This window comes from Vigna umbellata, chromosome 5, assembly GCF_029865625.1.
Source record: "Vigna umbellata cultivar VRB3 chromosome 5, Vumbellata_1.0, whole genome shotgun sequence".
Lineage (NCBI taxonomy): Eukaryota > Viridiplantae > Streptophyta > Magnoliopsida > Fabales > Fabaceae > Vigna > Vigna umbellata.
In genome coordinates this window covers 68,985,804-69,046,751 of record NC_142169.1, presented here as the reverse complement: position 1 = coordinate 69,046,751, position 60,948 = coordinate 68,985,804, and the positions used below count along the sequence as shown (strand labels likewise).

Here is a 60,948-nt window from a genome sequence, read left to right as displayed (position 1 = left end):
ACGATATAGTTTTTAAATATTGCTATACATCTTTAAAGAAAATGCATGTTCAAATATTTATTTAATTTAGAGGTTAATATTGTTATACATGTTTTTTCTACTCACTCGAACTCCATTTATCATAGGTTTATGTTTTTTTTTCAAATGAAACACGAGACTGAAGTTACTTCAGTGTTTTTAATGTGTCTAATATAGTTTTCTATTCATAGTTTATATATAATTTTTCAAAAACTTCAAAAATAAATTCTTGAAGTTTAAGGTCTCATATATCGAGATCGTGCTCAAGTATCTTTTACTTTGATTATTTAATTCAGAATTTGATATTTTGCTTAACATCGAGAAAAAAATAATAATTAAAATATCACTCGACTTAAGACTAAAATATTGACACTAGTTAATGACAAGATTTTAAGATTAATCATCACTTTCTTACATCCTTCTTTAAAAGTAAACAATTATTTTTCGAAAAGGATTTTATATCGTTTAAAAATTGAGAATTAAAACAATTTAAATATTTATTTATTTTTTATTATTTGAAGATATTTTTTAAAGACAGAACAATAATAAAACACATGCTCTAAAATAGACTACATCTCATATAAGAATTAATTGTTCTTACCTATGTCCCAATTTGGAACAATTTGAAATCGAAATAGTTTTATTAAAGTTAACTCGTAATATCATTTGTATCAATAATTCCCAAACTAAAATACTCCTCATAAAAGTCAACGAGAGATTGCATAGAAAAATATCCAATTAATGCAATAATAATTATCGTATTATTATTATTTCAAAATAAATAATATTATTATCCAAATCTACGTGGTGACTAATTGGATAAAACCAGTGACCGTGGAGTTGGCGATAAGCACGGCGGGAGGAGAAGCTAAGAGCTATCGGTTAGAGTTAGAACAACTGATTGGTTTTCCATTTTGACCGTTTCACTCATCAATCCGATAAAACTACCTCAAGCTCAGATATAAGGATAATTTCTAAATTCCTACGTGGCATTTCCAATTCCATGAGCGCGACACGTGTCCTCGGCCCACGGACTTTATCTGCCCACAGTTCCTCTCTTTATACCCACAAAAACGTAGCCGGTTGTTTCGACCTTCTCCTCCGGTTGCCCCATGTTTTTGTAGTCCCACATCGGCTATTTTATAAATATCCCTTGAACATGATGATCTTTTAGAAATCTGAAATCGTTGAAAGTTACAGAGAATTTGAGATTGTGGAATGAGCTTGAGGTATATGAGCAGGGTGATATACCAGGGTGGGATGAGGGTGTTTCAGGGCATGAAAGAGCAAGGTTCAAAGTGTGACTCAACCATAAAATCTCTTAGGGATTCAAAAAAGGCTTGCTTCTTTTCAACTTCATCATCACCTCCCTTCAAAACTCCCAACGATGACAACCTTAAACAGTCTGAAGACTCTCTCAGAACTGTCATGTATTTGAGCTGCTGGGGTCCCAATTGATCTAAACTTCATCCTTCACTTTTAGATCATGTAAGAGACACCCGTGCATGCTTATTTATTAATTACTTATTTTTGTATCTTCAATTTCATCATTTATACTTATCTATGTATAAATGTTACAGATAATCAATATATATATATATATACCTGAAGTTGTTTATATTTACATACTCTCAGTTTCTGTAACTTTACTCTGTAAATTATAAAAGTTTTTGTCAATATTGGCCACTGCTGACATGATTCCATTTTTTTTTTCTCAATTTTTATGCAAAAATGATGAAAACACAAATTTAATTTTTCCCTTGAAAAATTGTAAAAATTAATTCGCAAATAGACACAAAATGATAGGCCCACGGCTGTTCAGATGTTTAGACAATGGGCTTTCACATAGTTGATTACAAAAGTTAGTTGATAACAGCAGTTTTTGTTCAAAACTGGAAAACTAGAATTGAAAAGCTTTGGAAGTCAGTGAAGAAGATATTATTTGATGAAATTAACTAAAGAAATAATCAATACATATGTAAAATAACATCAAAGAATATGTTTGTGTTTGTTACTGGATATCTTGAATGACCTTTCATGTTGCAGCTTGAGACATTTATTTTTGTTAAGATTAACATGTACAGTCAAGTTTATAATAAATTCATTTTTTTTTGGAAGAGGAAAAAAACAAAAAAAATCATCACGATTATTGAGAAATATAACCAAACTTCATAAAAAAATAATACTGTAAAAAATATTAACAGTATTATGTATAAAAATAAAATAAAAATCACGAAAAAGACCGTCACTCCTTAAAAAAGTGAAAAGTTGGAAGGAAGAAAAGAAGAAAGAAAAAATTGGAGAATCAAAAGGAGGAAGTGGGTAGCATGGATTAAGAACAGAGTTGCGTTGTTAGAATTAGTTGGCTTTTCCACCATGAACACCGCAATCGTGGGACCCTCCACTCTCGGAAACCAAAACCTTTGTCTTTTACGAGGACAAACAAACCCTACATGCAACACATATATACACCGTAAAGAAACGATACTATGAAGTAATTTTAAAAAAGCTTAAATTTTTACATGTCTTTTGATTTTTCTTGTTTATGTTCGCCAGAATCTCAATGATGAAGTTTTTTAAAATCATATTATAAGTTCTTCTAGAAAAATTCTACAACATTTTCTAACCCAACATTAAAAAAACAATTCGTCTACATAATCTGCTCGCACTTGGCATGACGAGTCTAACTTCTCGTATAAAAAATCTTAATTTACAGATTTCGTATCCTAATATTGAACATAAAAGAAATATTTAAAATGATAAAGTAAAATGTTTGTGTTTTGGTCTATGGATTTAGGGAGAGGGTCAACGACGACGTTTACTATATTGTTGCAGAGGAAGATGGTGATTATATTGTGAATGCTTTTGGTTTGGAAGTTAAGTCGGAAGGCATGGGGATTGGTGAAGAAAGACAAGAATCACAATCACAATCAGAAGGAAAAGTGTGGAATTTTTTGAAGCTTCCCTTTCGCCATTCAACTGCTTCAACCTCCAATTCCGTTTCTTCCCTCGCCAGATCGCTCCTCCCCACACGACGTCGTCTCAAGCTCGATCCTTCCAACAAGCTCTACTTCCCTTGTATGCATCTTTTTCCGTGTCTGTTTTCATGCGCTGCAATCAATATATAATTGCTTTGCTTGTCATCAAATTCCTGTATCCTGTTTTCAATTGCTATCCACTAGGTGGGATTGAATTCATTGTTCCAAAATTTGAATTTTGTTTTTGGATATTGATAATCACTTGTTTTTAGTAGTTTTGTATCTTCCTAATTATGTATCGTTCCTTTGTTTACTAATAATACTTGTATGACAAAATGTAGATACAGTATTTTAGATGTTTTTTAATATCAACTATCAGCATAATCATTTAAAACAAGTCTTGTTCTTTTGTTTACCGAGATACAATTCTATTTTAGGTTGAAAAACATCACAGAATAGCAATTCTGAAGTTTTGTCCTTGTACAAATCTATATGATTGCTTGACAGAGTCATTCTTTGTGTTATTCCATTTGTTCCTTCAATTGTCTGTTGTCCCGTGTAGATGAACCGGGCAAGCAGGCTAAGAGTGCCATCAGGATTAAAAACACCAGCAAATCCAATGTAGCTTTCAAGGTAATGTACACTCAGATAAAAAATATGCACCTCTTTTGCTATGCTTTCGTTTTGCTTATTGATGTTACAGAGGCAATTTCATCGAGCCTTCCAATCAACTGTGAACTGTCTATTGTGTTGAATATTACTTTGTTGCAAGAGTAGTTCATGTGTAATTCTGAATAAATGCAAGAATTTTCAATTTTTTATCTCTGATTTTGTAACCGTCTATTCTGATAATACTTGATGTTCTTGTTCAACTTATTGTGTATACATAGTTTCAAACAAATGCACCCAAGAGCTGTTTCATGCGCCCTCCAGGGGGCGTACTAACGCCTGGCGAGAGTATAGTAGCGATTGGTAATAATTTATGTTTCATTTCTTCGTGTTCTTTCCCTTGTGTGGAGCATAAAATTGTTTAGAATGCCAAGTGATCTCACTAATCAGTATTTATCTGCTAGTGTTCAAGTTTGTAGAGCCTCCACAGAATAATGAAAAGCCAGAAAAAACTGGACTCAAATTTAAAATCATGAGCATGAAGGTCAAAGGATCAATTGATTATGTGCCTGAAATGGTTAGTTTTTTTGTCATCAGTACAAACTTACGCTCGTCTCCATTTCTAATGGTTGGATTGTTTGTCTCTCCCTAGTCCCTCTCCCGTCTTTCGTACACATTATGGAATCTGGACACAATCAAAATAAGTTCAGTTGTATGTGCTCGGTTTTTGTCATTATATATATCGACCACTATAGTTTTCAATCATGGGTGTTTGCTCATTCTCTAAACAGTTTGGTGAGCTGAAGGATCAAGTAACAGTCGAGCAGATTTTGCAGGTTGTTTTTCTGGATCCAGAGCGTAATAGCCCTGTAAGTGCTGAAATTTAAGTTTTTCACTTCTACTTTGGCTATATTCTCTTACTACATTAGAACTTAAAAGTACAATTAAATGTGAATAAATTACTCTGGATAAGAGTTAATCTTGTTGATTTTAAGAGCATACAGTGTTGTGTTAATGTTGCTTAAGAAAGTTTCAAAAAGATCCCACTGGACATAAAAATAACAAGATTATCTAGATGTGAAGGTTTATTTCCTAGAGACTCCAAAGAAAAAAAAGATGATGGATTCAAGTTAATAAAACAAGAGCACAAGATAAAAAAGACAACATAAAATGGCAGAAGCATAGATGAACATAAGAACATAACTTTAAATAAAGAAAGAAAGAAAGATGAAAAAGAAAGGAGGTGAGAAGAAGCGTGCCATTTTGGGTATGGACTAATCCAAAATAAGAGGATTTGGACTTTGACCTATGATGCATGGATACGATACATTTATTGGATATGGCAATGAGATTATTCTAAAAATAGCAGGTTATGATATGTACAATATACGTGTTATAATAAAAACTAGTATACAAAATTCTATGATCTTTCTTTCTTCCTCTCCTTTTATTATTTCTATCCCACCAAAACACTATTTTTTAGACAGGAGGTACTCCTTTTTAGTAAAATGTATTTTCTTATTTTGATAACTAATTGCTTGCGTATTGTTGTCTTTTCAGGCTTTGGAAAAACTAAGGCTTCATTTAGCTGAGGCTAATGCTGCAGCTGAGGCACGTAAAAGAGCCCCAGAAGATGCAGGCCCTAAGATTCTCGGAGAAGGGCTTGTTATAGATGAATGGGTGAGCATGTTTGCTTAATGAGTTCATTGGAAAAGTTACCTTGCAATATGCCACTTTTTGACAGATGCTTCATATATCTATATCTCTGATTTTGTTTCCAGAAAGAGAGGAGGGAAAGATACCTGGCAAAGCAGCAGGGTGAAATGGTAATGGACTCTATATAGAGAAGTTTGAGTAGGAATTTGCGTTACCGTGGGGAAGATGACATGACTTAAGGAAACAATTATATGTAATCACAAACGTTTGGCTTAGAGAAGATTCATGTGGGTGAATGGCTAGTGTGAAGTGTTCTTTTTCGAAAAACCTATAATTGGAAGAGACCATCCTCTGTATTTATATGCAAACAACACAAGGGTCAGTGTCATTGGCTTTTCCGGAACCATATTTTGATGGATTGATGTAAAATGACAGTTTCTGTAAGATGAATGTTTTGCTGTCATGACAAGGTTCATGTTATATAACACAAAAAAACATTAAATGTGGTCTGAAACTGAAATCTGAATGTAAGTATAAAGATTATAGTTACCTCTCATCTTTTAGAAGGAACTTTTTAAAATGGAAATTGAATTAGTTGTGATATAAATTATGTTTATAGTAACCGAATTAACAGTAGAAGTTACCACGTTTTCATAGAAACTCAATTCATTAATTATAAAATATATTTTAACAGTACTTGGATTAATTATGATATAAATTACTCTTTTGAATTGAAACAATACAACGAAAACTAGTTTTAGTTAAAGATAGTTTTATAGAAAAAAAATTTATAAAATTATAGGGTTGTGAAAATGAAGCAGGGGATATAATGGGCCAAATGTAAAGTGAAACAGAAAAGGACAAGCCGAACCAAACAAGGGAGTATAATGGGCCAAACCCGTAGAATAAAAATAATGTTTTCTCTTTTTATTATGTGACTTTTTTTTAATGTTTGTGGTTATGGAGCAAATTCAGTATCCCTGTTATATCCATTATTTTAATAACATCACTTCTAATTTATTACGTTTGTTTGTTTAACATTTCTGTAATATAAAACAAGCCCATGAACAATTATAAGAGTCTCATAATTGATTAGGATCTATTCTTTAATTTTTTATAATAAAAAAAATCTCGTTAATAATAAGAGTAAATAGAATAAAATAATATTAAAGTAAAACATTGTTTTTTTCAGTTAAATATATATTTTTTCAATTTTTCTATTTATTTTTTTCCTTTCTACTAAAAGGAAGTTTACAGTAAAAAAGGGCATAAGATGCAAGAAGGGAGGAGTTTGACTAATGAAAGGTGTGAATGAATTGAACAGAGCCCGAAAGTGGGTGCAAAGAAAAACGTATGCAATCATAATTCAACTGTTTTATTGAAAACGACTTTACCCGTTAATTGTTCTTATTTTCGCTTTAGCGTTTGGAAGAAGCCAAGACCATAACTTAAAAACACTCACCGAACTTAGCCAATTTTTTTATGTTATCAAGTGGGTCACACCTACCACAATGCACAGTTCTTCAACCGTCAGTTGCTTTGTTTACCATCAAATTCTTTTAGATATATTACAGCACAACATCGAAAGAAAGTTTCAGACATTCAACAAACACAATCAATGAAATCATTCATTGGAGATGAGATCTTGGAAATTGGAAGAAACATGGGTTTTCTGTGCCTTCCTCAACCCAATACTATACTACCTTTCTTGATTCACATTTTCACATGTTCTCCATTAATTACTCCTCTTGCATTTGTTGCATATACATGGTATATAATAAATGCCACCCAACACTCTTTTCAGCAATCACAACACAGGCAAGAAGCTTGCTGTTTCCTCCGCTCCTTCAAAGAATCCAAGAGCATTTAGAAACTTGCACTTTCAAAATGTTAGTATTTTCTATAACTCTAGAAGCTAATAGGGGTTAATTAAAAAAAAAGGCATAAACAGAAAGAGAAGGATGTAGGTTCATTTTGTTGTCTTATCTGAAAGATACCAGGCAACGAGCATGCAAAGAATTGGCGTGTTGTACTTTCTCAATTACCATAAGGAAACTGCAGCAGCATAAAAGACAAACTACCTAAGAGACAAAATAATAAAGATGGGAAAAACTTCATCTATCACTATCTCTTTTCACATAATGCCAGATAGAGAAGACCAAGATAGACACCACTCACATGCTCCTCTTCAAGGATTAACGTCTTTCTCATCTGATCACACACCCTTCACTTGTTATAATATTTTTAGAACACAAATTACTGCAATAACTATGACTAGTAGTTAAGTTCTTAAGTTCTCAACTGTCAAACTAATAATCAGAAAACAACGGCATGATGAGGAAGAAAACTCAGCTTCTGCAACAAATATATCTACAACAAATATATCCTGTTATCACTATTTTTTTGTTACAATCTTAATAAGAATGATGAGCTCTTGTCAATGGCAAAGAATATGAAACAAAGTTGAGAAGAAATTGAGACTAGGAAACCAAATTAGCAGCACTTGGAAAACAATTATGGTGAAAATTTACAGTTAAAAAAGTGAAAATCAAAATTACATTCAAGAGTGCCAGATTCCACTCAACATACTGCGGAACCGGTTTGTGGATAGCTTCCTGACGAGCCTCTTGGCATCGGAAGAAACCTCAGCTTCTGCAAGCCTCTCTATGTTTTTGGCATACCCGGAACTCACAATTTTCTTCCTGCCACTGTTGCAGCTTGTTAGTGACATCAAGATAGAGATCAACAACTTTTTATTACCAGAATTTCCCTCCCCTGGATCCAGCAATTGCAGAAGAAGGGTAATGTTTTGGTCATCCTGCACAAACCTCTTCCTATTTTTAGCCACCGTAACCATGCCAGAGAGTGCCTCTGCTGCCATTTCACGAACTTCAAACGATTCCGCATTTAGAAACTTCACAAGCTCGGCCATGAAGCCGGCATCACCTAATGCCTTCTTGGCCTCCTCCGATGCTTCACACAATCTAAACGCTACCTTCAACCCCAACTCCTGAATCGATACCTCCCCATTTCGAACATAATACATCAACTGATCCACAAAGCCATAACTCAGCAAAAGATTAACACAACTGGACGAAGAAAAACACAAATTCTCAATAGCCCTCATCACAACCTCTCTTGATTTAGACGAGCACGTCCACAATGGATCCAAAACACGCAGAAGAACACGAACCCCTCCTTCTCTAACCACCATCTGCCTAACCAACTCATCACCAGAGGCAATGTTTTGAATCAACTCGATAGAACTAACTTGAACTACTTCATCCTTAGACCTCACAAGCTTCACAAACGTGGAAACCACACCCTCCTCAACCATAAACCTCTTGATTTCCTCAACCCCACAAAGATTCCGCAACACCCCACAAGCAGGACCAATCAATTCTCCTTTACACTCTCCGCTCTCACAAATCCTCAACAAGACTGTTACACCTCCGTGAGCTGAAACACTCCAAGCATTATCCGAATTCTCAGTCAGTCTACACAAACATCTCACAGCAGCAATCTTTCCCATTTCACTCCCACATTCCAAAATCCGAATTAAAGGACCAATAACTCCAGCACCAACCAAAACCCCTTTATAATAATCAAAACCCGCAACGACAGAAACAACCTTGGCAGCCTCCTCAACAATCTCAACCTCATCACAACCCAGAAAATCCACCAACAAGTGAACAAACTCAGAAGCCTCAACAACCAATTTCACATACTTATCATCCTCCACAACAACTTCATGCAGGTTCATCAACGCTTGCTTCCTGATACCCAAATCACCAACCTTCATTCGAGTCATTAAATCCCTTAAGTAGAACCTCATGTCATCTTTGCAAGCTCCAAAACCAGGCCTTGAAACCACAACAGCGTAGCCATGCATCGACACACGCTTCTTGAATATCTCGGATAGCTTCTTCACGTGCGCTTCCAACTTCCCCAAAGTCACGTCTAAGTCGCTCTGCATCAAGAGCTTCCCGCTGTAGGACAGATCCAAGCACCGCCTTGCCAGCTCGTGGCACTCCTCCACCGTGCCTGTTACCTCCGGGATCTCGCTTGACAGTGAAGTGGAGTCGCCGGCAACGAATGCCGAACAGAGCTCCTCCAGCCTACTCCGAATAAGTTGCCACTTTCCGGCGAAGACTCTGATGGAGAGAGAGAGGGAGATAAGGGAAGAGATGAGCGTGATAACCCGCCGGTGACCGGAGCCGGCGGTGTCAGCCATTTTAGTTCTCAAAGCAAACTCATTCGGTTTTGTGCGTTGGAATTTCTCAGTAACGATGTCGGAAGAGAGAGAATGTAATATGGTTCTGACTTCAGATCTAAACTTATCCTTAGATTGCAGTTCACAGAAAGTTGGACTCTTCTCTGTTTATTTACTGGAATACCCTTTTGGGCTACTCTGTAAACTGTCTTTTCTTCCTTTTTCTTCAAATATTTTTTTCTTTTTCTTCTTCTCACTTTCTATATAATGTCTTGATTTGGTGCTTCAGGTGAATTTGTCTTACCGTATCTGATTACTGAAAAAATTAGGACATACGGATCAGCAAAAAGATAAGGGAGGATTACATAACCATAAGAAAATTACTTCATTCAAAAATCTGAGCTAATCATTGAATATATACAATTTTTAATTGTTTTATAACATCACATAACATAATAGTATGCAATTTTATAATGAAGCATAAAACTAAAATAAATAGTTTATTCTTTTAATTATTGAATTTACAGGACTAAGCCAGATTAGTATTTATCTTTTATAATTGCAAAATGCACTTTTTCTACTAAGTATCTTCTGCATGCCAGTGGAAGTTATTACTTAACGGTTATTTAAGTAAGAGCAGAAGTTATCAGTTTACTGCTACTTTTCTGTAAATATCATAGCAGGAATCATACTTTGCAGGTACTCTCATTGCACCCAGCAGTAACCAAATTAACCTTTTTCTTTTTCTTACTTTTCATGATCCTTCGGAAAATTGGGATTTCGGGTCAGGGAGAGTAATAGTAATCGTAATCCTACAGCTTGATCTCGATATGGAACGGGTTACAAAGTTGGACCCAGAAGTTGTATTTTGAAGCATTTATTCGTATATACTATTAAAGCAACACAACTTCTATGGTATTCAGTTTTATGAATTTACAGTCAAAATTAGTATGAAGAACGTGCTTTTGGCATCAAAATGAAAACCAGTGGTTTTACTTTTACCTTTTTCACACCAAGAACATGATTTGTTGCCAGCAGAACATGTTTCCAAAGTCAGATGTATTTGTTATTTAACTAGCTTGTCTTGAATTCATGATTTTGTTCGTTTTTCTGAGACAACGGCAGTGTGACTTAAAATCGAATAAAAGAAGTTATGTATCTTTCTTTAGCCTTGTGGAAGCTATTAACGAAAGGATTTACTATATTTCTATCAACTACAGAGTTTACATATGATTGAAGTCAAACTCAAACATTTACAATTTAGAACAACGTGTTGTATTTATTCAATTCAAAACATTGATGTACTTTAAAAAAATGGACCTAGTTTGGCAGTGGTCCAACTATATCCAGTGCATAGTTTCTGCAATTGCATGAAATAAATTATCAGCATCTTAAATATAGCTTTTACTGCATTGTGATAATAAATTTGTGGAGAAAACAGACCAACTGCTAATCAAATGAAGGAAACTGGAATGAAGGATTAGAACAGTGTTTGAATTATAGTTGAGAGAGAGAGAGAGAGAGAGGGTATGAAGCGTGAATTAATTAATAAAATAAACAGAATAGATGGAAATGCAGATGGACCACAGTGTAATAAGGACATAGCTTTGATTTGGAAAGCAAAAGGCAAAGAAGAAGGGGGAGCTTTCAATGGCCTTGGAATGGGAATGACACGACCACACTGCACACACCCCACCATGTGAAACAATCTCCTTTAGCCTTTGTATTTGCCTTCAGCCACCACTGACCTTTCACATTCAAAGTGGAAGTGACCCTCATAACTAATTACCAAAAGTAACTCTCTTTTCCTAACCTTTTTGTAGCTTGCAAACGGATTCCAACCCCCACCGAACAACATTAAGCAATCAAATTTCAACCCTTTGATCAGCTCCAAATACGAAGTCAGATAAAATCAAATGATGCTTACATCTAAAAAAGTGTGCATGTTTTCAAGAGACAAAGGGGGTGTTGGTTCACGAGAGAGCACGAGAAGAAGGTCCAAACGGTACAGGCCACAGGCCACAGGCTCAAAACAAACAAAAAAGGGTAAATTAAAAGCTGCCCATGTCATTATAATCCCCAAAAAGCATCAAGATATTGACCAACCATCCCCCACTAACAAAATCTTCTTTTGCAAAATTCATGCTGTTTACTATTACAACAAAATGAAGAGGTAAAGATGCATTGGTACGTGACAAATGGGAAACTGGTAATAGGTAAAAATAGAAACAAAAACCAGACGGTGATTTTGGTGCAGAGTTTCAGCACTGTCAAAGGATAAAATTGTGATATGATGTAATGCAACTAGAATACTGCATATCATATTCTTTATACCAGAACTTTGGTTTAGCAGGTCTAAATTACTAAAAGCTTTTCGTTTGGTATTGTAGAAAGCCACTGTGCTCGTAGGGTCCTGCTGGTTGAGTGGGGGAAAACAACTCATTGGAAAATACATGTTGTTGCTGCCAATGCAACATAATTGCAATTTCAGTTCTGCACATGCCTAAATTCGAGGGCCAGGAACCCCATTTCTTGCATATATGTCAATTTATCTTACAAGCAAAGTGGAACCCTTTGCTCTAATCTCATATCTTCATTCATTTGTGCTCTACTTTGCCTAAGTTACTTTACATCATGATCAATGCATCTACCTAATAATTCAATTTTAGTTTCCTGAGATTTTCTCCCACTTCTCAATGGATTATGTTTTGCAAGATCAACTAGTAATAATAATCATTGATCATCATTTTCAATTTCACCGTTGAACCTAAACAAAAGAGAATTACTGTCTAACCCTTCTAATAGTCAAGAAGCACAATGTGCTATTCTGTTTCTTTTCCACTCATGCTAGGTGCAGAACCTCATTAAATTATATGCAAAAAGCAGAGCATTGCAATGCTACCTTTGAGTAGGCACGAAGTGAAATTCAAGAAAGCAGAGGAAGTTGAAAATACCTTAGCTTTGAAGAGAAAATATCCTGTGCTCTTCAACTCAGTGGAGGGGTAACCTATATGAAAAAATGGGAAATAACATTACTATTATAGATTGATTACTGTGTTTTTTTGGATGTAGTGTTAATTCAGTAAAATAAATTACGCAATCATTCCACTGATATCAGATGTTTATATACAAATTGGTCAATTATCATCACAGCTAATTATTTATTTGTTCAAGCAATCAAACATGACTTGAATAACGAAAACGCCAAAACATTGAACATGATGCACATGGATTGGTAATTAATGCAGATATATTGGTTTTAAAGTGCTTAAACCTGTCATTAGTATGTTCCTTCCTAATGCTTGTGGTATTTTATATTTATGTGTTGAACAAAAGACACGAGTTCAGATCTGAGAATCACCACGTTATCACCTCGATGTGATGTATTAAAGGAGTTAAATCACAATCAATTCCTGCTTCTTATGGACCCATATAATTGACGAAACCTAAAAACCAAAAAAGGTGAATACGAAACTGACCCCTCAAAGTATCAGTGTTGGACTATTGCTTCTGTAATCTAATCACTTTGACATCAACCCTTATACAATTCACTTAGAAAAATTGTATCTTTCATCTCCCAGAAACACCCTAATGCTTTTTTCAAATTTAAACACCCTTCACTTCTAACGCCTGATTATTGGCACAGAAAATTTATATTTTTTCCAGTTTTTGTTCATTTAACCACTTGCCTGGTAAATTTCTGACTATGCAGGCATGAAGTAATCATGATTTCCATGAATCAGAACGGAGAAATATTTACTGTGTGAGTAGAACATAAGTGTAGACACATATGCCTATTCAGCAGTTTGACTTATGTAGATGATAATTAATGGTTATGGACCAGTTGCAGTGCTTGATATTAAAACTTATACTACCAGAAAATGATGTGTCTCTGTGGATGATGCATGGATCCTGCATAACCCAAATATCATACAGTTATTATTAGTTGGAAATTTGAATAAGACGGTTTGCCAAACCTTTGATTACCTCTCATAATGCGCCGAATAGTGTTATCTACAGGGAGGAGTGTGTGCTTGTTAATAGATAGTTGATTACAGCAAGATTAAATACTAAGCATGCATATGGTGGTAACAGCCATTTTTAGTTTAAAATCTCACCATTAAAGTAATTAAATTATTACAAATTACCTGGTGAATTGAGCTCATAAATGTGGTACCGGATTCAGGTCATCATTGTATGGAAAGTGGTTGATTAAAACAGTGAACAGAGGACCAGTGCATCCATGATAACTCGAAAGGATATGAATTGTTAAAAAAAATCACTCAGATAAATAATTTGATTCTTCAATTTACTGTGATTTTCATTAAACTTTGATAACTTTTAAATATATAAAAATAAAACATTGAACTAAATACAAAAAATAAAAATTGACAAAAAAAAATATCAAAAAAATAAAATAACAAAATTACTCATTCTATTTTATCGGTAATAAAATTAAATTAATTATTACTAAACTCAAACTAATAAAATAAAATTTAAACAAAATTATTAATAAATTTCTAAAATTTAAGTTTATTTCAACCTGAATTGCATTACTCTTATTTAATTTTAATAAATTATTTTTAATTAATTTTAGGTTTATATTTAGAAAAAACTTTGTGAACGTTGTTCTTTTCACTTCAATTTTTATAAAAAGGCTAATTATGTTTTAGAGTTTATAAATTTGTTATTTTTATTTTACTTATTATAATATTTTAATAAAATAGAAGTTTTGCCATTACACAAGCAGTGTGTATAATAAAACATATTATACAGTGTTGGAAGGGCACATCGACTAGAGATAAGACCAATTCATAGTTTATAAGTGGATGCAAACCTCATCCTACAAATCGGTTTTGTGGGATTGAGTTAGGCTTAAAGTCCACTTCTAACATGTTATCATAATTATGATTAGAGCTTATCCTAGCGATATTTGTTGTTTGTTTACATTGTTTAAAACATAAAACCTATCAAATTATTTTATCATTTTTCGATGTGATAAATTTGTTACATTTTTAATGTACGTGATACTTTCTAGGTTTTTATTATTTTAAAATTTAATTAGAGATGACTTGATAGCAAGATATGAAAAATATACAAATATATTAAAATTTAAACTGCACAAAATATTTGAACAAAAAATATAAAAGACTATTATATTTTAACAATTTTTTTTATAATATGTAATTATTTTATTGATTTATATATTTAAAACAAATTAATCATAAGGTATCATTAAAAAATTATCAAAAAGTTATTAGAGATTTTTTTTCAATGACGAAGGAATTAAGCAAATTCTGGCAACAAGGCCCGAAGACCAATGGGTCACGCTCATGCGTTTCAGAATTTTCTTATGGGCTGACCAATAAAAAGCTTCGATTTTACGGTTGACCAAATCAAATTTCTCTCTTTCTTTTTAGGGTTTGTTCTCTTTTCTGTTTTATTGACTTAGACAAGTCACCATTCACCCACCATTTCCCCAAAACATTGTTTTCCTATACAAATCTTCAATTTATTCTTTATCAGTTGAAATTCTCACATTAATTAAAAATAAACATAATTTACAATATATAAAAAAATATAAATCTTATTAATGTTAAATGAAATTGATTCAAATTTAAAGTATATTTCTTAATATTCCTTTTCAAAATCTTAAATAATAATAATAGAATAAAAGACAGACATTAGTCATCGATTACATGTAAAATCATAAAAACATTCTTTATGAACAAAGAACTAATACAAGTTTTTTTTTCTGATTCCTGTCACTTAAGTTAAATTTGTCATTTAACAATAATAATTACATACATGTTAGTAAAATTAAAAGATGAAGATACAGGGTTTAAATTAGTCCATAAACTCTTTTTTAATTTTAATTATTCAAACATAAATAATTTAAATATATATATATTTATTGGTTATATTTTAATTTAATAACTTGTAAAAATGAAATAGTTTTAGAGATTAAATTATAATTTTTTGTAAAATGCGTGGTTTATAAATACTAATTATAATTACAATTAATTTATATCTTAATAATTGAAAATACGATTTGAAAATATAATCTCAATTTCATTAGAGGAAGTAGTATGTACACTGTAAATCCTTCTTATATTATTACTCAATCGTAAATTATCGTATACGATAGTTTATTATTAGTTTTCAGTAACTACTTTACTAATTATGCTTACCATATTATTTTAGTGGTTGGTAGTATAACTTTTGTTACATAGACATTAAATCCATTCCATTGTATATGCACATCTTATTTCAACTAAATGGTTTGAATTGGAGGATAAAGCTTGTAGAGATATATTCTAAATTCATTATTATTATTTTACAAATTATAGAAAACTCAAACTTATATAAATAAAAGACACACGTCATATATATGTATAATCAATCTGTTTTTACTTTAAATGAGAGATTTGAAGAGACAGAAAAATAATTGTGTAATGGTTTTTGTTAAGAATAAAAGATGAAAATAAAAAGATTTAAAAGTATAATTTATGAAATTTGTAAATAATTTCATCAAGATAATAGATAAAAATGTATTTTAATAAACTAAATTAATTTAATAGAATTATGTCGAAGAACATGTGCTTCCATAGCTACATTCAAAGTGTTTATTAAAAAAATTCTATTAAATATTTAAAACTTTTATATATGTTAGTTAAGTTTGTGTATCTTAATTTTTCGGAATATTAGATGTTAGAATTATTATTTTTACTTATAATCTAACCTAATTGTTTTTGGGTTAAAAAAGTTGTAATTAAAATAAAATAATATTATAATTAACATAAAATAGCAAATAATTTTTATTGTTTTAATTTAAAACATATTGCATAAATTAACCCTCGTAGTTAGATACATCAATAATCATACCAATAATAATTTATTGATCATTATTAAACAACGACACATAAATCATAAAAAACTTAACCTTATTATTGTGCATACTATTAATAAAAATAATATTATCACTTTTTGCATTAATAACAATATCATTTTATATTAGTTACAAAATTTTATACATCTTGAAATATAAAAAGCAAACAAATAAAATAATAAAAAATTAAATAACGAAAAATAAGTTAAAATCACAAAAATTGATGTTAAATAAATAATTTTAATAAAACTAAGTTAAAAATAATCAAATATAATCATGAGTGAAAACTTAATTAACCCTGTTTGCATCTTCTTAAATACTGTCTACACTAAATGACTCTATTCGAAAATTGACAATACAAAGCAGAAACCTTCAACAATTTGTCAAGGAAAATTATATTTTCACACAATTACTGTGACACCATAAGTTTGGGGAAAAAATGAATATATGGACATGTTTTAAATTTTTTCTAAAAGGAAACTTCTGTCAGATGTAATAAAAATCACACTTACATAATTTGCCAAGTACCAAAATTTCAACCAAGTTGCCAGCAATTCGCTACCAAATTGGATAAATGGAAAAGGAACAATGTTAATTATGAAAACTGGAAAGATTGAGTATTGGAAGAACAGCACCTAAGATATCTCTCAAAAGAAACTTCATCAGCAAAATTCGGAAACCAACTAATGCAACGACTATGATACCAAAAACAGGGGAGTATTCAACCTTGAGTTTCCAAATGGTGAGCGTATCTGAGCTGTTCGAGTTCAGCAGTGAGTGAATCTTCTTACTTACTCAAAGAATTAATGGAATTGAAAACAAATTTCAGTAAATGAAATTCATGATCAACGAGCTCCGCCACGTTGCCAATGCAAGACTCTGAAAGTAATGAGTTCCCTCATATGCTACTTGAGTCCCTTCCAAAAATAAAACGTCTTGTCCAGTCTGAAACTACCAATGCTTTTGTGCGCCAGCTTACTTGCTTGCTGTTCAAAGGATTGATTGAATCTAAATAATTTGCAAATAATAATGTCCCAAAATTGAGGCAACTTTCGTGAATATCAAAATGGTAAAGGAGCACAGTACCTTGCATAGACAGAATACCACAGCCATTGACTGCTATGACCAATTGAAACCCAATCTCCAGGAAGCTGGGCTGCTGTCTTCTCTCCTCCCAAAGGAGCGAATTGACCCAAATGCTTGTACCTTGGGTAGGAAAGGACAACGTGCTAGTGAGTAAAATATTGATAAATGGAAAACATTGACATCTGAATCAATGTAAACATAATTGTGCAAACGGTGTGAGCTTGGGAGTTAGTTTGATCATGTATTGTACCTAAAGGGTTTGAACCGATGGCGACCTTCTCCCCTGAACCTGAGAGGACCTTCTGGACTTTTTTCACATTCTTCCATGCGGTTAAAACATGTGGCTAGGTAAGTGCCTTGCTGAGATGCAACCTGTCGTGAACTTTCACAAGTTTAATGACGTATCACTGAGAAGCATGCAATTTATAGTGTTGTAAATACCGCAAGCAAATATAAGACATGAACCTGGGCTGTAGCAGGAAGAAATTTCATTTGAGAATCCACTTTGGAAAGTGCTGTTGTAAGTTCTTCGATATTCAATTCAATTGATTCCTTTTTATCATCCCCCTTGACATCCTTCAATAAATCAGCAATGTTGCGCATCTGTTTATTCTTCAGATATAGCTCAACCTGAGGGTATCTTTCACTGATGTCTTTCATGGCCTCTTGAAATTCTTTAACCGTCAGTGTTCCTGAATTGTCTTTGTCAGCCTTCTTAAAGATCGCCGTAATATCATCCTGAAATGGCCATAATAAAATCATGTTTAACAGACAGGTAACACATGAATAACTGAGTAACTGCTGATTAAGCAAAAAGTGCAATTTGTTTTTATTTCATAGAAAATATAATTTACAACAACAAACAGAGCACAGAAACTGCAAAAATAAGGTTAAAAAAATTGCATTTTTTATGCTCCAAATGTCAATGGATAACAATGTCACGCGCAAAAACGCCCACGCAGACCCTAGGAAGCAACTTAATAAAATATGTGATGGAAAAAATAGTGTGTTTGTATTAATTACCATGACTTTTCGCTGGTTTATCGTAGCACAATCACCGAGCGCATAGACATTGTTGCACCCTTCAACTCTCAACCATTCGTCGGTAGCTAGAGCACGCCTACTGGCCTGTTCACAAGAGATAATGCTGAGCTGAGGGCAAATGATTGCAAATTGTCTATACTGAATGATAGATTCAAACTACAAAAGAAACATGACTCGGAACTATGAATTAGCACGGATACAATGTCCAATTTCTCAATAACACACCTGGCCGATTTGAGTCATAAAATCTTTAATAAATGGACGAGTACCGATACCAGTTGACCAGACAGCCATTCCATACGGTATTGTTTTAATCTCTCCTCCACTTTTCAGTTCTTTGGTGGAAATTTCTTTCTCAGATACCTTAACAACCATGGATCCTGTTTTCACATCAATCCCATCTCTTCGAAACTTGTCTTCAGCAAAAGCAGTGATTCTCTTGTCAAACCTATGAGAATAGCAATGGAACATATCAAGTGTTAAAAACTAAATGTCAAGATTCAGACATTAATACTCCTTCCACATAAGTATAAGTAGCATTTATATGCTGTATGTAGATTGGTTATATGTGTAGACTTGTACACGTGTCTTGAGCTTCAAAATTACTACGCTATTTACCATAATACCATGTGCACGTGAGACAGTAAGAAAATGTGTGTTTAGTTTGGTTATAAACGTCAATGCATGGTCCAATTCCAACAGCTAAAACTTTCAATCCATTACTCCTCATTTGCTGAACCATGAAATAATGGTTTTGAGCAGCTAAATTGTGCAGAAAGCTTTCAACAAAACAAAGCCATCAAATATGCGCGGCTAAAAACCATGTAATACTTTTGAATGCCTACACACAAAAATAGCAACCTCTATGACTAGACAGTGTATCAGAAATAATAAGCAAAAAAACGATTAATAGCACATCCTTACATGCCCAAAATATGATCTGCCGCCTCCAGAAGAGTAATTTTAACCAAATCTTTTATCCCGGGATATAAACGGACCAAATCCTCATTGACAAAATCATGAAGTGAGGCTGCAAACTCCACTCCAGTTGGTCCACCTCCAACAATAGCAAAATGCAGAATTCTCTTCTTCTCATCTTCACTTACATCGGGCAAATTTGCTCTCTCGAAGCAGTCAATAACTGTTCTTCTAATCTTTTGAGCATCTTCAACTTCCTGCACTCATATAAATAAGATATTCAAATCCAAAACCATTAAAAAAAACACACAGAATGCAGTGAACGCTTTAGTAACCGTGCATGATAACAACAATGGATTTGATTCCTTCCCTCTTTCACCTGACTATTTTTTATTAACTTATTAATTTTTTCTTAAAATGCTGTATAGTATAAAATATGATAGAAGTAATAAAAAAAATGAAGTTACCTTCAAAAAATGGCAATTCTCCATAACTCCTGGAGTATTGAATGTGTTTACATTAGCGCCCACGCCGATTATTAAGTAGTCATAATCCACCACGAATTCTTCTTTTCCATTCAAATTATTGTTCAAACTTGATCGACAGTAAATTTTCTTATTTTCTGCATCAATCTTGAAACATTCGGCTTCACTGAATTGTACATCCACCTTTTTCTGATCAAAAGAAAACAAGAAAAAGCCATAGTTGGTTGTGGCCCTGGTCTCAAGAATCTTCTATAAAGCTAGTTAAAAACACGATAGAAAGAAAATTGATTAACTGGAAATCCAGTTACCAGAATCCGCATCTCCTAACAGTAACTTGTGAAAAACTAACATCGTCGTGGAGTTCATTATGAACTACACTGGTTAGTGTACACAACAGAAACCGATTAGAGAGGAATGGTATTCTCCGGACAACAATGAAGGTGAACCATACAATCAAGTTATGCAACCAGACACCAGTTTCATGACACTTGCAGATTTTGAAAGAGAAAACTCTATATATCACTAATAAAAAAATTATTTTTTTATTTAAAAATTATAATATTTGAACTGTTTGACCTTTGTCCCTGTTACATATAAAGAAAACTTGAAAATCATTGAAAATTGGCTTTACTATTGCCAATGAGCATTTGTCAAAATATCACTTTTTAAGAGTTTAAATATATTAAGATTCAAATTTAAATATTTTTAAATAAGTATCAATTAATTTTTTTATATATGTCTTTATTTATTATTAAATTATTATATTTTTAATTAAAATTTTATTGATTAATCTTTCTATTAATTAATTAAAATAATTGTTATTTTATCTTATTATTACTTATTTTTTCCATCTATTAAAAAAATATGATGTTTTATTTGTCTTGAATAACAAAAATGATCTTATTAATAGTACTGATATTGGGACAATCCTTTTACCGTTAATTGTTTTATATCAATAAAAATCAATTAATAAAAATAAATAAATTACAGAACTTAATAAAAAATATAAAAGTTTTAAATATTTCATTCAATTATAAATACTCACATCTATCATAAATTAAATAATTAATAATAATATCTTAAATAGAATATCATTAAATCATTTTATTCTTATCAATTTGACCTAATTTTATTTATCATGAAAAATTTAGAAAAAGATAAAAGAAAAAATCAAGGATAAAAAATACAAACAATTGAAAAATGTAAGCTAGAAAAAAAAAATGCACACTATTACTACTTTTTGTACCGCGTATAAGTAAAACATATAAACATGCAGCTGCAAGAATACTACTTGGTAATTTACTTATACTTTATTTATAATAGTTTAAAATTTATTAAAACGTATATAATAAATCTAATTTAAAAAAGAAATAAAAATATACTTTGACACGTTTTCCGAAAAAACGCTTTAAACTAAAATACTATTATATTTGATAAGTGGGTTTTTGTTTTTAATAGTGGGTTTGAATAAAAGAGAGATACATTAACACATAATTTCGAGTTATTATTTCTGAAAAAAACTAAGACGAAACAGTAAATAAAATGTCATGGTCTTTTAAATCATCACCTTCTTAAAAATATTGCGGATGGGTTCAACAATGCTGCGTGCTTCAACGGTGCCGCAGGTAACGCTAGGCAGCAAAGGAGTGAAAGCAAAGTAGTTCCGCGGGGAAACTACTTGAACCTCGTATTTAGGATTGTTCAGATTCTTCAAGAAACTTGTGGCTGCCCAGCCAGTTCCTAGAACCACCACTTTTTTCTTCTCGGTAATTATCTCCTCAGGTGCAACACTCTCACCATAAGCCAAGAGACCACCACCACTGCATCAACCATTCACATCAATGATTATATACATATATACATACATACATATATATATATATATATATATATATATATATATACATACATACATATATATATATATATATATATATATATACATACATACATATATATATATATATATATATATATATATATATATATATATATATATATATATATATATATATATATATATATATATATATATATATATATATATATATATGTATGTTCATCCTAAATGATGGATCTATATATATTACGGTTTACATTCAACTTGTAAATTAATCCGAACGAATCCTGTAAAATTGCTAGAGTAGAACAGAGTTGCCTCGGAAGATTCAACTAGTAAAAGTGAACAGTTAATGTTTCTGACATTTCAATATCGAAAAATATGTTTCATATTTACTGCAATGCAGGGATCTAGCCTCTTCAGTTCTTGAAACAAAAGGAAAGTATGAAATTCGCTGTAAAGAAATGATAGTATGAAAGTAGCACGATCACAACACAACAGTTACTAACTGAGGAACACAATTCTATTTTAAGTCCATGATGAAAAAAATAATAGCGAAACACAAGATTAATAAAGAAGTTAAATGGTATCATTGTATACCTTACGGCGGTGCAAATCAGCACAAGCTTAAAACGCGACTGGTTTTCACGGAAAGCGCCAGAGAGACGCTGCAAGAAAGAGACGCTAGACATTTTTTTTTTTCGCAACAAGAAATGCGTGTCCAAAAATGCGGGAAAGAAAGAGAGAAGGAGTCAGAGAGAATGGAAGACTAGAGCCAAGAAAACGGAAATGCGTTTTTAGGGCTACAAGGTGTCATGACGGTTTCATACGTTTATGCAGCGATTTGTCAGATTTGCCCTTTTCTTTGACTTGGCGGCCAAGTTTAGACAGCGCGAATGCAAATCACGATTCCGTGTTTATTTTATTTCTTTAATAGAGAAAAAGAATTTGACGCGTCCGTACTAATGAGAAACTTGGTTTGGTGGAGCTGCCCTTCAGATCCGCCTATTAAACTGGAGACAGATCTGATCATTCCATGTTTATTGAATGTTTGATAATGAAAATAAAAAAAATTAAGTACATAAAATATTAGTTAGAATTATTTACTTATTTGTACTCAATATAATAATGATTAATATATATAGTTCTTAATGTATATAATAATAATTAAATATATATATATATATATATATATATATATTGAAATATTAAAATCTTGGTATTTAGATATTAAATAATATTATACACAGTTTTAGGATTCTAGACGTTAGGTTAGGAAGAAGGAAGATAGCATATTCGCATCGAGGAAGTGACCTAAAATGTGGTTGAGACGAGTGCAGTGTTTGACCTAAAATCTGTTAACCAAACTGTCCTTAATAAATGGAGGCGGCAAAAGCTATAAAATTGGAGAATAACTATTGACCAAAATTGTTATTTATTTCTAATTTCCAGAAGAAAGACTACTTTGTTTAATGTCGCGGGTAGAATCTCCACACTGACCAAACAAAAGGCAGATAATAGTTAATAAATCATATAATTTTGGGGTTAATACAGAGGCATATAGGTCTTCTTTCTCACTAATATTGCAAAAAAGATTATCATATTTTACACAAGGAAATTATTTTTCTATTTTAGTTCGATAATACACTTGAAACAACCATCAATATAAATAAATTAAAAAATATATATTATTAAGATATGTGAAATATTTTATTAACAAATATTAGATAATCAAATACTGTGTCAAGTATTATTATAATTTGTGTAAATTTATATCGTTACCATTATTTATTTGATCTTTAAAAAATATTAGTTAGGTCCATTTATTTTATGTTTTAATATAATTTTTATTTTCAAAAATTTAATGCAATTAAGCTTTTCATGTTAATACTTTCTAATATTACATATGTGTTACATGTTACTTTGTAGTTTATTTGATTTTTTTTATTTTTTAAATATTTTAAATAAAAAATTTTTACATGTTTTGATATCAGGTCATGTAACAATGTAATAACGAGACAATGTCATGATGTTACGTACACGTGTCATTTTCTTAATATCGAATTGGTCATTTTATTTTATATTTTTTCTTAATTTTTTTTAATTTAAACAATTTTATTATTATTTAAATTGAAATCAGTTTTAATTTGTATATAAATACTATGCAAATATTTTATTAAATATTTTTAACAATATTACATTTATTTAAATTTATATTTTATATTGAATTTTATTTAAAATTGTTTTAAAGTTGTTAATAGAAAATAATATTAATAGAAAAAATTTAAAATTAATTTCAACTAATAAATATGTTAAACTTTTCCATCCATAGCATTTTATAAAATAAAATAAATCTATTAACTTTAAATTCTTTTAAATTTATAATTTGGGTTGATCTTATTTGTAGTGATATTTTATACATCATATTATAACATTGTTTGTTATTTGAGTTTATATTTAAAATAATTGTATATTATTAAATCATAGGTTTCTGATAAGGCTTAAAGGCTCATACGATCACTAAAGAGACCAAAGTGTTAATGGTTTGGAGTTGAGCAGTGGTAGAATATCACTAAACATCAATTATCATTGTAAGTATGAAGCAAATTTATTAATTAATTTGCTAAGCAAGAGATTTCTAGAATTGAGTGAGCAAAAGTGTAAGAGCTTTTACGCTGAGTGTCATACCTTGTGCTAAGCGTTCTCTGTTGTACAATTTGTGTAGTTTTTATGTTTAATGAGTGGTTTTAAATAATTTAGATATTTGTTTATTTGAAATTGAAAACGATTATAAATTGTGATATGATTATGAATGTGGATGATAGGTGGTATGAGAAGTTCTTATATTGATTATGTATATTGTGTATGTATTAATATAGAAATTTCGTATTGGAGATTATCCTTACATTAGTCTCAAGTTGAGAAATTTGGGGTATGTTATAAAGAGTGACAAGAGGTCCTTAGTTTAGTAGGTTTTTATTGGCTATAGATGTCTTATGAATTAATCTTGGTTTTTGGTAGTTTGGATGAACAAGTTGTTTCAACACATTTTATTCGTGTTTCGTTATTTGTTTTTATAAGCAAATTGTATGTGTTCTTTGGTAAAATTAGTTTATTCATTTATCTTTGTTTGTGTGTTTACTCTTTTTTTTTCTTGTTTACTATGATCACCTTGATGATGTGAGCAAAATAAAATTTATATGTGCAATAAGGGTAATGGAACTCATGCATAAAATAAGATGACTTTTAATTTCTCTAGATATATTTGTCTTTTCATAAATTCACAATATATATTGACTGACAGTTTAACGTATAATAACAATTTATTATATATTAACCACAATAATCATTTTTATTAGTAGCATTCATGCACTAATAATTTACATTAACAACCCAATATATATATATATATATATATTTTGCTAAGTTGTAACAATGTGTACCGGATTTTAGTAGACAAAAATATACCCTTATATATCATGATTCTAAGTTTTAAGGTTAAAGGTATTTTAATAATTTTCATTCTCAAAACTGAAAAAAATCACAAACATTAGCTGTTAAATAATCTTACAATAAAATGATTTTATAATGAGTTTTCATTTTATAATTTTTGTCTTATCTAATTTTATCCAATTTTCACACAAGCATAAAGGAATTGGTTATTGACCTGAAAAAAAATAAAAAATACTCGTTGTTAAACAATTTCTTACAAAAAATGATTTTATAATGAATTTTTATTTTATAACTTTTGTCTTATATAATTTTATCTAATTTTCACAAGCATAATGACATCAAAAGATTTGGTAATTGGCATGGAAAAAAATAAGAAACACTAAGTTGTTAAACAATTTCTTACAAAAAAAATGATTTTATAATGAGTTCTCATTTTATAATTTTTGTCGTATATAACTGCAGGGTTTTTTTTAGAGATGATGATTCAACGTATGTAGATGATGAAATTAGAGAGATTAGTGAAGATGGTGAAATTGAAGAGATCAACTGGGGCTTAGAGTAGGGATGACAGAGAAAAGGTTGGAATGAGAGATGAAAGATGAAGGGTTGAGAGAAACGAGGGACGTGAGTAAGGGTTTGAGAGTTTCTTTTTTTTTAGTTTTTTAAAAGCTATAATTCATGATATATAAGGATATTTTTGTCTATTAAAACCCGATATATATATATATATATATATATATATATATATATATATATATATATATATATATATATATATAACTCTTATAAAATAATTCTAATGTGTCTCTAATTTGTGTTTAATATGATTTTAATAAGGAAAATACATATTTATTGTTATTATTTCTCTTAATTATTTATTCATAGTTTATTAATTTAAAATTATTTTTAAGTAGACTTGTTTGCCAATTTCATTTTTCTATGAAAATATTTATATTTTCTAAATTATTATTATTTTTTTAAACTAAAAACAACTTACTAAAAAATTAGTGAACAACAATAATAGAATTGTATATATATTTATATAAAATTAAATAAATTCTGAACAAACTAAGTTATAGACGACAATTCCAGTAACAAAGTTTAAACAACTTATATATGAATGAGTCTATCTTCCTACGTTGTTGTTGTTGTACGTAAATCCTTCTTCAGAGGCAGCAAACACCTTATTTAAAACCATGGCTAATCGAATTCCACCTTGAGCAATTCGTTTCATGACAAATGGCATCCTTGAGTCGAAGTAATAATCTACAAAAAAATCACAAACAAAAAGTCATCCCACAAAATCCTTTAACCTTCTAATGAGTTTGCTTGCAGTTTCATGAACTATTTCCTTAAATAACTGGTTGACTACATGGTTGGTGAAATGGGTTACCTGCCAGAGTTGTTCCAGGTTTAACACCTTCGTAACCCCATTTGCAAGCAATTTGTATGCTTTCTTTGGCCCAACTATACGATTCCAAAAGAGTGAGGAATGTGAACATTAACAGCCAGAGGAAAAGAGAAAGTGGAAGCTGAAGGTGATAGAGAGAGAACTCACTCGTTTACACACTGAGAGATATCATTACAATGTTTCCAAGATGAAATATCATCTACCCAGATTCCCTGTACACAGCACACAAATTATTTTGTTTTCATTTGAAATCAATCAAAGAATTCAAGTTTTTAATAAATACTAGGAAGGATGTCTGACAAATTTAGTCTTACATATGTGTAGTTCCTCTGAATGTCTTGGAAAAGGAGGCTCACATCCTTATCATAATAGTCTGCTAGTGCACTGAGGATAATTTCTCTGTCCCACACCTAATTATAGACAACAAATTAATACTTTAATGCATACAAGTAATCTGTGAATAGATATATGATGGAGAAGTTGAAGTTACAACATACATGGTGCAGATTAGATTTATGCCTGAACCAGCGTAGTTCTATCGTGTTTCCTCCTTCGTCAGTGGTGAATCCAACGTGCATTGGCTTAAAAGACAAGTTCCCAAAAGCTTTGTTAAAAGGAAAGTATGTAAGAAACTTCACAAGACTTTGAAAAGCTTGTCACATACCTGATGAATGTCTCCCATGAAATGTGACAAGAACAACAACGCCTCCGTCATATTATCTGTAAGATACAAAATCTAAAGGCATTGAACGAAACCATCAAGGAGAACATACAAACATTAAGAAAAAAAGTACAGGTGAAGAGTTTTTTTTTTTTTTTGTTTTCAAATTTGACTCCTTACATCGTTGATCAGATGTCCCCTCTCTGTATTGCTTGAGTTGGGAAGTGAAATTTTTGACAGCACCAGCAACACACATATCCTCCACACCATGGGAATCATGGCAGTCTCCTATGATAACAAACAACAATAAATTATAGCATAATTCAAAGGTTTAATGAGAACATATAATAAGAAGAATTAGCATATATATATATATATATATATACACACACGTATAAGCAATGTTTAACTTTACTTGAATACTGAAAGGAACAAGCATTATCCGGTGTGTCAATGAAATGAAGAGGACTTGTCCACCTATATTTGTAGCCGTGTCTAATTTGGTCAGGCCATACGCAAAGGGCTGATAAGTTGCCTTTCACATAGTCAGGTAGCAAACGGTTCACTGCTTCTGATGCCTCGGGCTCTAAAAGTGCCTATATATCAAAAACCAAATGCTTCTGATGATGAATTGGTACGTATTGTGTTGTGGTGTTGGCCAAGTGAAATGCATTAATTGTTGTTTAACAGATTGAAATTGAATTTTACCTGTGCAATTTGGCATGTCATGACATGACCCTCTTTGCTCCAGCCAAGGGCACTAGGCACTCCAATGAAAGTTGAGCTAAAGAACAAGACAAATCCAAATGAAACAAGAGACACCCACAAACTTCTATGTCTACCCATCATCTCTTCACTAAATTCTCACTGACTTCACAAGCTTTGCTTTATTCATGATAGAACATTACATCTATATATATATGTAGAGATGCATATGATTGTGTTGAAGGAACACGTAACACATGGCACGGTTTTGATTGAGTGCAAGATTCCAATATCTATCTTAAAAGTATGTCCAAGTTGAATTCTATAGTACAAGCAAGGTGGGGTGTTATATAAAGAGAGTTTTGAGTTATTTTGCTTATAGCACACTGCATTGCTTTTTATTATTAATTTACATTTGCGTTATACATACGTAAGTTTTTATTCGTAGAATACAATACCATAATGTGATGCATATATAAAGGGTATTTTAGTCTTTTTCACGAGTGAGGGGGTGCAGGAACTTAATAAGCCCTGGGTCCATGGTAAAATAGAAAGGCCCCGTAACCCACTTGAAAGAATTAAAACCCTAGGCCAACCCATATATGTACATTCAATATATAGGAGATCGACAGAGAAACCCTAAGAAGCCGCGGCAAGAGGGTGTGTGAGAGAGAGAGATAGAGAGAGCTAGAGACGATGAAGTTCAACCCAAGAGTATCGAGCAGCCGCCGCAAGAGCCGGAAGGCTCACTTCACTGCGCCGTCTAGCGTGCGGCGGGTGCTGATGAGCGCTCCTCTCTCAGCGGAGCTCCGGTCCAAGTACAACGTGCGCTCGATTCCGGTGAGGAAAGAGGATGAAGTGCAGGTGGTTCGTGGAACGTACAAGGGACGCGAGGGGAAGGTGACTCAGGTGTACCGTCGCAAGTGGGTCATCCACATCGAGCGCATCACTCGCGAGAAGGTTAATGGTTCAACTGTCAACGTAGGAATCCACCCTTCCAAGGTTGTGGTGACGAAGCTGAAACTGGACAAAGATCGCAAGGCCATTCTCGATCGCAAGGCGAAGGGTCGCGCCGCCGCTGATAAGGAGAAGGGCACCAAGTTCGCTCCCGAAGACATCATGCAAACCGTTGATTAATCTCTTTATCATATAAACCAGTGTTTTGTAGCGTTTCTCTATCTTAAATATTCATTATCCTTTTTGAAAGTTTTTGTTTTATGTTAATCAAACCATATTTTATCCTTTTATTTTCTACGCGCTTAATACTTGTTGCCCCTTTCTATCGGTCTGTTATTTTTGCTTGCATTTCCCTTTTATACTACTCTGAATTTTAACATGCCTGTTGTAAACACTTAGTTATATCACGAAACTCTCTATTGCGCAGCTGTGTTGTTAGTGTAGTTAGAATGTGCAATGGTTAACGTCTCTGGCGTTGTGATTTGTACAGGGATGATGGGCACATTTTGCTTCAAAATGTTTTTGTGATTTGTATTTGTTGTTTTATTTGAGTTTTATACGGTGCTGTGGATGATGAGATCCTTAATTTTACAGTTATCCCTGTCTGAGGTAGCAGGTGCTGAAAATTTGTTATCTGACCAGCACTGTTCGGGTAAATGTTTTGTTATAGCAATAGCAATTTGGGTAGTGGGCTTTGATGAATCTGACCTTTGTATGAACTAAGGTTTGCACTTCTGCTTATGAAACAATGAATGATGATTATGTTCCGTCAATATTTGCTGGGAACTTGTCATTTCTTTATGAAATTAAACCTTATTGTTATGGGACTGGATATTGGGAAGTCGTGTCAACACACATTGGGTGGTCATACCTCTTAGTTTTAGTGAATCTTGTATGATGGGCTATTTGGGTTGAAGTTTTGTTTGTATGCTGTATTAGGCGATGAGGTATGATTCATTTCTCTATTAGTTCACTGCTTTTGACAATTGTCGTTGCTATATCTACCTTAGCTTTAGATTTTAGTTTTAACTGATATGAAGACGGTAATATTATGGAGAATCATTGCTTCTCATTTTTAGTTAATTATTTTTGTTAAAATAAATAAATTCTGTCAAGACTTACTGGAAGTTGCAAAACTTAATGAAGATTCTTGAACCTGTTTGAGATGCGTTCCCTTTTCACTCGTATTAAGTTTCCTATGTAGTACTTGATTTGATCACATGAAAGCTGAGTGAAGTGATCAACTTCTCATATTTTTGTGGTATTAATTATTTTTCTGTGTTCCAGTCATAGAGGGTTTGAAACTCCTTGTAACAGGCTCCGATATGTCATAAGGCCTGCTAAAGTGTGTAAAGGCAAATGCTTTGTGACTGTCCAAATTGTCAATTGCGAACTTTTGTTTTTCAAATCATTCAAAGTGGTGCGATGCTGTCACACCTCAATTTTTAATGTAGCTAAGCAATTAGTAATTTTGTTATTGTCTGATATAAGTGCTTTTTTAATGGATTATATTTTTAATTTGCATTTTTTGGATATACGACTTTACGTCTTGTTAATAATTTATGAACAAATTTCACTGACATCTATACTTAAATGCTTTTGAAATTGTTTAATAGAAGAGTATATGTATTTTCAGATTAAACCATTTAATTTCAATCAATTTTTTATCACTTGTCTTTTTAAACTATTTGCTTCGGTTTGGAGGATTAGCATAATTACTATCCTACCAACTTGCAAACTTTTTTTTTCCCTATTTCAGAAGGAAAGGATTGCTGTGGCATGAAATGTATATTTTTAGTTTGTTGACCCATATTTGGAAATGCATTTGTAAAGTTATACTAAAGTGAAGGTGAATGTTCATAAGTCTGTATGAATTAATAAATATTGATATTTTGTGTGAATGAGTATTGAATGTTCGGTGCATATATTTCTTGTAATTTTACTTACACATTTGGTAAGTAGTGGTCTTCTAGTTTTCACTCATTTTTGCCCCTGACATAAAACTATGAGTAAAAGTCAAATTGTTCATATTGGTACTGTAATAATAAGATTTCGGGGCAGAATATTCATAGTCCATGGAGTTCACGTAAATAAATATTATAAGAAATAAATTAAATAGTAAATAAGAGGTGAAACTATTATAATTTATACTACAATTGAAATTGTGTAGGGAATTTTTGCAGTTCTCTCCAACTGAATATAATTTTTCTTGACATGGACCCTTACTATAGAGGCATGTCGTCATTTATTGGTAACACCTAAGAAGTTGAATAATCTTTAGGTTTAATTATCTCGGACTTTTTTATTTGTGCAGGTTTTTCTCAAATGGGTCCTTGTATTTTAAATGGTCTCAATTAGGTCTCTTATTATGTAAAATTGAATCAATTTAGATCTTGTCGTTAATTTGACTGGATTGCGTTAAAAAATATTGGATTTGTTTTATTTACATGAGATTTACCGTCGTCCAATTAAATTAACGGTGAGGTCCAAAATTTATCAATTTTACATAACAAGAGACCTAATTGAGACTATTTAGAAAACAAAGATCCATTTAAGAAAAACCTGCACAAAAAGGAATGTACGATATGATTAAACCTAATCTTTATTATAAAATATTCAATAACCAACATTTACCATTATCCAATTAAATATATATTAAGTCTATTTTGACGAAGGCATATTATGATCTCTCAGCTTATCTATATACTCAACTTTTAATAGAATTTTGGTTAGGGATTTAAATATTTAAGAATGTAGATTTTAAACTTTTGGTGGGAAAAGAATGCTACAATTAGTAGATGTTACTGTATGAGGGAATACAGGATGATAATTTTTTGCCAATATTAAATGTAATTACTTCCTGTATCATGTAGTATAAATCGTGAATAAGGAAGTAGAGAGGGTGGGGTCTAAAAAGCGTGAAGAGAGGGAAGGGAAGAAGATGAAGGCTATAGTGATAACGAGTCCGGGGGGTCCTGAAGTGCTGCAGCTTCAAGAAGTTGAAGATCCCCAACTCCAAGAGGACGAGGTTCTCATCGGAGTCCACGCTACTGCCCTTAACAGAGCCGATACCCTCCAGAGGAAGGGCTTCCACCCTCCCCCTAAGGGTGCCAGTCCCTACCTGGGTCTCGAATGTTCCGGAACAGTCCTATCTATCGGTAAAAACGTTTCCAAGTGGAAAATCGGCGATCAGGTATTCTTAACCTAATTCCCTTTTCCAATATTTACCGTTTCACTGTTACTAAAAATTATTAATTCACAGGTATGTGCTCTTCTCGGCGGGGGAGGTTATGCCGAGAAAGTTGCTGTTCCCGCCGGGCAAGTGCTTCCGATTCCACCAGGTGTTTCCGTCACGGATGCAGCTAGTTTTCCTGAGGTCGCATGCACTGTGTGGTCTACTATTTTCATGACGAGTCGTTTATCTCAAGGGGAAACCCTGTTGGTATTTCATCATACCCTAAATTCTATATTACTATTATTATCTTCATTATATCACCCTGACCGCTCAAGGATTTTCACTGGATCTTACCTAGAAAATGTATGATGACCCTACTTTGCTACCTTATTAAGAGTTATGTTATGTTAACTTTAATCTATTCTATCTCACTCTCAGGTTCATGGTGGTTCTAGTGGGATTGGTACATTTGCAATTCAGATAGCTAAGTATCGAGGGGCAAGAGTATTTGTTACTGCAGGTTCGGTACTGATTTATCCTGTTATTCAACAATAGTCACTTTCCAATGTATTCAAAATATGGAGAACTGAAGATTAGCTGTCTGTCCGATATATTGTTTAGTGAAACTGCTCGTTCTGGTTTATTTAAATTCCAAGCAGTGTTTCCCGAAATATTAATCTAGATTGGATATTGCTTGACAGGGAGTGAGGAGAAGCTAGCTTTTTGTAAGAGTATTGGGGCTGATGTGGCTATTAATTACAAAACAGAAGACTTTGTTGAGAGGGTAAAGGAGGAAACTGGTGGACAAGGTAGTATTTCTTGGCGTTTAATATTTTATGTAGTCGTACCTCTAATGTTTATGATTTTTGTTCTGTAGAGAAGCATGGTGTAACAGTGTAATTGTGTGTGGTGGCAGGTGTTGATGTCATTCTTGATTGTATGGGAGCATCCTACTATCAAAGAAATCTTGATAGCTTGAATTTGGATGGAAGGCTTTTTATTATTGGCTTACAGGGTGGGGTTACTACTGAAGCAAATCTCCGCCCTTTACTTGCTAAGCGTCTCACAGTACAAGGTATTGCAAACTTGGGAATATATTATATTGCTCAAATTTAGTTTTTAATGTAAACATTTGTTTGTGTAGGAATATCATGTTAAGAATCAATTATGAATTGAAAGTTTCATATGACATTGAGTAACTCATAATTTTAGGGTTTTGGGTTAGAGGTGGTGTTATGATATCTTGTATGACTACTCATATTTCATTGGTAGTGAATCTCTAGTTTATCTCCCTAGAAGGATTTCAACGGTTTTAGAATCCAAATACGAGTTAAAAGACTTACATTGAGTGGAAAAGAGAAAGTTGAGTAACAAACAAGGAAAAAAGATCCCCAACACAACATTATGGTTTTGGATTGAAGATGATGTCATATCTCTTGTATGACAACCGACGTCTCATTGGTGGTGAATTTCTCTAATCTATCCTCTTAGAAAGATCCCAACATAACAGTGTCTGAATAATTACAAAAGTGCAAATCAGTTTATGAAATTCTAAATTTTGGGTAGTGGGGTAATGAGGAAATGAAAATAGTGTTAACTTTCTTAATTTTCCAATGAGACTTCTTACAATTTCTGTTTGTGCTTCTCGTGCATTCTTACTACTATATATTGTTCTACATTTCTGTGTAGGAGCTTCTTCAAGTTTTTAATCTTTGACTTGTTTATATGAATGCGGTTACTTTCTATTTATAGTTACGTGTACCAAGAATAGGCGCACCCCTTTTGAATTTTACCTCTTTATTTTCTTGAAAATGAGTTTTGTATGTCGAAGCATTAAGCTATGTTTGGAAACTCATTAGGACTCATGCGTCAAATGGAAAACTTATAAAGGTGTTACTTTTGTGAACCTACGTTAGCCTTTCTCCTATGTTATAACAGAAACATACGCTTGGACAGCAAACTTTTTCATTATTTGAACGTGGACTCTTTTGTGTGGAGTGATACGATCTAACTTGGTAATTTTATATTTGTGCATCTCATATGGTGGATGCATTGTAGCGGCTGGCTTGCGTAATAGAAGTCTCGAAAATAAAGCCGCGATTATTAGCGAAGTGGAGAAGAACGTTTGGCCTGCCATTGCCGAAGGAAAGGTTAAGCCTGTGGTCTACAAATCTTTCCCTCTTGCGGAGGCTGTTGATGCTCATCGGCTTATGGAAAGCAGCAAGCATATTGGGAAGATATTGCTTGTGCCATGATCGTTGTCATAAATAATGTAGTTCATGTTATATATTTGAATTCTGTGTTTAGACTTTTTTGTGATGATCTCAGGTTTCTAATAATGTTGTGCTTTGTTGTTAAAGCAGGAATTGATATAGCTGGTTCATTTCAAGAATCCTACCGTATGTGTGTATCAATTGATGTAACAAGAAACGTGTTGTTAAAAGACACATTGTTGCATCGGACTGTTTCTTGTAAAACTGAATACTTTTAACTTTTCAAGTAATATATATTGGTTTTCAAATCTAAAAATAATTTGCACTAATCAGGCTGGAATACTTCTTTTGGATTGTGTCAATTGAGACAAGTATTAAACCAGTTTATTACAATACACAGAAATCAGAAGACTACGATAGATTTGCAATGCACAGACCCATATATCCGTTTTCTAGCAGATTGTATTTTCATCTCAATGATCAAACAAGTGATGCGATAGAAAGAAAATTTTACCCATTGGCCACATCGTCTGCGCGACTAATGAATAAAAGAAATAGGTCACTCCAGTAATTGTAAGAGAAACCCGTAGTAGATCAAAGATTAAATATACTCCCAAGAATGTCTATCGTGTATAAGCTCATTTTGTTACGTGGAGCGTTTCAAATACTTTGAAGTTAATCCCTGCATGTTTCACTCCACAAATGTCTGCCAAACCAAATGCATTTGGTAAGCTTAAAGAAGAAAAAAGAGTAATTCCATGTGATTATACATTGTATGTGTTTATAGGAGTCATGCTACTTCGCAATCTGGAAGCTTTTCAGCCTTCCATCACAGTCCGAATTAAAACTCCAGCTTCATACATACTCTTCGCTCCAGCATGTGTGGACATATTTCAGAGCATTCGTAACATTCCATTTCATACCAGTTTTCCACCACACCCAAACTGCTCAATAACAAAGTGTATAGATGGGAGGGGGTGGAACACATTCATCACTCTCTATATAATGAAAATTTCCAGATTAGCTTACTTTTTGCATTTCTTTTTATTCAGTTCAATCCAACCTAATTTACACATGATCGGATTGCCAACTGGACTACAAACTTAAATATTTCTTTGTAAAAATTATAATTTCAATTTTTTTATTCTTTTAAAACACACTGTCTTATTTAATATTCTAAAAATATATCTATAGTTAACAAAATAAAATTAATTAAGTATTAATACTAATATTATTTAATGATTTTGGTGGAATTTTTTTAAATTCAATTTATTACCATTTTGTAAGAAGTTGGTGAGTTAAATTTAATCTAATAAAGAAACTCAATCTATAGATTGGATTGAATCGTTAGATTATCCAATTAACGCTTTCAATAGCTTACTAAGAAAAATAAATAATAGATAAACGGAAATAAGCTTTGATAATTTCTAGTGTATTAGATCTTTTTAAGCAATGTCATATTACTCCTTAGTTTATCACTTGATAATTTATTCTTGCTTGAGTACTGTTATGAATATAATCTACTGTAAGTAATCATATTACTCCTTAGTTTATCACTTGATAATTTATTCTTGCTTGAGTACTGTTATGAATATAATCTACTGTAAGTAATAGTTGAATAAAATTTGACACAGAAATCAAAGAAAGAAAAGGAAATCCTAATAGAAACTCAAAATGTTTAAATTTCCTAATGTCGTATTCAAATTGAATTTCTGGTGCCTTCGTCCAGTTTGACGACGAATCGCCCTAAGAACTAATAAACGCACGCCATGGCTGACACACTGTGACACAATACAATAAACAATATGATAATTTCTGCCACGTGTCTCAATAATTTCTTTATACTATCGTAAACCCTTCCTTTCATCGCCTCAGATGCCATTTGTTGAATCGCGTTAAGTAAGGTGTTTTTCGTGCTTTCTGTTTTCAACTTCTTTCTATTATTCCCTTTGGATTTTTTTCATAATTCAAGTTTGCTTTAGTTGTTCGCCGAACCTGAAACTCGTCTTTTCGAAAGCGAAGTGGTCCTTGTTTATGTGAATTTCGAGAGGAACTAGGTTGTTATTATATGAAGCAAACATGTTTTGGTCTTACTGCGAATTACAGTGACCTTTTATTATTATGAATTTAATTTAATTTTAGTTTTCTCTTTGAGGGTATTGCTTGATCCTTTAGTTTTCCAAATTTCCTTTTGCAGGTTCTGAAATTATTAGGCTTTCATCTCAGACAGAGTGTTGTGAAAAATGATAGATCTAAGCACGCTCAATCCCGCACAGATTACCGTGCTGGGATCCGCGTTTTGTGTTATGCTTTCCATGCATTTCACATCGCAGTTATTGTCTCAGCATCTCTTCTATTGGAAGAATCCAAAAGAGCAAAAGGCTATTATCATCATCATTCTCATGGCTCCCCTTTATGCAACTGTCTCCTTTGTGGGTCTCTTGGATATTAGAGGAAGCAAAGAGTTTTTCACCTTTTTGGAGTCAGTCAAAGAATGTTATGAAGCTTTGGTCATTGCCAAGTTTTTGGCTTTGATGTATAGTTACTTGAACATATCAATGAGTGGAAACATTGTGCCCGATGAAATTAAAGGCAGGGAAATTCACCACTCTTTTCCCATGACACTTTTTCAGGTGTGGCTACTTATAACTATGCTAAACTTTTGGGGAGAATGGATTTTTTCTTCTCACAAGAAATTTACATTTTGTGTATGACGTTAATGATGTCATGGTATTCATAATTCTGTAAATTGATCTTTTGCAGCCTCGTACTGTTCACCTGGACTACCGTAATTTGAAGCTTCTAAAATCTTGGACATGGCAATTTGTTGTTATCCGTCCAGTATGTTCCATTCTGATGATAGCATTGCAGTTACTTGGGCTGTATCCAACTTGGTTGAGCTGGACATTCACCGTCATCCTCAACATATCTGTGTCGTTAGCCTTGTATTCTCTGGTGGTCTTTTACCATGTGTTTGCTAAAGAACTGGCACCACACACGCCTCTAGCGAAATTCTTGTGTATCAAAGGAATTGTTTTCTTCTGCTTTTGGCAGGTAAACTCCTTACCCTTTATAGTCATAACATAAGCTGAGTTAAATGACCACCTAAAGAAGATCTCGACCCAAAAATAGCAGCAGAGAGTCGCAGACCCCTCCCTGTTAGAGGAATATAGATACTACAATTTTTGAACTGCAAAACTTGCTGAACTTATAATGATGGTTGGTATGGTCTTTTCTTTACATGAAAAAAAAAACTAAAAACTAAAAACCTGTGTTTACATATAGAATCGATACAAATAATTAGGCTAGTTAGTGATTCTCAAGCCTTTTCTCTTTATTATAATTTTTTTTTCTATAAAACGATTTTGCTTATTATTTATTTATTTTGGTGTAGCCATCAAGAGAAAAATTCAATGTAGCAAAAATGAGTATGTTGGCAAAACAGTTTTAGGGATAAATGAATTGAGAAAATATGGAAGTAGCAAGTATTGTAGAAAACATGGCAGAACCTTTGGTGGTTCAGGCATGTGAAAACTTATAGAAGCCTACGTGAGGAGGGTAGACCAAATGAAAAGGTAACCCAGTCACTAGAAGAGCACTAAGAAAAACTATAGGCACGATTTACAACTGAACATTGTGGTGGGTTTTGATCCATGTAACTGATCTTACTTAGTGGGTAGTCAGTTTGATTGTTGCTATAAAACTCTTTATCAGGTTGGATTTTATTAAGCTTGGGTTTATATTGTGTTTGTTGTTTGAGGTGTGTTTTATGTAAATACTTTGCCGGTGAAGAAGCCAAGTCATTCACTGATATGGTCAATTTCCATGGTCTAAACTCTGATGACAATTGTGATGGCCCCGGGATCCAATTAGTAAATCTCTTTAATAAGTCTTCAAGACCTTCTGAGTGTTAGCCCAGAGTCGTCCTTGCTCATGTACAGATCTGTATAATAAACTAATAATTATAGCCCTAGTCTAAAATGTGCAAATTAGGAATTAGAGAAAATCAACATTAAGTTTTTGTTATAAATGGGAAAACCATCCCATATTCGTCCTTGTATTTATTGGGAAAGAACACAATTCTGAAATCAATGATACAATACGACAGAGGTTGTTTGCTACTTACGTCAAATCTAAACTAAAGACTAACATTTTTCCACATTATTTAAAATTTGAAACTTCGTTAGAAATTAATTCTCTTTAAATTCTATTTTGAATGATGAATTATTTTTAGATTTTGTTGTTCATTGCTCTGTATCACATCATTTAGATTATGAAGAATTCCCCTACTGATGGGTCATTCCATTCCATTTACAACCTTTTGTGCTTCAATTTGCTTGATCCATCCATTTATCTTCAATTCTTTTTCTAGCCTTATATTTGTGTATTATCCTTCATATATTATTGCATCATTATCTAGGGCTGTTTTTTTATAATAATGAACTCTCTTTGCCACGTGCAGGGAATGGTGCTGGATCTTTTAGCAAAATTTGGCGTCATTCAATCTCGTCATTTGCGGTTAGATGTGGAGCACATTGAGGAAGCTATGCAGAATATTTTGGTATGTGTAGAGATGGTTATCTTTTCTGTTCTGCAACAGTATGCTTATCATCCTGCACCATATAGCGGAGAAGTTGAGAAAATGCTTAGACAAAACAAGAAAAATGACTAAGTATTATAAGCTAAAAAAATCAGGCTACAGAGATGTATTTAAGAGTTCTTCACTGTGGCGCTAGAAACATGAAAACATTGATGCCAAGTGGATTTGTTATTTTTTAATGTTAGTTTACTGTACAAGGCTGCCCGTCCACCACCTGTGTAATGTTTTCTTTTTAGTTGTAATTTCCCAGCCATAGTAAAAGAGATTTCGTTTTTATTATCATTATTCGCACCGGAGGGCCATTTGCTCAAGATGATATTTGTTTCTGATTACCGTGTTACAATCAGAGACACTTTCATGGTCTGGATCGAGGGAATAGCTGATCAATACATTAACTGAAACTTGAATTATTTTGACTTAGTCACATTGATTTGATTCCTCAGTGTTTCATGCTATGTTTTTTGCATGACCTCCCTCTTAATATAATTTTAACAATAGTCCTCAATAGCGTTGCACAAGTTCAAGTTTTCCATCAGGCCCCACTTAGATATCAATGTGGAGGACCCACCCGTTTTAAATGCCTGAATCCCTAACAGATATTGATCAATCATGATGGAGAAATCTTAGAAAGACACTCTCTAAGATGTTTTTTTGACACGCTCTCTGTCATAGCTACTCTCCTCTTAGGCACATAAGTAAGAACTTGGACCAACAGTGGCGTACAAAGCTCCTGTGATGAAACATGAGATACCCTGATGGCATGCTATTAGAGAAAGTTACTTACTTTCTGCTTGGCTACTTTAGTGAAAGCTCCCTACCCTATAATATAAAGGCAAAAAGGCCTTTCTGGGAGCTTTCTTCTTTAATCTCAGATAATTTTACAGTCAACGCTCTCCCACTGTTTGGTTTCCTTGATGGTCAAGATTCTTGGAAAAGATGCAATTTTTGGTCAAAGGAAACTTTGTTGCGGAGACTTCTGTTGCGTTGCATTATTTTTCTTCTCGCAATCAATTTTCTGTCGCTGAAACGTTTAGAATGTGTGGATTGAAAAACTGGGAAATTTCATTTTTAGATGCTAATTCAGCTAAGCCCTACTTTTCGTAAATTATTCTATGGTTTGGCTTCATCACGATCATCAACTTTTTAGTATTAAATTGGAATTGGTCTAGTTATTTTAACTCAGTTTGTTTTTTTTTTATGTTCAATGGTTTTTTTTATATTGAAACTGATTCATAATGTAAACTAGATAAGCATTTGTAAATCTAAAAGCGGACCTAAAAAATCCCTTTAATTATCTCTTCATAAATGAAAAAAAAAATGCAGCTTTTGGAAAATAAGCTAATAAACACTATGCAAAAGTCATTTCTTACCTGAAAAACTCTCGCAAAATACGGTCATGCTCACTCAGAACCCAGCTCTTGAAAAGAATAATTTGATTCTACGTTTAAATTCTATCTAGACTCCTAGGTCAATATGATCAGTGCTGAACTTGTATATTATAAATTTAATTTTTCAGTAGGTTTTTCGAAATTCTTACCATCTTTCATTAATAAGGCTCGTGTCGTCTTTTATATTGATCATTTTTAATATATCTAAAAACTATTCCCAATTTAAAGTTCAAAATAATAAAATTTATATTAGAATATCATTTAACTTTGTTTGAAAATAATAAAATACTAGTAATGATGTCATATTCAGTTTTAAAATTCATCCAAAAATGGATTTTTTTAAAAAGAATATGAAGATATTGAAGAAAAATAATGAAGACATAGAATTTAATTAAACCTGAGCTGTAGCTTTCTAAGCCAAACATTTGGGCCTTTCATGAGCAATGGACGGTGCATAAGACTACAGAAAAACGTAGCCATATTCTACGCTCTTGACTTCTAAAGGTCCAACTAACTCCTACCGTTACTCTCTCACATACCTTAACTTATTCACCAAACTTGCTAAACACTAATCTTCTTCACTTTTCTGCACTTATCATCTATTTTGAAATCACCATATATATATAATTAGTTTGTCTTTTAACCAAACACTCTTTATTTAATGACCACCGTGTTGGAAGGGATGGTTTGGATGTAATTTCTGATCTGAACGTTACCAACTGCCATGAATCCATCGACCACCTCAGACAGTTAAATAATGATAAGGGGCCTACTCCCTATTGACTATTTCAGTTTTCTCATTTTCAAAACTGCACTTTCTTCCTTCTTTATCGTTATCCTTTTCGGTCTCGTCGAATGATAATATACATCACTCAGAAATTACCTAGCATTTGCCAGACAAAGTGAAAAGCCGAGGTTGTTTGCCGACACATAATATAATCATAAAAACCTCACCAGTTTCACACCAAATATATAACTTCTGCTTTGCCAAATCACGACGACACGTACCTTCCAAAATCTTTTTCATACTCTTATATGAAGATGAACACAAAATTTCATAATTTAAAAATACTTGCGAACTATTAAATTCTTGCGTAATTCACTATGAACGGTGGTTTGCGTATGTAATCTAAAGAATACCTAAATTGAACCTGCTCAGATTTTATTGAATATTACCGAAAAGAGAATGATTATTACGTTGGGATTTCCATCCTACCAAAATATGAAAAAAAAAGAAGAAGATAATTTCAATATTAAATAATAGTATATTATCAGATGAAAATAATATCTCATTTTTTATATTATGGCTATGTTATTGAAAACCACCTTTAATTACCTAGCTTCCGAACATCACACATAAGTTTTTGTCTGGACTTTCAGAGAATTCCAAGGCAATTTCGTTCTAGAAAACAACAAGAGGAGAAGGCAATTTTATGGATGAATTAAAGAAATTTATGGATTTATTTAACCGACCATTTTATCTCTTAGCGGGGTGGAGTTGAGAGTTGTGCCTTTGGGAATGGGTAATTCTTCGTCTGAATGTAGCAAAAGAACAAGATTAGGATCCGAATCCAGAAACTCCTAAAATTACGGTTTGAAATGTCCAAATAAACAACTTTCATCGTCATTATCAATCGGTTAAATTGTCTTTTTCTGGGAGATATTGTAGACAATTAACCTTAAAAACAACATCATTTTTTAATCCTCTTCTCTTGGAATTTATGACCTCACTACACTTTTCTTTCTCTTGTTCATTTTCTGTTTCATTTTCAAGATGACCCACCCACCTGTGAGCCACATGCACCCATCACTGAGATAGTAACCTAATAACGTGATATCGTAATAGACCAAAAGAAAAAGGACAAAAAAAGAATATACTATATGCATAAAAAACATATAAATATAATATTTCATACATTTTAACGTGAATTTAAAAGAAAGTTATTCATTAATTCTTTCATTAGTGTCGTTAAAATAATTATTAATAAGATATGTATGGTAAGGAAAGGAAAACAGACACCTACGTCTATTGTACATTCTCAATTAAGTTATTAAGAATTTATTTTTGATATCACTTTAAAAAATATTTTATCAAGAAATATATATATAAACTCATATTCATTTCTTGTTTTATTTTATATGAGACTTTTGTTTGTATTTTAATATAGTATCTTTTTAATTATTTAATAAAAATAACATAAACTAATTTTACTATAGAAAGAACTACTTAATATTTTTCGCTGAAGTAATATAGTGCTGTTGTATGAAATTAACAAAAGTAACATTTTTCCAATTTTGAATAACTCTGGTTATTAGAACAACAAAATCTTCTTAAATAAAATAATGAGTCAGTTATAAAATGAGTATTATTAAAATTGGCTATTATAGCAACGTCTTCGTTGACGCGGTTGCTATTGACCGTGCACTTATTTCGCTTATATATTAATTTTAAAAGAATCGGAAGAACATTATTAATTATATATTTATTTTAATAATATAAAAAACAATAAGTTTGTAAAACAACAAAAAATATTCTTTAGTTTTTATTTTTTCTGTTGAGTAGAGACTTTTTGTTTTGAATAAAAAATGGTTTAAATAAATTACTAAAAAAAATAATAAACATAAAAAATCTTAAAATATGTGTACTTTACTATCCTCTAAAGTTATCAATCTTTCACACGTTCGTCTTTCCGTACGGTCCTATGGTCGTCCTTCCAGGATGACCACCGAAGTCAATTATTAGGCCGAACACCTAGGTTGACCACATGATTAGATTATAAACGATAATAACTCATTATGCCCTAATGAAGATTAAGGTGCGATTAGACCGTTATTAGATCGGCGAAAGGTAGAAGTCCATCACAATTAGTATAAATAAAGATCTCAGGTATGACTTTAGGACAAGATGCACAATATACATGTATTATTTACTCTCCAACAGTCCGGTTACATTACTAACTTGAGTCACGTTCGTCTGGTCTTTAACTTAGAGTGCTTTGAGTACGAGACTTCAATCCTATACCCGAAACAATATGGATTTCTTGATTAAATTTAAAAAAATGGTTTTATAATGGTTAGTAAATAATATCTTAACTATGAAACTAAAATAAATGTGGTAACGTATATTAAATCATATCTATGACATTCTATAAGTTATATTTTGAAAACTATTAATATATTATTTTTATTAAAATAGAAAATTATTTATGTTTATATTTTATATCATTATATATATATATATATATATATATATATATATATATATATATATATATATATATATTCAGACTCGTTAAGCCAGATAAAATATAATTATCTGTAAAAAATATATTATTTTCTTAAAAGAAGCAAATTATTTTTTCTACAAAAATAAATTATCCTTTTGTTTAATTTTACAAAATAGCCACAAAATTACTTTATATCAGGTTTGAAAATTACGAAAGAAGTCATATATTTTGGTATAAAATAATTTAGCTATTTTTTAAAAAGCAGAAGATAATATAGATGTAAAATAATTGATGCTTAATTAGTATGAAAAAAAATGGTCTTTTAAATAATACTCATTCTTGTCTTTAATATAAGACATATTGTAAAATAACTCTATATCTTGAAACAACATTTTGTAGTTTTCATAAATGAAAAAAAAATTGTTGCTTAATCCAATTAAATATTTACATACACATATGTTTTTTTATTAATAAATAATTATTTTTTTATAATATTAATAATACCTATAATTTTGTATGGTTTTATTTTAAAAGTTAAAAAAAATTATTTGTTATTAATATATGTAACTTTTGTTAAAAGTGTTCTATATTATGTATAAATAGCTTTGTATTTAGGGCGAGGAAGAATAATTAATTAAACTATTTGAAATTGTAATCAAATTGAAATTTTTTGTAATTTAGTTACTTTGAACATCTGTAATAAAATATAAAAAAAATTAAAGATAATTGGTCTTTAATAATTAAAAAAATTCTAAGAACAAACCAAAACATTCACAGTGTTCTAATAAACTCTAATCATTCTTGTTAATTATATATAACTTAATTTGTAAACTATGAGAAGAGAAAGTTGACTAATTTTCGTGAGATGCAATTTTTATTATCAGTTGGTAACTTTTAATAATTTTTACTTTTTTTATTTATTTTAATAAAATTTCATATGATAATAAAAGATGGATGAAGTTTAAATATATTAGAACTCATAATGATACTTCATAGTAATACTTTGTATAAGTTTATTTATAATTAGTTTGGCATGCTATAATTAAGAAAGTTGAAATGTTGGATTGGTTCCATGGTGAACAGCTCCACCACTCTCATAAATTTTAAACTATTATTTTTTTCTTCTAGTGCTATAATATTTGTCCATACACTAATCTGCCTTAACTCAAATATTCCTAGTGTCATGATATATTTCACAATCATTTATCTCATTGAATCGTCTTACAATTCTTATCAATGATCTTTATAGTATTAAGTAATTTTCATTGTAATTATTATAGCATCATTAAGGTATATAAAATTTAATAATGTGTTAAAAGGGTAATTTGTGATATCCGGGCACTGATGACGGCGGAGAGTGTGATCGCCGGTGCAAGAGGCACGATGTGCAAGGGGCACAGACAAGTAGCGGCTTCTGGCAGGCTTCCAGTGGAAGGGACCCATGGATGAATCGAACATACACCGGAATGAGAGGGATCTAGAGACTGTGTAGGTATGAAACTATACAGTTGAAGGATAGCTTAAAGGGATTGATTTGACTACTCATATCACCAAATGCATTTGATTTTCAGTAGCCTAACTCGTAAGAAGTCCATGGTTAAGCGTGCTTAGCCAGGAGTAATTTGGGACGTTACATAATTTATTTTAATAAACAATTTAAAAATAATTTATTATTAAAATATGTTATTTAAGTAAGAAAAATATAATTATAAATAATTTCTTAAAAGTAGAAAATTTAATATTGTATTTTAAAAAATAATAGTTTAAAATTGTTCATATTTTAAAATTTATTTACTTTTTTTCTTCAATTCAATTTTCGTTAAAGTGTTGTGGACTTTGATTAAGATTGAAATATTACTGGTTTGATTTAGATTTATGTGTTATAATTTGAATATTATTTTTTGACAAAAATATAATTTTAGACTAAAACTATTCGTGATTTTATTTAATTGACTTTATCAATTATTTTATTGTTGATCTTATCATATTTATTTATCAATTAATACTATTTAAGATTTTCTTGATGTATATTAATACTGTTTTGTCAGCTAGTTTTAAATATTATTTTTTTCAATTTTATATTAATTAAAATTATTTTTAATTGATGTTAATACCAATGTTAATTATTTTTTTAGAATAATATTGAAATAAGTAGTTTTTAGTTAGAAAATCAATTAAATTTATTTTATTAATGTAAAGACCAGTTTTCATTAATTTTTATTTTATCATGTAATTATATGATAAGGTTTACACTAGTGTAATTTGGCTTTATTAATTATTAATGGATGTGAAGTTTTCAATACATCTTCCCTCGATATAAAATATATATATATATATGATATCATACATCGATATATAATTTAATAATTATTCAATAGAGAGAATGAAATAATGAGTTTAACCAGCAACAAATTTCACTAAACTTATGCTTTTATGATTCCACGTTAAACAATAGATTTTAAGTATATTTCAATCCTATAAAAAATTTAATTTATGATATACTTTTTATATGATATGATGTGATCCTTTATGTTTTTTTTGTTTCTTTTTAATTTTTTTGTTAAAATCTTTATGTCATGTGATGTCAAGTATGCATTTATTAAAAGAAAATTTAATGTTTAAAATATAAATAAATTTTAGACAACTGTAAAAAATAAAATACTATTACTATTAAGCATATGATATGGAACTAAATTATCAGTTGAAAAAGAGAATTCCATGATTTTGTAATAAAAATGATACAAATATGAAATAAATTTTTATTAAGTTTTATAAATATCACACAATTTATCCAACTAAATCAAAGAAAACTTATTTTTCACGCAGACAAAATAATTTATTTGATTTAAAATTAATTATATAAATATATTAAATTTAAAATTTAAATTTCTTAATATAATTTCCACGAAATACATAATTAATTATTTTCAAAAATTTAATTCATAACCATTCTTATTCCAATTAAATTAATCTATTATTCAATTTATTTTATTTTATTTTTCTAACATCTTATCGATGTTTTTTTCACGGTCAAATCATATTATACCATTCATCTGTTTCCAACACACACTGACAGTCTCTCTCTTTCTTTTTTTCTCATTATCAAGAATTCCAGTTAAACATGGTAGTTAATATTTAATATAAAAATCCATTTATTCTGCCAAAACGAGCCCCACTGAGAAAAGAACAAATAGAAGGGATGGGAGGGGTCTACACGGCATAGAGCTATGATGAAGTCCCACTATTGAACGGTTGAGATTTAATGATGAGTGTGGACCCAGAGTCATCCCCATTCTATAAATTATCCCACTCCGACATACCTCTTCTCAACACTCTCATCTCATTACAAAAGATGCGCAGTTGGAAACTTCTCCTGCTCTGGGCCGCTCTCATGTTCGCGGCCTTGGGAGTAAAAGTGTCTTTTCCCATCGCCGCCACCCACCTCCCTCTCGTATGGACCTTCCTCCTTCTCTGCTTCAAGCCTCCTTACCTCTTCCTCCTTCTCAACACCATCATCATCTCCATCGTTGCATCCTCCAGGTTCCACCACTCCAAACCTCAATCCGATCCAACTCCTCCGCCACCTCTTCAACCCAAATCCCTCCTCCAAGAACAAGAAGTGGAAAAGGAAATAATCCACCAAGAAATCACACTCAAGAGAACAGACTCAACGGAGATTCCATCGTCCACGGAGAAGCCTCTCGTGTCTGCTAGGTTCACTCACCGGAAATTCCTTAAATCCACTTCTGAAGGTATACATACTCACCTATTAATTCAAATTCAGTTTAATAATGATTATACAATGTCATTGAAAAACTTTTCTACAGTAATTTTTATAAAATGATCATTTATTACGTCATTATTGTTTCCATACGTTAAAACAATGTATAACAGTTAAGTTTGAATACGCGCAAGTTATTGTCGTTTAGCAAGTTGCATGTAGCGGCTTTCAAACAAAGTTGACTGAACCGAAGAATGTGCAGGTGGGAGAGCGTTGAAGGTGGTGGGCAAGGCCAAACGGCACGAAACGTTGGAGAGCACGTGGAAGGCCATAACGGAAGGTCGATCCGTGCCATTGAGCAGACACATGAAGAAGTGTGACACGTGGCAGAGCCGCGGCAACCTCGCTCCGTCTCTTGAAAACAAGTCCGGCGAGATCTTCACCGACGTTTCCACCGCCGGGAGGCTGCGGAAAGAGCCGTCGCTGAGTCAAGAAGAGTTGAATCGGCGCGTGGAAGCGTTCATACGGAAGTTCAACGAGGAGATGAGGTTGCAGAGACAAGAATCCTTAGAACAGTACATGCAGATGGTTAGCCGCGGTGCCGCTTAGTCTCAATGATTTAATATTTTGTTAGTTACATTTTACAGACAAAAGGAAGAAAAAACAGTGTAAATAGTTGAATAGGGTATAGACAGTGATAGTTTTGCAGTTGAATAACTGTTTTGTTTTATTTTATTTTATTTTATTGGCATATAAGTTTAGGGTTAGGTTAGGGTGATGATCATTATTATTTTTTGTTTGTTTTGTGGCTATGTAAGATCCATATCCCAAATATGTGGTTCAAGTTAAACATGAATTAGATAGGATAGAAATACAGAAAAAACACATCGCATTAGATATGTTCCTCTTTGTAACTCTGTTGGGGTATACAAAATTACTATAAATTAATTTGTAAATAAAAATATTTTAATTTTGTTTTTATCTTTCTAACATTGTATTTTACAAATTTTTCCTCATCGTAAACGTAAAATGAAACAATTTATGGCTGGAAATTATATATGATAGATTGCTATAGTTAAAAGAAGTATATCCCTAAACTTAATGTTTTAAAAAGTAATTGTTCAAAGTCCCTAAGACGATATCTTAATATATATATATATATATATATATATATATATATATATATATATATATATATATATATATATATATATATATATATATATATATATATATATATATATATATATATATAAATAAATAAAAGTGGATGTAAATATTATTTTATATATCTTTTTTTTAAAATTGAATTTGGTTTAAAAATACACTTTTTAATATAGTATTAAAAATATTACTATACACGAAGCAAAAGATAATTATAGATATCCATGCATATCTTACAATTAGTGTACTTCAAGTAAACTCCTTTGAGAAACTTATCAAAATACACTATTTTTAACTTTTATAGTTTTATACATATTATCTAATAAATAAATAATGAAATTTATGCAACAGTTCATATTTTTTGTTTTAAATCAAACAATCTTATAACTTTTATTTTTTAAAAGATACACATTTATTTAAAAAAATATAAAAATATATATAAATACTTGAAGTTTTTTAATATAAACTCAATTAAAAATATTAGTATTAAATATTAATTAAATCATAAAAAGAAAATAACACTCGAACTAACCACTCAAACTAAAAGACAAATATGTGAAAGCCAATAAAGTAAATATTTGCAAAAGAAAAAAAAATAATGTGAAAAGAAGGAGTGAAGTTTGAAACTTTGACTATTAGATCACCGGCTTTCGTCTTTTGAACGTGGACACAGTTTAAATGGACAAAAGTCAACCCAAAAACGGAAAATATTTAAGAAAAGAAAAAATAAATAAGTACAAATCAAAGATTATGTTCCCTTCTAAATAATCAGTGAAGAGCTAATGAGACACGTTATTAGAAAAACAATTAAGAAATGAAAGCCTCTTATCCAGAAAAATCCCAGGACCAAAACAAAAATGAATATGATGTAAATTTGACCACATACATCGGAACGTTTTGAGTAAAACCATATCCTTCCAAACATACATTTTAAACATTTTAAATTGCCCTAATTTATACATGACATATAAACTTGTTACCACAACTTGTTTTCGTTTCTATCGGAAATTCAAGTATGATAATACGGAAATTCATGTATTAATGTTTAATTTTTTTAATTGAGAATAGTAATAAATAAATAAATAAATATATATATATATATATAATATCCAATTCCGTCTTTATACAATTATCTTTAAGTAGTGTATTATCAATCATAGTAAATAAAATAGTTTTTATATCTTAGATTTAAATTTTATTTTTCTTAATATTTTTATTTATTATTTTTTTATATAAAAATATTTTACTCTTAAGTAATAAAAAAACTTATATTTTTTTATTCTTTTTTATCTTTCGTTTCATTTGTTTTATTTGTTTTATTAAAACAATATTTATTATCTCTAAACAGTTTAACTAGTTTGATATTTGAAAAAAAAATATTTAATATTGAAGATATTTTCCATATTATCATAGTATTAATTATATATTTATTTTACTTTTTCATTCAATAATGTATCAACTTATTTTTAAGATAAACATTTGATCATTTTTATTTCTTTTTAATACTTTTATTTGTTATTTAATTTTATCATGTAAAATATTAATTTAATGATCTTTCATATAATTATTTTTATTTGTTAAATCATCTAAAGTAATTTTATCACTTGAATTGTATAAAGACATAATTTCATATAATATAATAATTTAATTTCGTTTTCATTAATATTGTCTATGATTATCAAGAAATTCAAAAGGTAAAAGATATTATTTAAATTTTAATTATTATTAATTTAATATTTGTTATTTTTTATTCTTCTAAGTAGTATATTATAACTTTTATTAGTATATAAAAAAGATATCATTATTTAGATAAAGGAAGTAAATAGATATTTAAAATATTTTTATAATTGAATATTTGTTTATGTTTTATACATTTTTAAAAATATTTTTTAATTTTATGATTTTTGTATAATTAACATTTATAAATTTAATAAATATTTTGATTAATGTGAAATATTTTGTATTCTAATATATAAAATTGTAATTTATTTCTAAATATTTAATATTGGATACATGATAATACTTTTTTATATTAAATATTTAATAATTTTGTATTTTCTTTGTCGTGATTTTCTTTGTAAAAATTAATTAATTTATATTGATACAGTAAAAAGTGGATTTGAAGATGAGTATTTAGTAAAGATAGATATGAGAACAATATATCTATTAAATATGAATATTTGATTATTTTTAAATGGATATAAGATAATTAAACTTGTTTTCCTCCTATGTTAGGTCATTCTTATTTGTACATCACTCATTCGCTGAATTGCTATGGAATGTGCAGGTACGACGCATAGAGGGAATAATCTGCGCTTCTCTTAACCAAATGCAGTGACGATATGGTTGCAGATAATTTAGCAAAATTAGCTCTCTACTATCACGATACGTCCGCTGTAGAGGTTCCTCTGATGTAACTGCCCCTACTCCTATTCTATTTTCTACATAGCCAGTCATAGATCAACAACATCCTACCATGCCAGAATTTCCTCATTTAAGCTATAATGCATCACTTACTAAATACCTTGGCAGAAGCTAAGTAGATCACTGAAGCTAAGTAGATCATTAAGGGAGAAGCTTGTTAAGTCCTGCGACAAAAATAGCCTGTAAGGTCATACGTAAAATAAATTAAAAACCTGTGCTGGATTCATTTTTCAATTTGATCCCACTCGTTTAAGTCATTGAAGTAGAAAAAAGAGTGAACCCAAACATTTCAGGAATACCAGAGATAACTCAGCCAACAAATATCACGAAGATGCGTATAAACTGGAAAAATTATGGCATCATGTAAAATTCTCCTTCTAGTGAATACTCACAAATTTCTAAGAATGTCAACTCACAAAAAGGGAAAACATGTCCAAATAAATTATTTACAGAGTAAGATTGCAAAGCATCATTTTCTCCATGTAACATGAAAATGCTTTTTATGTTTGAAGGTTTCAAGCCAATATACATCATGGAGAGATAAAGTCTAACAAAAAGTTCAAGGAAATGCATAGGATCCATATTTAAAGAACATAATTGTACTGTGACACTTGATTCAAAAGAACTGATCAATGACAAACTCAAATTTTTCATTCCAGATTTGAGTCAGCAATGGATCATGATTGTTAAATGCTGCCATTTGCAGTAAGAACCCCAATAACACAATATTTACTCAGTGTCAGCAATGGATTTGACATTTACAGTACCAAACTTGGTTAACTATGCTATTGAATTTGAGGGTACAAATCATGGCTGCAAAATTAAATTGTAACAATTTTTTTTTCAATTTTTGACAAATCTATATCAGCAACCATGTACCCTGTTTTGTACTTCACTGAGACCTGATAACTTGATGCACATTGCAGGAAAAATAGTGGCCCCGTTTTCCCTGTATTGAAGAAAATATAAAATCATGATGCAAATAAAGTCGTAAACAGTGGAGAGATACACAAATTGGAAATCAAGTTCAAAGAAATGTTTGGGCCTAGCAAGCATTTTATAACACTAAAGTAAGAGCATGTTTGGATGAACTTTTCCATGAGGACTTCCAAGAGAGAAAAATAAGAAAAAAAATGAGATTAAAATTCACTTATGGATGAGTTAACTGGTAAAAGTTCTCCCACGTAACTTCTACAAAATTTTTCAAACTTTTATTTTTAGCTTATGCATAAGCATTTTAACTTACAATGAAAATTATATCCATTTTTTTCTCGTCAAAGCCCTTCTGGAGAAGTTGTTAAACAAACCTTAAAAATAAAATGAAGACTCCGCTGGGGATTCACCGATTTAGCACCATCAGAAAGGATCTTCAGCGTTATCTTTGGATTGATAGTACATAATACAAACCAAAACTAATTTCACAGCTACCAAAATTTTATCCGAAAAACCTAGACCGAGCATTTAATTTCGTTTTAGCCTCTTTATTCTCTCAAGAGCACCAAGCCGATTTTCATTATCCTTATCTTTTGCCGCATCTACCTCTCCATTCTTTTCATCCTCGTCTCTCTTTCTAATCAAACCACCAAACACAGCAGAAGGAACATCTTTTTGTGCAATTTCAATCTTATCATCATCATCATCAGAATCACTTTCTTCTGGTAACTCAATATCCTCGTGATTTGAATTAGTTTTTATCCCTCCATCAGATTGAGATTCCACTCCAGCACTCACAAATCCAACTTTTCTATCTTTTGTCACAGTATTGTCAGCTGCTGGTGCTAATTGCCTTTCTAAAGCAGCCATTTCGTCCTCAGGGATCCCAGCCTGTTTTAACTTGTCTTTGGCTTCATCGAGATTCACAGTTTGATCCTTCTGCATTAGATACTCGGGCAGTATAAAATGTGTCTGGAAAAACAGTTGAAGTAAGATTAGAATACAAGTCAAATATCAAGGTTAGAGCCTCACAAAAGAAAACATAAAAGTCAAAGTAACCTGGCTGTAGCTTGCAGAGACGCTTCGCTTAATACGAAGCATTTCTCTGAAAGTATCTTCATTCCCATGCTGAACCTCAAACTCATGCCACTTATTCCAAAACTCGGGATCAGATCGTGGATCTGCATACTGAGATGCAAATACATATACTGCACGGGCCCGGTCAATTTCTCCCAAGCTTTTCTCCAGTTCAGCATACTTCAAACACATGGTTTTGACATCCTTATCTGGGAGACCAGATTCAATTGCCTGCTCATAGATCTCTCTTGTTTTGGGCACACCAAATATCTCAGCTGCACGAGAAATGTATATCTCATACATGCTTAACTTCTCATTGTTAGGAACAGCCTTAGTTGCTTGATCATAAACCTTCATAGCTCGCTTAGCTAGACCATAGTCCTCCTCCAGCTTGGCATATTGCAGGTAAAGTGGCTTCACTTGATCAGCTGGAGCCTGCTTGGCAAGCATGATCCAGAAGACGGATTAGGTTAGAATTGCTATGCATTAAAAGAATTCAAAAGGTTCAACAAAGGAAATATAATATATCCACAATTGTGCGTTTTGACCACAGTCTTGTTAGGGTGACAAATAGGTCCAATAAATTATCTATCTACATCCATTGAAAATCCAATCCATTCATCATTGATGGAAAGTCTTGGATCAGATTGAATGGATTGTAAATTAAACGGAAGGATAACACAATCCATCTGCTTTTATGATCAGATTCAAAGGATCATCTAACTAATGATAATGGATCAAAATTATACCAAAATTAATTTATCATATTTAATTTTTTTAATACTCTTCTCTCCTCTCTGCTCTCTCCACCATCTCTTCTCTGTCTCTCTCCCTTCTCTCTCCCGTCCCGAGAATGTTAGCATCATTTCCCTTTCTGGCCAGGCCTTCTTCTTGCAATCAATATTCAGTTCCAAAATGACATAACAAATTGTTTTTCTTAATCATGCTACATGCAACACGTAACCTGTGATTGGAATCCTTATTGCACAAAAAGCATACCATTTAACTAACAAATACAAAATAAAAACTAAACAGTTAACTAAAAACATAGAAAAGTAGTATACGAAATTGTTTTTGAAAAAAGAATAGAGTAGAGAGAGAATATTTTACAAATAAAAACTATTTAATTCTTAAAATATAATGCTTTTGTGCAAGGATTGATATCCATCCATTAGATATGGTTAGTGTGTTTGGGAGATATTGAATTTCCCCATTTCAGCTGTTTTCTAGATATTTCAATTGTTTATTTAAAAAGCATTCTTGTCTGGTTCGATCAGCTTAAATTCCAAAACAGCTTTTTTTCCCTCAAATAATCTGTCTTGAATCTCTAGAGTCCAACTGTTTGCTTAAGTTGGAAAGCTTATTTTACTTTTAAAAGCATAATTCCCAAACTACCCATCCATTTGAATAATCTATTAACGATGATAAACAGCTACCAACCCCCTTTTAGAAACTTATTGTATATGATTTCGTCCCCAAACAAACATAATTATCTTACAATCACTTTTCAGTAAATTCACCCTAACAAAAACTAATTTTTGATTATAATTGACTATTTGAATAATCAATTATCAAAACAATCCAATTTTTTCAGTTGTCACAAACACACTTCTTCATGGATGGAATGGATTAGACTTTTTAAATGGAGTTTTAATAGATAAAAAATAATCCATTAATCAGACTAAGAATTAAGCCAATTCATCCTTTTGACACCCTTAAGTCTTGCTAAAGGATCATAAAGTAAAACTTGTGAAGAAATTGTACTTAAAGAACGCTTAGATTTTGGAAATCTATCAATAAAAAAATTGTGCATACCGATTCAACTGCATTTTCAAATAATTCTCTTGCTCGCTCCAATTTATTCTTTCCATATCTCTTCACAAATTTAGAGAGATAAGTAATCCATATGTCTTTAACATGAGGGTACTTAAAGATCTTTACTCCTCTTTCATAAACTTTAAAAGCATCTTCAAAGTACTTATGTTCCTGCATAAATAAATGAAAGAAATTGTCGATAAGCCAAAATCAGCTCAGAAGAATCCAAAAGCACAAAAAAAGTACATCCTACCTCCAAAAAGTATGCATAATTGATTATTATTTGCGGTGTGGCTATTCGTAAATCCAAAATTCGCTCATAAACAGCACATGTAGATTCCAAAGAACCTAGACTTTCCTCCAAATCAACATAGAATGTCCACAATCTCAAGGATTTGTGTAGCTTCATCTGGACTGGTTCATTCCCATCCGCAGCCACTAAAAGTAAGGCAAAAGGCAATTGAAAAGTTAGTCCACTCTCCATAACAACATTTCTTGCGTGGGGACGACATGGATTGTAATAAATTCGATCCATATACAAACAAAAACCACTTAAAGGGGTTCGAATTTAAAATCTAATACATTTTATTTAAAACCAGTTAGAATTTCTTTTTATAAACTAGTTTCTCAATCTATTTTAAACCAAAACCCAGTTATGAACAAGTTTTTAGCTGAACAGGCTTATGTAGGATATTCTTATAAACAAGCTTATTGACACTAACAACGTACTGACAGGATCAAAACAACAAGCCGAAAGGATCACAACGACAAGCCCTTCAAAGCCTTGCACATAGCACATAATAACCATTCATACGACACAATTTATAAACACAAGATATTTATCTTTTGAACATTGTCATTGAATAACACAAAACAGCATCAAATGTAAACATGATTATCTTATAATCTTATTACATCTAGGACACACAAAAACTACTGATCCAGATGTAAGCCAACTCTTTATGTTCCAGAGATATCCACTCTCAACCAGGATTACAAAAGTCAGTAGAAGCAGGTCTTGAGAAATACTTTTCTCCCAAGAAATCATTTCTTAGGAGACACAACAAGCAAACGCAAGTCTCTTGGTTAAACCATGACGTAGAATAACAGATGCAGAAGAAATCTCAAAGTTAGCTGAAGTTATATAGGTGAAATTGAAGTCAAAGATGGTGCTTTACAAGGCCTTTTTGTGTCTATGGCTGTGTATAATATCATGTGAATCTTGTTTTTGATTAATAGCTTCATAGTATAATTTTATCAAGTAGATCATTAAATTGAAAATCAAGACTGAATGGAGACTAGAAACAGACACAACATTTACAAACCATATATATTTCAATTGAACACGAAAACGAACCCACTGAAGTTGATTTAAAATGGTCAGGAATGGCCAGATTAAACTTAAAAGTTTGGATCGATTTTTCCGACACCTAAGAAGAAGATAATGTGAACATGGATAACTGAGGGTACCTTTTCGCTTCACCTCAACTGACGGCTCAGCTGTAGCCCGCCTCATCAGCTCAAGTGCTCCTTTGAAATTTTTATGCTTTAACTCCATTTCAGCCCACTCACACCAGACACTAGCCAGGTTATCCACAGTTTTGTAGTTCACCTGCACTGCCTTGTCATATATGACACGGGCATTGGCAAGATCTTTGTGCTGTTCATACAGTTTAGCAAACGCAACCCACAAAGTGTGAGGCTTTCCCACTGCCTTCATGGGATCAATCGTCCTCACCGCTTCAGTGTAAGTCAGTATCTGCTTGGTAGGATTCCCTTCAAAGAGCTTTACCCTCCTGTGCCACTGTTCTACATTATGAGGATTTTGACGCAAAAGCACACTGTTAGCCAATTCCGGCCTCCTCTCCATAAGGTAATCAAACCGAGCTAACCTCAAGTCTATGTCATTCTTGTCATTCAACCAAAACCCATGCAAAATCTTCCTCTCAAAATCCTCCTCCACCAATCTTCCTTTGACACGAATATCCTCTTCTTCCACTTCCTCAAAGCCATTTTCCTCACCCTCATCATCTTCTTCATCACTCAACCCCATCTCCTCCATCTTGTAAGCAAGCATGCTCTCTTCAAACTGCGAGTAAGAATCAAATATAACACTAAAATCCCTGACCGTGATAACAGTAGACATACCCTCCTCAAACACATCCCTAGCCTTCTCATGCAAACCCCTCCTAATGTAATACTCGGCAAGCGAAGTCCAAAGCCTACCCACCTCATCAGTGAACTTCCTAATCCCACCCCTAATGATAGGGTCCACATTCAACCCAGAAACCTCATTGGCATGGCGAGTGAGCAAATCACATAACTCCAACCAAAGCCGGTGCTTGGTCTTACCCTTAATGGAGTAAAACTGGTCATCATTGAGGACCGAAGCCAGCCTCTCAGAAGCCTCTTGCCAGAGACTCGAATTAAGCAAAAATTCAATAAAATCCTCAATGTGAGAAGGATCATACTTCAAATACCTGCGATAAACCCGAAGAGAAGTCTCAATTGGAATACCCTTCTGGCTAACGAACACAAGATAAGGTTCCCAGATACGGTCGTGCTGGGTGACGGGGAGGGCGCAGAGAGCCCTGTCGAAGGTCCTGCGAGTTCGAGTAACCAATTTCTGATTGGTTAGGGTTTGCAGATACATAATCCAAATTCGCGGCATCTTGTGCATGGTGACTAATGCACGCTCGAAGGTATTATTGAGCGTATCGTATTGAGAGTGAGTGACGGGGAGGTTGCGAACGAGGTCGAGGCGCTCGCGGAGGTACGCGTACCACAGCTTGTAGCTTCCGGGAAGCGCTTTCAGTGCCCGCTCGTAAATCACGAAGCGCTTCTTGAACGGAGCTTCCGAACGCGCAATTAGGTAACGCCACCATAGCTTAAGGCTGAAAGGGTTTCGAAGCAACTCCTCTTCGTACAAAAGGTCGTCTTCTGAGGGATACAAATCTTGCGCTATCGCCATTTACACTCTCTGTAAAACCCTAACTAACAAACTACAGGTGTGAGTGTTACTGGGAGAAGAAGACTCTGTGCTACGCCCTATTTGGACTTTAGAGAAAAATAATTTGACGCGTCGGTACTAATGGGGAAACTTGGTTTGGTGGAGCAGCGTGCCCTTCAGATCCGCCTGATTAAACTGGAGGCAGATCTGATCATTCCACGTTAATTGAATGTTTGATAAAGAAAATAAAAATTCAGTACATAAATATTAGTTAGAATTATTTAATTATTTGTACTTAATATAATAATAATAAATATATATGATTCTTAATGTATATAATAATTATTATTATTATATATATTTTTTTTTTGGAACATTAAAGCCCTGGTATTTAAATATTAAATAATGTTATACATGGATCACTGTTCCCCTCTGAATTCGTTCTGAAAATGTGTGCGCTGTGCGAATGGTTGAGGTTTAGTTTACTATTTTCTTTTGGTTTTAAGTTGTTTTAAATTAATATTTGAGTGCAATGTGAAGTATGTTTGAGTTGTCTTACATTACATAATTGATTATTGTTATGAGTTATGTTCCAAAGTGAAAGTATTTGATTTCAAAGTATGTGATTTCAAGTATAGTCGATGGACGTAATTCCACGAACCTCACGGAGAGATTACATGGTGGTATCCTATGTTGTGATCCAAAGTGAACTCTTTTATTAAGATTCGAGTATGTTTAGAATGAATACAAGATGAGCTTAGTTTTGGGGGTTATCCTGAAACTCCAATGGTCTTTCATTCTCAAGTAGAGATGATTGATCCGTGTCGTGAGGAATAGTAAGAGGTTTTAGTCTTGGGGGCTTCCAGTATGCTCCAAGGCATGGTACAGACTAACCACGTGAGTGTGGTAGGGTGAAACTCATTGGCAATGGCTTTGCAAAGCAGTAAAAGCCACCACGAGTGCACGACCCGCCATAACTCGACAATCATTCTAAGTCCGAACAGTCAAAGTCATTATAGTGTCATGTATGAAGAGTTTATGTGATGTGAATGAACATATATGATTGTATGAAACTTAGTAATTGAATATATGATTAATCTTGTTTAAAATAGCTTATCCTATTGTGTGTTTGTATTGTGTATGTATTGGTGTTCTTTCTTCTGCAATGATCATCCTATAGATGTGAGCAGAGGTGAGAGATGAGGTATCACTGGAGCAGACATTGGATAGAGGTGATCCTGCGGAATAGTTATTTTAGTTGAATCTTGTAGATAATTTTGAGGATCTTAATGTACACATACAAAGTTTTAAATTTATAGTTATTTTTGGATAACTATAAAGAGAATACTTTATATTCTAGATAGACACTTTATATGGATAAACAATTATTTTACATTATTATGTATGTGAGGACTCTCTTATGTGGTTTATACTATATTTTGGGATGTTACATATCAAATATTTTATTAACAAATATTAAACAATTAAATATTTTATTAACTATAATTTAGGTATTACTATAATTTATGCAGGTTTCTACCACTACCACTGTTATCATTTATTTGATCTTTGAAAAATATCCTGTTCATTTATTTTATGTTCCAATATAATTTTTATTTTCAAAAATTTAATGCAATTAAACCTTTTATGTTAATACTTTCTAACGTTAAAGATGTGTTACATGTTACTTTGTAGTTTACCTGATTTTTTTTTATTTTAAAATATTTTAAATAAAAATTTATTATGTGTCAAACTAATATCATACGTAACAATATGTAACGTGACAATGTCACGATGTCACATGTAATTGCATGTGTCACTATCTTAATATCAAATTGGTTATTGTATTTTATATTTTTTTTTCAATTTTTTTAATTTAAACAATTTCACTACTCTTTAAATTGAAACCAGCTTTAAGTTGTATAGAAATACTATACAAATATTTTTAACAATATTAAATATATTTGAATTTATATTTTATACTAAATTTTATTTTAAATTGTTTTAAAGTTGTTAATAGAAAATAATATTAATAGAAAAAATTTTAAATTAATTTCAACTAACAAATTAATATGTTAAACTTTTTTATTCATAGCATTTTATAAAATAAAATAAATTTATCAACTTTTTAAATTCTTTTAAATTAATATTTTAGGTTGATTTTATTTGTACCGATAACATCATACTTTAATATTGTTTATTATTTGAATTTATATTTAAAATAATTGTATATTATTAAATCATAGGCTTCTTGTATAGCTTCAAGGCTCGTATTATCACTAAAGAGATCCAAATGTCACAATGGTTGGAGTTGAGCAAGTGGTGGGATATCACTAAAAGTCAATTATCACTGTAAGTCTGAAGCTAATTTATTAATTAATTCACTAAGCAAGAGATTTGTAGAATTGAGCAACAAAAGTGTAAGAGCTTTTGCGCTGAGTGCCATACCTTATGCTTTGTGTAGTTTTTTGTGTTTAATGAATCATGTGTTGTCTTGAGTGGTTTTAAATATTTGTTTATTTGAAATTGAAAATGATCATGGATTGTGATATGATTATGAATGTGGATGATACGTGGTATGAGAAGAATTTTAATTAGAAGTTCTTATATTGATTATGTATAGTGTATATATTAGAAATTTCATACTGGAGATTATCCTTACATTTTTTTCATGTTGAGAAAGATGGAATATGTTACGAAGAGTGGTAAGAAATCCTTAGTTTAGTGATTGTTTATTAACCATAGATGTCGTATGAACTAATTGTATGGTAACTTGGTGGGCAAGTTGTTTCGTCATACTTTATTCGTGTTTCGCTATTTGTTTTTATAAGTAAATTGTATGTATGTTGGTTGTTATAATAATGACACTCAGTAAGATTGCTTTTAATTTCTTTATATATATTTGTCTTTTAATAAATTCTATTATTATATTTTAGTTTCATGTGTAATTGAATTCTATTTAATATAGCATATTGTATATATATTTTGGTATTATAGCACATTTATATATATTTTATATTTCGTATTGTTTCATTTTATTTATTGAATATGTGATGTTTTTTATAATAATAATAATAATAATAATAATAATAATAATAATAATAATAATGATAATAATAATAATAATGATAATAATAATAATAATAATGATGTTAAAACTATTAAAATTGAAATGTTACTTGGATTGTTCTAAATACCATAATTATGAGAAATTGGGTCACAAGGAAAAGGTGAAAGATAAGAGAAAGACTGAATAACAAACAAAGGAAAAGAGAAAGGAGGAAGCAAAATGGGCTAGACACAGTCCTATACTAAATGGGGAGAAATGAGGAAGGAAA

General features: G+C 31.7%; 8 protein-coding genes, 1 non-coding gene and 1 pseudogene across 13 annotated transcripts; 6 read left to right on the top strand and 4 right to left on the bottom strand.

Moving 5' to 3' along the window:
• Positions 1-2,620: 2,620 nt before the first annotated feature.
• LOC124831608 (vesicle-associated protein 4-2-like) lies at positions 2,621-5,810 on the top strand. Its single transcript, XM_047305653.2, has 7 exons — positions 2,621-3,096; positions 3,559-3,629; positions 3,887-3,968; positions 4,070-4,182; positions 4,397-4,474; positions 5,166-5,285; positions 5,387-5,810. The coding sequence occupies exons 1-7, from the start codon at positions 2,910-2,912 to the stop codon at positions 5,447-5,449; spliced, it is 714 nt and encodes a 237-aa protein (XP_047161609.1). The 5' UTR covers positions 2,621-2,909; the 3' UTR covers positions 5,450-5,810.
• Positions 5,811-7,735: 1,925 nt separating this feature from the next.
• Positions 7,736-9,579, bottom strand: LOC124831609 (uncharacterized). The gene has a single exon (XM_047305655.2). It carries the CDS (start codon positions 9,493-9,495, stop codon positions 7,822-7,824), a length of 1,674 nt encoding a protein of 557 aa, XP_047161611.2. The 5' UTR covers positions 9,496-9,579; the 3' UTR covers positions 7,736-7,821.
• A 7,228-nt stretch (positions 9,580-16,807) lies between these two features.
• Positions 16,808-22,598, bottom strand: LOC124831610 (external alternative NAD(P)H-ubiquinone oxidoreductase B2, mitochondrial-like). The gene is made up of 10 exons (XM_047305656.2): positions 22,337-22,598; positions 21,464-21,716; positions 19,879-20,085; positions 19,418-19,668; positions 18,719-18,941; positions 18,473-18,577; positions 17,915-18,187; positions 17,700-17,821; positions 17,450-17,569; positions 16,808-17,349 (listed from the first exon to the last, which is right to left on the bottom strand). The coding sequence occupies exons 1-10, from the start codon at positions 22,426-22,428 to the stop codon at positions 17,262-17,264; spliced, it is 1,734 nt and encodes a 577-aa protein (XP_047161612.1). The 5' UTR covers positions 22,429-22,598; the 3' UTR covers positions 16,808-17,261.
• A 3,599-nt stretch (positions 22,599-26,197) lies between these two features.
• On the bottom strand, positions 26,198-28,133 carry LOC124831623 (endonuclease 1). Its single transcript, XM_047305675.2, has 9 exons — positions 27,970-28,133; positions 27,677-27,857; positions 27,442-27,549; positions 27,265-27,320; positions 27,098-27,181; positions 26,915-27,010; positions 26,748-26,812; positions 26,583-26,656; positions 26,198-26,455 (listed from the first exon to the last, which is right to left on the bottom strand). The coding sequence occupies exons 1-9, from the start codon at positions 28,108-28,110 to the stop codon at positions 26,316-26,318; spliced, it is 945 nt and encodes a 314-aa protein (XP_047161631.1). The 5' UTR covers positions 28,111-28,133; the 3' UTR covers positions 26,198-26,315.
• A 453-nt stretch (positions 28,134-28,586) lies between these two features.
• On the top strand, positions 28,587-29,246 carry LOC124831614 (large ribosomal subunit protein uL24z pseudogene; annotated as a pseudogene).
• Positions 29,247-29,485: 239 nt separating this feature from the next.
• Positions 29,486-29,567, top strand: LOC124831626 (small nucleolar RNA R38). The gene has a single exon (XR_007028286.1). It is a non-coding gene; the product is annotated as a small nucleolar RNA R38 (small nucleolar RNA).
• Positions 29,568-31,805: 2,238 nt separating this feature from the next.
• Positions 31,806-34,555, top strand: LOC124831611 (oxidoreductase, zinc-binding dehydrogenase family protein). 2 transcript variants are annotated; one of them, XM_047305657.2, is made up of 6 exons: positions 31,806-32,116; positions 32,186-32,365; positions 32,537-32,618; positions 32,800-32,907; positions 33,015-33,173; positions 34,157-34,555. In XM_047305657.2, exons 1-6 carry the CDS (start codon positions 31,865-31,867, stop codon positions 34,351-34,353), a joined length of 978 nt encoding a protein of 325 aa, XP_047161613.1. In that variant the 5' UTR covers positions 31,806-31,864; the 3' UTR covers positions 34,354-34,555. The 2 variants fall into 2 exon arrangements, with proteins under 2 accessions (XP_047161613.1, XP_087947966.1); XM_088091840.1 differs by lacking the exons at positions 31,806-32,116; positions 32,186-32,365; positions 32,537-32,618 and having other exon boundaries at positions 32,781-32,907; positions 34,157-34,370; positions 34,462-34,555.
• A 1,474-nt stretch (positions 34,556-36,029) lies between these two features.
• LOC124831613 (uncharacterized) lies at positions 36,030-39,193 on the top strand. 3 transcript variants are annotated; one of them, XM_047305658.2, is made up of 4 exons: positions 36,030-36,210; positions 36,509-36,944; positions 37,075-37,365; positions 38,774-39,193. In XM_047305658.2, the coding sequence occupies exons 2-4, from the start codon at positions 36,555-36,557 to the stop codon at positions 38,981-38,983; spliced, it is 891 nt and encodes a 296-aa protein (XP_047161614.2). In that variant the 5' UTR covers positions 36,030-36,210; positions 36,509-36,554; the 3' UTR covers positions 38,984-39,193. The 3 variants fall into 3 exon arrangements, with proteins under 3 accessions (XP_047161614.2, XP_047161617.2, XP_047161615.2); XM_047305661.2 differs by having other exon boundaries at positions 36,030-36,215; XM_047305659.2 differs by lacking the exon at positions 36,030-36,210 and adding an exon at positions 36,224-36,368.
• Positions 39,194-46,848: 7,655 nt separating this feature from the next.
• On the top strand, positions 46,849-48,226 carry LOC124831615 (uncharacterized). Its single transcript, XM_047305664.2, has 2 exons — positions 46,849-47,278; positions 47,510-48,226. Exons 1-2 carry the CDS (start codon positions 46,879-46,881, stop codon positions 47,854-47,856), a joined length of 747 nt encoding a protein of 248 aa, XP_047161620.2. The 5' UTR covers positions 46,849-46,878; the 3' UTR covers positions 47,857-48,226.
• Positions 48,227-51,393: 3,167 nt separating this feature from the next.
• On the bottom strand, positions 51,394-57,814 carry LOC124831616 (Tetratricopeptide repeat (TPR)-like superfamily protein). Of its 2 annotated transcripts, XR_015786984.1 has the most exons (6): positions 56,131-57,814; positions 54,914-55,098; positions 54,661-54,831; positions 52,828-53,280; positions 52,143-52,740; positions 51,394-51,784 (listed from the first exon to the last, which is right to left on the bottom strand). XR_015786984.1 is itself a non-coding variant. In XM_047305666.2 (5 exons), exons 1-5 carry the CDS (start codon positions 57,629-57,631, stop codon positions 52,297-52,299), a joined length of 2,754 nt encoding a protein of 917 aa, XP_047161622.1. In that variant the 5' UTR covers positions 57,632-57,814; the 3' UTR covers positions 51,952-52,296. The 2 variants fall into 2 exon arrangements, 1 of the variants encoding a protein (XP_047161622.1); XM_047305666.2 differs by lacking the exon at positions 51,394-51,784 and having other exon boundaries at positions 51,952-52,740.
• Positions 57,815-60,948: the final 3,134 nt, after the last annotated feature.

Excerpts from the sequence above, each read along its gene's own strand:
- LOC124831615 (XM_047305664.2), top strand. The coding sequence starts at position 46,879 with ATGCGCAGTTGGAAACTTCTCCTGCTCTGGGCCGCTCTCATGTTCGCG. Across the intron at positions 47,279-47,509 it reads CCTTAAATCCACTTCTGAAG|GTGGGAGAGCGTTGAAGGTG; the intron begins GTATACATACTC and ends AAGAATGTGCAG.
- LOC124831623 (XM_047305675.2), bottom strand. The coding sequence starts at position 28,110 with ATGATGGGTAGACATAGAAGTTTGTGGGTGTCTCTTGTTTCATTTGGA. Across the intron at positions 27,858-27,969 it reads TGACATGCCAAATTGCACAG|GCACTTTTAGAGCCCGAGGC; the intron begins GTAAAATTCAAT and ends TTTGATATATAG. Across the intron at positions 27,550-27,676 it reads TTGTTCCTTTCAGTATTCAA|GAGACTGCCATGATTCCCAT; the intron begins GTAAAGTTAAAC and ends TTGTTATCATAG.
- LOC124831613 (XM_047305658.2), top strand. The coding sequence starts at position 36,555 with ATGATAGATCTAAGCACGCTCAATCCCGCACAGATTACCGTGCTGGGA. Across the intron at positions 36,945-37,074 it reads TTCCCATGACACTTTTTCAG|CCTCGTACTGTTCACCTGGA; the intron begins GTGTGGCTACTT and ends GATCTTTTGCAG. Across the intron at positions 37,366-38,773 it reads TTTTCTTCTGCTTTTGGCAG|GGAATGGTGCTGGATCTTTT; the intron begins GTAAACTCCTTA and ends TGCCACGTGCAG.
- LOC124831611 (XM_047305657.2), top strand. The coding sequence starts at position 31,865 with ATGAAGGCTATAGTGATAACGAGTCCGGGGGGTCCTGAAGTGCTGCAG. Across the intron at positions 32,619-32,799 it reads AAGAGTATTTGTTACTGCAG|GGAGTGAGGAGAAGCTAGCT; the intron begins GTTCGGTACTGA and ends ATTGCTTGACAG. Across the intron at positions 32,908-33,014 it reads GGAGGAAACTGGTGGACAAG|GTGTTGATGTCATTCTTGAT; the intron begins GTAGTATTTCTT and ends GTGTGGTGGCAG.
- LOC124831616 (XM_047305666.2), bottom strand. The coding sequence starts at position 57,631 with ATGGCGATAGCGCAAGATTTGTATCCCTCAGAAGACGACCTTTTGTAC. Across the intron at positions 54,832-54,913 it reads ATTATGCATACTTTTTGGAG|GAACATAAGTACTTTGAAGA; the intron begins GTAGGATGTACT and ends TTATTTATGCAG. Across the intron at positions 53,281-54,660 it reads TTGAAAATGCAGTTGAATCG|GCTCCAGCTGATCAAGTGAA; the intron begins GTATGCACAATT and ends CTTGCCAAGCAG.
- LOC124831609 (XM_047305655.2), bottom strand. The coding sequence starts at position 9,495 with ATGGCTGACACCGCCGGCTCCGGTCACCGGCGGGTTATCACGCTCATC.
- LOC124831610 (XM_047305656.2), bottom strand. The coding sequence starts at position 22,428 with ATGTCTAGCGTCTCTTTCTTGCAGCGTCTCTCTGGCGCTTTCCGTGAA. Across the intron at positions 19,669-19,878 it reads AGAATTGCCATTTTTTGAAG|GAAGTTGAAGATGCTCAAAA; the intron begins GTAACTTCATTT and ends ATATGAGTGCAG. Across the intron at positions 17,350-17,449 it reads TGGTATTCTGTCTATGCAAG|CAAGCAAGTAAGCTGGCGCA; the intron begins GTACTGTGCTCC and ends TCCTTTGAACAG.
- LOC124831608 (XM_047305653.2), top strand. The coding sequence starts at position 2,910 with ATGGGGATTGGTGAAGAAAGACAAGAATCACAATCACAATCAGAAGGA. Across the intron at positions 3,630-3,886 it reads AATCCAATGTAGCTTTCAAG|TTTCAAACAAATGCACCCAA; the intron begins GTAATGTACACT and ends GTGTATACATAG. Across the intron at positions 3,969-4,069 it reads CGAGAGTATAGTAGCGATTG|TGTTCAAGTTTGTAGAGCCT; the intron begins GTAATAATTTAT and ends TTTATCTGCTAG.